The 72,089-nt window shown below is 40.5% G+C and overlaps 1 protein-coding gene across 1 annotated transcript; it reads left to right on the top strand.

The window, feature by feature from the left end:
- The first annotated feature begins 41,915 nt into the window (after window positions 1–41,915).
- On the top strand, window positions 41,916–43,604 carry LOC145045528 (ABC transporter D family member 1-like). Its single transcript, XM_078993854.1, has 5 exons — window positions 41,916–42,011; window positions 42,116–42,296; window positions 42,447–42,605; window positions 42,670–42,819; window positions 43,549–43,604. The coding sequence occupies exons 1-5, from the start codon at window positions 41,916–41,918 to the stop codon at window positions 43,602–43,604; spliced, it is 642 nt and encodes a 213-aa protein (XP_078849980.1).
- Window positions 43,605–72,089: the final 28,485 nt, after the last annotated feature.

Raw genomic sequence — 72,089 nt, forward strand, 5'->3', positions numbered from 1 at the left:
ATCGATCCACCCCGCGTTTCCCTGATTAGGAAAGTACGGGTCCCCGGGTACGTGAAATCCTGCCATGTCTTCTGCACGAGAAATGGGGGGTTAAGAAGCATATATTGGAAAATAGTAATCATGGCGCTATAGAAATGTACAAATACTCCCATAGTATTTTTAAATGTTTATATTTGGTTCTTAGCGTGTTCTTTATAGAGTGTAGTTAGGTTATCAGATTTGTCTCCCATTACAACTATTCCTTAGTGTGCGTAAGTTACTTCTCGGACGGATATAGTTGATCAGGCTATATCCTTCCCAGAACTGATTACACATGCTAAGGCGTACTAATAATGTTCAACTCCTCCTCTTTCAATTTATGTTCTCCTTAGTTATGACAATACTCGAGTATATAATACATGTAAGTATACTTTAAAACAAGAAACTATTTGTTTTCTAAAAGTACAACTCGTTAAAACGTTTTTAGAATCAGAGACTTTTAGTCCCAAATGTGTTTATAGTTTGTATATCTTATGTGGTTTGACATACTTAATTCACTATAAACTATGCTCTGATACCAATCTGTCACACCCCCAAACCAAGGATGGCGGAAACGTCCGGGGGTGGAGGACTTCATGTGTAGTATCATAACCACAATTTCAATAGTAATTTAAGCAAACACAACCAACATATATATAATTGAACAAGCTACATCACTTGTATGAATTACATGTTTCAAAATCAATTACAATATGTTGACAAAATATGAAAAGTTTGATGCCTTAACGTCCCATCCTCAAAAGCACTTGATTACCTGTTTAGTGATTTCCTGATAATACAAGTTGTTTGAAAAGTTTCAACACAAAGGTTGGTGAGTTCATAAGTTTTTGCTATAAAACCTAATAGAAGTCTTTCTCATGTAAACGTCGCGTTTGTTTCAGAAAAATTCGATATTTTCCTTAAAATCCGAATAATGTAGCCTTATGACCAAAGACCAAAATGTATAAGAAATCATTCTTACTTAGTAGAATGCTGTGAGTTTGAATTGATATAAAAAGTGAATTTAAATCAACATAAAACCTACTTAGGTTTTATAAAATCCCGTAAACTTTATAAATTGTTATCTCCCTATGTGAGTTGCCATAATCATCCTATGACTAAGTGAACCTGCCATGACGTTCCTCAGGCGTCACGAAAATGAAATGACATTTGTCACCCATAGACCTGCAGGTCCCACTGTAGCTAGCAACAAGGTGTGGGGTGTCAAACCAAATATAGATCTATATACAAGTATCACGTTCTCCATCCAGGAGACTCTGATTATAACTACCAGGAATTATATTCCGCACTCGGACGTACGGAAAGAGAATGTCTCACAATTTAGGGTAACAAGTTTACGTATAATGTGTGTGAGTGTAAACCTTTTCTGTATGAATGTACCCTTTTTGTATGAGTGTGTTATGCAATGTATCATAAACTATACCTATTATAGTTTATCTAAAACATTTGTACTATGTAACAACTCTTTTATGGAAATGTATTAGTGTTATGAATTCATTAAACTATACTTTTTATAGTTTATTATACGTGTTCTAAAATGAATGAATAATATTTATTATGAATGACTTAGTTTTAGTTCATGATGATAAACTAACAAAGAAACACATTCAATAATTAGAACTTATGATTATACACTTTGCTCAAGATAATACAAAGTGTTATGATATTTACATGTTGTTGGCTAACTTTAACCATTCTGCACTGTTTTGGAAAAATCATAGAAAAATCATACAAATTCGAAAACTAGATCCGTAAATTCTGAGAGTTCCCAAAATATGTCTAGTTTACTCATAATTTTTACCGCGATTTTTAATGACCTCCAACTTGGGTGAAAATGTCCATAATCACAGACTAGTCCGGATTGTTGTTTGAAATGATAGGCAGTTTTGTAAAAATCACAATAAATTGTAGAAAAATCGTATGCAGATGTGCAAGTAGTCATTTTAAAGCTAAGAACTTGAAATATTTGCACCTTATACAGTTTTCAAAAAAAAAATGTTTAAGTTGCCCAAAACAGTCCGTGAAGGGAGTTGAACTTTTCTGATGAAGGCGGTTACAAAAAGTTTAGTTATGTTCTTGATGTTTTAACTTGTATTCCACATCTAAAAACTTCAGAAAACATGAAAATGTAGGGGTATGAACTCACCTTAAGTGATTTCAATAGATGATTGTTGAAAAATGGAAGTGTTTAACTCAAGAACACTTGGAGATGCCTTGAAGATTTTCGAGAATCCAACATCATAGTTATGGAGTTTGTGTAAGCAATCCATGATTTGAGTAGAATGAAGTGAAATAATCATAAGGAGGATGAATTATACTTACTAAGAGTGGAAGAACACTTGAAAATCAGCCTTGAATCTCGAATTTGGTGGAGAAAAAGTTTGAGAGAAAAGTGGTGTTTAATACTTAGTGAAAGGAGAGCAAATGAGAGAAATGAGGAGAGAGGATGTTTTGTTCCAGCTCTAAAAACGTCGGAATGGGTGGAAATTGAGTGTAAGGGATATTGAAGTGACCTAGGTAAGGTAGGGAGGTGTGGCTGGTCATAGAGTGGGTGTGGGGTGGTTGCTTGTGACATAAGTTAAGGCAAGGTCAACACTCCACCTTAAATAAATCCCCCATTAGATCTTTATTATTTAGATAATGATTTTCATGAAAATATGTTTAAATTATGAATATTTAGGGTTTATTATGTTAAAATATAATTTCTGCAGAAAATCCCGCGTTAAAAACACGAAAAACGGGCTTAAAATGTTGAAAATATCAAAAATGGGCTAAAAGTGACAAAATTCCGAAATCTAGCCGAGGTTCGGCCTTCTGATGCTAGAACCGAGAGGAGAGAGGGAAGAAACCGAGAGGGGAGAAGTGAGAGCAGATATCGAGAGAAGAGAAGAGAGAGCAGAGACCGAGAGAAGAGTAGAGACAGAGAGGGGCTTGGAGACAGAGAGCCGAGAGGAGGGAAGGAAGCCAAGAGGCGGGCATGGGGACCGAGAAGGGACAGAGACCGAGAACAGAGGCTCTTTCCTCGCGAGTTTTGGCCCGAGAGGCCTCTCTTCTTGGTTTCGGTTCCTAAGAAGGGTTTCAGTTCCTAAAGCCAATTTTACTCGTTTTCACTCCGTTTTGAGCCGTTTTTGACCCGGTTAAGGGTCGGAATGACCCGAATGATTCTAAAAAGTTACGGGAACTTTTGAGAGAGATTTGGGAGAGATTTCACATACTTGGAGAGATTTGGGAGAGATTTGACATTCTTGGAGAGATTTCTCATACAAAGAGATATTTGAGAGAGGTTTCACATACTTGGAGAGATTTGGGAGAGATTTAGGAGAGATTTGAAATTCTTGGAGAGATTTCTCATACATAGAGATATTTGAGAGAGTTTTCACATACTTGGAGTGATTTAGGAGAGATTTGACATAGAGAGAGAGAGATAGAGTGAAAACGATTGAGAGAGGTTCCATGTGTGACCATTGTGAGTGTTTGGCTCCGCAACACAAGGTTCTTGAGCCCCGTTAAGTTATGATTAGGGATCCTACACACTCCCGATGAGTATGCAACATGGTTTTATCAGTTTAGTTCATTGATTAGCACTAAGGCTCAGGAAATTTTAACACAAGACTTTTCCCAAGTGATGTTTTCCCATTAATATAGCAAGTTATACATTATGTACATAACACAAACCCTAATACACAAGGTTTAATCGACTTGACCGGTTTGACTTGATGACTTGACTTGACTCTAGATTGATGATTATCACATCATCCCCCCGTTAGAGGGAATTTCATCCTGAAATTTAAACTCGGCTGGGACTTCAAGGGTTTGGAAAAAGATGCGGATACTTTTGCTTCATTTGATCTTCGTGTTCCCAGGTATACTCAGGCCCTTGTTTCGCGTTCCAATGAACCTTCACTATGGGAATGCGACTATGTTTCGTTCTCTTGATCTCTCAATCCATGATCTCGACGGGTTCCTCCACAAAGTGGAGATTTTCATTAACTTCGAATTCATCGAGCGGTATTACGAGTGTCTCGTCAGACAGACACTTCTTTAAGTTGGATACGTGGAAGGTAGGGTGTAAGTTACTAAGTTCTTATGGTAGTCGGAGTTTGTACGCCACAGGACCAATCCTGGCAAGGATTTCGAACGGTCCGATGTACCTTGGGTTTAGTTTCCCACGTTTACCGAAACATATCATCCCTTTCCAGGGGGAAACTTTTAGTAGTACTCAGTCTCCGACCTGGAATTCTAAAGGTTTGCGTCGCTTATCCGTGTAACTATTTTGTCGATCACGAGACGCCTTCAGTCTTTCCCGAATTTGAATGATCTTTTCTGTGGTTTCCCTTATGATTTCAGGACCAGTAAGGGTGCTATCAGGGATTTTCCCTATGGCTAGCTGAGTATCCTCGACTTCGACCCAACACAGAGGTGATCTGCACTTGCGACCATACAGAGCTTCGAATGGAGCGACTCCAATGCTAGTGTGATAGTTGTTACTATAAGAGAATTCGATAAGCGGCAGAGGGTTATCCCATGCCTTACCAAAATCTATCACACAGGCTCTCAGCATGTCTTTTAATGTCTGGATGGTTCTCTCGCTTTGCCCGTCGGTTTTTGGATGGTAGGCTGTACTCATGTCAAGCCTAGTTCCCAGAGACTTCTGTAGGGACTGCCAGAACCGCGAGGTGAATCTACTATCTCGGTCAGAGATAATGGATATAAGTACACCATGCAGTCGCACGATCTCTTTAATCTACGTCCTGGTGAACTTCTCCATCTTGTCTGTTTCCTTTATTGGCAGAAAGTGCGCGGACTTGGTCAATCTGTCTACAACAACCCATATCGTATCCAACCCACGTGATGTCTTAGGCAGTTTGGTTATGAAGTCCATGGTTATTCACTTCCACTTCCACTCGGGTATATCTGGTTGTTGAAGTAGTCCTGATGGCTTCTGATATTCTACCTTGACCTTGGTGCAAGTGAGGCACTTGCTCACATAAGTAGCAATTTCAGCCTTCATGTTTGGCTACCAGTATAACCTTTTGAGGTCTAGATACATCTTGTCTGACCCAGGATGGATGGAGTATCGAGTCTGGTGGGCCTCGTTCATTACAACGTCTCGGTACCCACCGAACTTTGGTGTCCAGATTCGATTCATGAGATAACGAGTTCCATCCTCTTTAACTTCCAAGTTCTTGTCCATCCCTCTTAATGCTTCGTTTGCCACGTTTTCTGTTTTCAAGGCTTCTAACTGGGCATCCTTGATCTGCGTGGCCAGTTGGGAGTGGATGGTCATGGCTAGGCATTTTACTCGGCGACCCGAGTATTCTTTCCTGCTTAAGGCATCAGCCACTACATTGGCCATGCCCGGGTGGTAGCGTATTTCACATTCGTAGTCATTCAACAATTCTACCCATCTTCTTTGACGCATGTTAAGCTCTTTCTGATTGAGAATATGTTGAAGACTTTTGTGATCAGTGAAGATAGTGCACTTGGTTCCGTAGAGGTAGTGCCTCCAGATCTTCCGGGCGAACACCACTACTCTCAGTTCAAGGTCGTGGGTGGTATAATTAACTTCGTGTGTCTTAAGTTGCCTTGATGCGTAAGCGATGACTTTTCCCCTGTGCATGAGCACACAGCCGAGGCCTTGATTCGAAGCATCGCAATACACCACAAAATCATCGGTTCCTTCTGGAAGAGACAAGAATGGTGCGCTGCATAGGGCTTGCTTTAGTGTCTGGACGGCGACTTCTTGTTTATCTTCCCATTTGAACACCACGCCTTTTTGAGTCAAGGTGGTGAGGGACTAAGCGATCTTGGAGAAGTTTTGTACGAATCTTCGATAGTAGCCTGCGAGTCCTAAAAATTGTCGGATTTCTGTTGTTGTTGTAGGTGCTGACCAATCTTCAATTGCTTTGATCTTTAAGGGATCCACATGTATTCCTTCCTTGCTTACTACGTGGCCAAGGAATCCTACTTCACGGAGCCAAAATTCACACTTTGAGAACTTGGCGTAAAGCTTCTCAATTCTTAAAATCTCCAGAACTAGTCGTAGGTGTTGTCTGTGCTCTTCTTCACTTCTCAAATAGACCAAGATATCGTCGATGAATACAATGACGAATTTATCTAAGAAGGGTCAAATCCATGAACACCGTAGGCGCGTTTGTTAATCCGAATGGCATCACTACAAATTCGTAGTGTCCATAGCGACTTCGAAATACCGTCTTGGGGATATCCTCTTCTTGAACACGTAGTTGATGATAAACCGACCTCAGGTCGATTTTTGAAAAGTAGCTGGCTCCTTGGAGCTGGTCGAAGAGGTCATCGATTCGGGGTAGGGGATAACGGTTCTTGATAGTGAGTTTGTTTAGTTCTCGGTAGTCTATGCACATGCGAAAAAATCCATCCTTCTTCTTTAGAAATAGGACCAGTGCTCCCCAGGGTGAGAAGTTTGGCCTGATGAATCCTTTGCTCAACAGTTCATTCAACTGGCTGGACAGTTCTTGCATTTCTGCCGGTGCTAAGCGGTATGGAGCCCTGGCGACGGGGTAGCTCCTGGTATTAAGTCGATCCGAAATTCGACTTGTCGTCCGAGTGGTACACCTGGAAGATCGTCTGGGAATACGTCAGGGAGGTTACATACTTCTGGAATTTCTTTGATGTCCTTCACCTCTTGTTTCTTGTCTACGACGTGGGCTAAGAATGCATGGTATTGCTTTCGGAGGTACTTTTGGGTTTTCACACAAGAGATGATTTGTAGGTTCGCACTAGGTTTATTGCCATAACGGTGAGGATGTTGCCATTCGGAAAATTGAGGCGGACGGCCCTTTCGTAACATAGAATGTCAGCACGATGAAGGCTTAACCAATCCATACCAGTGATTATGTCGAAACTTTTTATGGTGACCAGAATAAGATCAATTTTGAACAATTGGTTGTCTAGAGTGAGAGTACACTCTATGTAAATATCGGTAGCGCGCTCAACCTTTCCATTTGCCATTTCTACGAAGTAAGAATTTTCTGGTGGGTGGGAATTTTGCTTAAGTATATGTTTGAATTGGTGACTTACGAAACTTCTTTCTGCCCCACTATCGAAAAGTACGCATGCATAAGAGTTATTAAGGAGGAACGTACCTGTAACCACGGAGGGATCCTTGACTGCTTCTCCATGCCCTAAAGTTAGGACTCTTCCTACACCCCCAGCATTAGGGGCTCGTGCCTTGGGGCAGTTCCTCCTGAAGTGTCCCGTTTCACCACATCCATAGCTGGTTTGGCTTGCTCCGATGTTGGCGGTCGTAGCGGCTTGAGTGGCGGGTTGGGTAGTCGCTCTACAGAATCGTGTAGTGTGTCCCTTCTTGTTGCAGTTATTGTAGTGTAACTCTCGACAAGCACCATTATGGTGGTAGTTACACTTGTTGCACTTGGGAAGAGTTCCCGTGTACTGTTTCGGCGGCGCTGGAGTGACAGCAGTAGTGGCGGCACGGACAGCAACAATCTGTTGCTTTTTGGCGGGGTCCTGCATCGGTTATTTCTTTTTATTGCCCCAGAGCTTCCTCTTGTTGTTCCCTCCTTTTGTTCGGTCGGTGGTGGTTATCACGGTACCACGGCTAGCCCTGTGATCTATGAGTCGTTGTGCCAATTCTTGGCACTCTTAAAGGTAGTGGGTTTCGAGGCCAATACACTATCTTGAATATGGGATGACAACCCCCAGAGGTATTGTTCCACCTTTTTCTCCTCTGGAGTGACCATTGTTGGACAGAGGAGTGCTAGGTCATTGAAATGGGCAGTATAAGTTTCAAGATCAGTGCCAGACATTCTGAGGTTCCAAATTTCCTCTTCAAGTTTTTGTATTTCGCCCCTCGGGCAATATTCCTTTAACATTAAAGCTTTCAAATCCTCCCAGCTTATAGCGTTAGCTACTGCAGGAAAAAGTGATTTAACTCGGCCATTCCACCAAGTAAGTGCTTTTCCAGTGAAAGTGAATGCTGCATACTTGACCTTGCTCGCTTCGTGACCAACACAGATTTCGAAAACTACCTCGGTCCTTTCGAACCATTGCACCAGCGTGATAATGCCCCCGCTTCCATTGAAAGGGTCGGGCTTGCCATTCGTGAAGTCTTTGTAAGAGCACTCCCTCGTACGCCCCGTGCTGTCCCCATGAATTGAATTGGTAGCTCCGGATCCAGAACCGCCAGAACCATTGGTACCCATTTGCGACATTGCTGCCGCCACGGCTGCCGTTACTGCAGCCTGAAACATCGCAGGATCAAACTGCGGAGGTGGTGGTGGAGGCGGCACTGTGTTGCCGGAAGGTCTTGGTCTTTTCCTTGGTGGCATGGTTCTGTTATAATAAAAAAAATGACCAGTCGGTAAGACTTCAATAGTGATAACGAGTCGAGTGTTACTGGTTTCATTTCTCTTGTATTTTATCGAAACTTTATTATCCGTAAACTGTTTGTGTGATCAGGTTATGATGTCTAGTGCCAAACATTCAACAAATAAAACACATGCCAAATTCATTGATAAACTTTTAGTACATAATGTTTAGAGGAAAAGTTTGACCACATAGGGGTCTACATTACATCGTTACAAAAGATAGCTTTGACATTACAAAAGCCCTTTGAATAGTGTAATCACTTAGTCGCAGGGTCAACCTACATACAGAGAGTAGCACCAACACGTACTCATAAATTTTTACTACCAAGACGTCAGAGTAGTAACGATTTCTAATGACGACGACCCTTCTTTGACGAAGCATGCGATGATGTCGATGCGCCCTGTAGTTCTGCCAAGCTCCGTTCGGCTGCAACCATTCTCTCTTCGAGTTCCATGTATATTTCCCGTTACTCTCTTTTTTCTGCTCGAGCAGCGAGAAGGTCATGAATGAGTTGGTCTCTGTGGTGGGAGTCTCATTCCAGGTTTCTGGTATAATCAATGGTAGACTGTACGATGGCGGTTAGTTCCCTGACCTGATCGGTCGTTGTCCTACCACGATCATCCATACTTGCTATTTGCTGTATCGTGATGGGGAGGGCTCTGTCAGCCGGTCCACCATGGTTGAGATCATAATAACCTCGTTGGTAGCCATATGGTAACCGCTGGCGTTGTCGGCTCCACCTTTCGATCGTCGTTACCCAAGGGGGTTCAGGTCCGTTGTATCCAAAATCGTGTGCGGGTACCCTCACGATGTAAGGAGGGCTGAATACTTCTGGTCGTTCCTCCATTTCATTCCTAAATATGACTATATCATCGTCTTCCTCTTCTTCTTCTTCGTCTTCCTCCTCTTCTTCTTGTTCGTCTTCCTCTTCTTCTTCTTGTTCGTCTTCCTCCTCGGGTTCCTCTTCGGGATCCTCTTCGATTTGTTGCTCGGGCTCATCATCGATCCACCCTGCGTTTCCCTGATTAGGAAAGTACGGGTCCCCGGGTACGTGAAATCCTGCCATGTCGTCTGCACGAGAAACGGGGGGTTAAGAAGCATATATTGGAAAATAATAATCATGGCGCTATAGAAATGTACAAATACTCCCATAGTATTTTTAAATGTTTATATTTGGTTCTTAGCGTGTTCTTTATAGAGTGTAGTTAGGTTATCAAATTTGTCTCCCATTACGACTATTCCTTAGTGTGCGTAAGTTACTTCTCGGACGGATATAGTTGATCAGGCTATATCCTTCCCAGAACTGATTACACATGCTAAGGCATACTAATAATGTTCAACTCCTCCTCTTTCAATTTATGTTCTCCTTAGTTATTACACTACTTGAGTATATAATACATGTAAGTATACTTTAAAACAAGAAACTATTTGTTTTCTAAAAGTACAACTCGTTAAAACGTTTTGAGAATCAGAGACTTTTAGTCCAAAATGTGTTTATAGTTTGTATATCTTATGTGGTTTGTCATACTTAATTCACTATAAACCGTGCTCTGATACCAATCTGTCACACCCCCAAACCAAGGATGGCGGAAACGTCCGGGGGTGGAGGACTTCATGTATAGTGTCATAACCACAATTTCAATAGTAATTTAAGCAAATACAACCAACATATATATAATTGAACAAGTTACATCACTTGTATGAATTACATGTTTCAAAATCAATTACAATATGTTGACAAAATATGAAAAGTTTGATGCCTTAACGTCCCATCCTCAAAAGCACTTGATTACATGTTTAGTGATTTCCTGAGAATACAAGTTGTTTGAAAAGTGTCAACACAAAGGTTGGTGAGTTCATAAGTTTTTGCTATAAAACCTAATAGAAGTCTTTCTCATGTAAACGTCGCGTTTGTTTCAAAAAAATCTGATATTTTCCTTAAAATCTGTATAATGTAGCCTTATGACCAAAGACCAAAATGTATAAGAAATCATTCTTACTTAGTAGAATGCTGTGAGTTTGAATTGATATAAAAAGTGAATTTAAATCAACATAAAACCTACATAGGTTTTATAAAATCTCGTAAAATTTATAAATTGTCATCTCCCTATGTGAGTTGCTATAATCATCCTATGACTAAGTGAACCTGCCACGACGTTTCTCAGGCGTCGCGAAAATGAAGTGACATTTGTCACCCATAGACCTGTAGGTCCCACTGTAGCTAGCAGCAAGGTGTGGGGTGTCAAACCAAATATAGATCTATATAAAACTATCACGTTCTCCCTCTAGGAGACTCTGATTATAACTACCAGGAATTATATTCCGCACTCGGACGTACGGAAAGAGAATGTCTCACAATTTAGGGTAACAAGTTTACGTATAATGTGTGTGAGTGTAAACCTTTTCTGTATGAATGTACCCTTTTTGTATGAGTGTGTTATGCAATGTATCATAAACTATACCTATTATAGTTTATCTAAAATGTTTGTAATATGTAAGAACTCTTTAATGGAAATGTATTAGTGTTATGAATTCATTAAACTATACTTTTTATAGTTTATTATACGTGTTCTAAAATGAATGAATAATATTTATTATGAATGACTTAGTTTTAGTTCATGATGATAAACTAACAAAGAAACACATTCAATAATTAGAACTTATGATTATACACTTTGCTCAACATAATACAAAGTGTTATGATATTTACATGTTGTTGGCTAACTTTAACCATTCTGCACTGTTTGGAAAAATCATAGAAAAATCATACGAATTCGAAAACTAGATCCGTAAATTCTGAGAGTTCCCAAAATGTGTCTAGTATACTCATAATTTTTATCACGATTTTTAATGACCTCCAACTTGGGTGAAAAAGTCCATAATCACAGACTGGTCCGGATTGTTGTTTGAAATGATAGGTAGTTTTGTAAAAATCACCATAAATTGTAGAAAAACAGTATGGAGATGTGAAAGTAGTCATTTAAAAGCTAAGAACTTGAACTATTTGCACCTTATACAGTTTTGAAAAAAAAAAATGTTTAAGTTTCGCAAAACAGTCCGTGAATGGAGTTGAACTTTTCTGATGAAGGTTGTTAGAAAAGTTTATTTATGTTCTTGGTGTTTTAACCTGTATTCCCCCCCCCCCCCCCTAAAAACTTGAGAAAACATGAAAATGTAGGGGTATGAACTCACCTTAATTGATTTCAGTAGATGATTGTTGAAGAATGGAAGTGTTTAACTCAAGAACACTTGGAGACGCCTTGAAGATTTTCGAGAATCTAACATCATAGTTATGGAGTTTGTGTAAGCAATCAATGATTTGAGTAAAATGAAGTGAAATAATCATAAGGAGGATGAATTATACTTACTAAGAGTGCAAAAACACTTGAAAATCAGCCTTGAATCTCGAATTTGGTGGAGAAAAAGTTTGAGAGAAAAGTGGTGTTTAATACTTAGTGAAAGGAGAGCAAATGAGAGAAATGAGGAGAGAGGATGTTTTGTTCCAGCTCTAAAAACGTGGGAATGGGTGGAAATTGAGTGTAAGGGACATTGAAGTGACCTAGGTAAGGTGGGGAGGTGTGGCTGGTCATAGAGTGGGTATGGGGTGGTTGCTTGTTACATAAGTTAAGGCAAGGTCAACACTCCACCTTAAATAAATCCCTCATTAGATCTTTATTATTTAGATAATGATTTTCATGAAAATATGTTTAAATTATGAATATTTAGGGTTTATTATGTTAAAATATAATTTCTGGAGAAAATCCCGCGTTAAAAACACGAAAAACGGGCTTAAAATGTTAAAAATATCAAAAATGGGCTAAAAGTGACAAAATTCTGAAATCTGGCCGAGGTTTGGCCTTCTGATGCTAGAACCGAGAGGAGAGAAGGCAGAAACAGAGAGGGGGGAAGAGAGAGCAAAGACCGAGAGAAGAGAAGAGAGAGCAGAGACCGAGAGAAGAGAAGAGAGAGCAGAGACCGAGAGAAGAGAAGAGAAGAGACAGAGAGGAGAGAAGGAGACAGAGAGGCGAGAGGCGAACAAAGACAGAGAGGGGCGAGGAGACAGAGAGCCGAGAGGAGGGAAGGAAGCCGAGAGGCGGTCATGGGGACCGAGAAGGGACAGAGACTGAGAACAGAGGCTCTGTCCTCGTGAGTTTCGGCCCGAGAGGCCTCTCTTCTTGGTTTCGGTTCCCAAGAAGGGTTTCAGTTCCTAAAGCTTATTTTACTCGTTTTCACTCTGTTTTGAGCCGTTTTTGACCCGGTTAAGGGTCGGAATGACCCGAATGATTCTATAAAGTTACGGGAACTTTTGAGAGAGATTTGGGAGAGATTTCACATACTTGGAGAGATTTGGGAGAGATTTGACATTCTTGGAGAGATTTCTCATACAAAGAGATATTTGAGAGAGGTTTCACATACTTGGAGAGATTTGGGAGAGATTTGACATTCTTGGTGAGATTTCACATATAGAGAGATATTTGAGAGAGATTTCACATACTTGAAGAGATTTGGGAGAGATTTGACATAGAGAGAGATAGAGTGAAAACGATTGAGAAAGGTTCCATGTGTGACCATTGTGAGTGTTTGGCTCCGCAACGCAAGGTTCTTGAGCCCCGTTAAGTCATGATTAGGGATCCTACACACTCCCGATGAGTATGCAACAAGGTTTGGTCAGTTTAGTTCATTGATTAGCACTAAGGCTCAGGAAAATTTAACACAAGACTTTTCCCAAGTGATGTTTTCCCATTAATATAGCAAGTTATACAGTATGTACATAACACAAACCCTAATACACAAGGTTTAATCGAGTTGACCAGTTTGACTTGATGACTTGACTTGAATCTAGATTGACGATTGTCACATCGGTCAGGCTCCAAAATGCATCAGAAGTCATGCCACGTCGTGGCCACTGTTGCCACGTAGTGGTCTCTAACACAGCTTTGAGGTTCGCATTGCGAACTTCAGAAATTCATAACTTTCGCATACGAACTCCGTTTTCGACGTTCTCTATATCGACGCGTAGGTAAAAACAAGATCTACAACATTCATTTAGACTCCATCAGCTAATCTTGACTTTATTTTTATTATATTATTTTTATATTATTTTTAGTAGGCCGAGACAGGAAAACTCTGTTATAAACTCATAACTCCTTCGTCTGACGTCCGTTTTTGTCTGTCTTTCTGTCGTTGCACTATTATCGATGAGATCTTCAATTATCATGTATATTGTATTGGCTAAATATCGCTCTAATGTAAATTCACTATTTACGTTGCACTGTGTCATGATGGTTCTTTCGCGAAACTTCGATAGGTCATAACTTCTTCGTTATAACTCGGATTTCGGCATTCTTTATATATACGAAATCCTTGTAACATATACTATAACTAAGTTAAGATTAATACTTCTAAATAATCTTCCATAAAAAAAGTCATTTTTGATGCTTATCGTCTCTAAATTGACTAACCCGGATCTACGGGCGTTACAATTATCTCCCCCTTAGGATGATTACGTCCCGGAATCATCAACGAAATAGGACTCGTATACTGACTCCATACGTTATCTCTCCATCCTAAGTAATAACCATGATGCGCAATCTTTCATCTGCTCTTCATACTATGTTGGACTTTCAATCTTAACCTTCAAGTTACAAAATAAGTCCTCATTTTGGACTCCTTCTTCTTCTTTGGATAAATGCTTTCCATTATCTATTGTAACAGACCGATGGGTCAAATTCTAATGACCTCTCATCGTATGATGCAACTCTTAGACTCAAGTCTCTTAGAGTCAAATTCCAGAATGGAATATACCTTCCTTCATATTCCAATGTGAAATAATCACATCTTTGTACGTAGCATTTCTAGCTATAAGCTTCCTTAACAACGAGTGCGATGCTATCGATCGCATCGATTTCAATCTTCTAACTTAAGTCAGATGGTACATCAAACTCGGTTCTCAGAACCACGTAAGAAACTCATTGCAGTCGGACTCAAATTTGTCATGATCGCTAGGGTCATAATAACAACCCCCTTACTAGTCATTACCGAAACAATGGTAATGACATACATGAATAAGACGGAATCAATTACTAGTTTCTTGGTAACCTTGTGACTTTCCCTGATCCAAGCGTGAGTCCTGTGCTTTCAATAGTATAGATCTCTACTACTATTCACACCTACTCATACTTGTCCCAAGTATTGTCTCGTAGTCCCCAAGTCCTAAAATCACCAAACAATTTAACACAAACAAATGTGTCCAATTAATCATACAAATTTTCCTAGACTCTACTAGGACTTCTTTCATGCGTATCTTCTATTATCAATCACGCTTCAACTCGGTGAGTGATGGAAATTCCAGACGATGGGACAACTTCAAGAATTACACCAATCGTTCCATTATCCAGCCAATCGAAGGTGTACTTCATACGTACCGTACTCCTCTAAATGTTCCATTATTTTATCAAACATAAACTAAAGGCAAGACACCACTCTTACGATATCTTCCGATTGGTGTCATTCACTATCATAAGCCTTTCATTTCCTCCATTTACTCAATTCTCTACGAGTCTTCACTATAACGTTTTGTACACCCAAGCAGACATTCGATGTACCGGATGAGAATTTAAGATAAGAAAGATTTATTTACGACAGACGTATAAATCTCTTTATCACTCCAAAATGTTTACATGCTAGTTCTAATACCGTAGTTGTACTCTTAGAATCCTAAACACATAAGGTTTCCAGATCCGATCAGCAATAAACCATAGATCCGAACAAACAATAGCATATGAGGCAAACATATAGCATTTAGCACATAAAAGCATTTTAGGCATCTTTCCTAAAATCTACTAGTGCTCGTGTCTAAAATATGGTAGACACTCATCTCACAATCATCGCTTAGCATTCTAAGTTTAAGTCTAAAAATCCTACAAATTCCTAGTTCGCTTAAACTAATGCTCTGATACCAACTGTGACATCCCCAATTTCACGGTCAGAAAAGACCGATTTGTTTATGCTTTATTTTAAAATCAGAGTAATCATTTTTAAAGAAAATAGTTGCGGAATTTGTTTCGAAAATAAAATATGATAAAATAAAATTTATCAAAGCATTTCTCAAAGAGAATGTATTTTATTTAATAATAAAACCTTGGGATGTCATGTTCCGATAGCATAAACAATATAAAATAGACCTTACAACAGTTATTTATAACTACTGATCTATAATCCAAAATCTCTCGTCAAGTCCATCAACTTATACCCTTGTGCTTTACCTGTAATGCAGAGAAAACTGAGTGGGTCAGACTTGGGAGCCTGGTGAGCATATAGGGTTTTCAACCCACAATAATACATTTATTATATTCAATTATCAAACAATCAACCCAAATACCCATCCCCATTATCCTCTTTATTTCTTAAGGTTTTACCCTAAGAATCAACGATCCTTTATCCATTCGTTCCTAAGCATTTACCTAAAGAATCGGCACGAAGTCCATTGCTGCCAAAGTTTATCTATCAGGTACTAAATCCATAGCTATCAGGCGCTAACTCCATGGTCACCAAGGTTCACTCAACAAGCGCTAACTCCATAGTCGCCAAGGTTTACTCAACATGCGCTAACTCCATAGTCGCCACAGTTTACTTTTACAGGCGCTAACTCCATAGTCACCAAGGTTTATACAATAGGCGCTAACTCCATAGTCACCAAGGTTTATATAATAGGCACAAAGTCACATCGTCACCAAGGTTTATCAATAGGCACTAGGTCACATAGTCGCCAGGGTTTACTCAATAGGCGTGAAGTCACATCGTCACCAAGGTTTATCAAATAGGCACGAAGTTGCATCATCACTAAAGCTTACTCAATAGGCACGAAGTCGCATCGTCACCAAGGCTTTACTCAGTAGGCACTATGTCTCATAGTCACCGCTATTTCATCTACCCATGTTCTACCCAACACATTTGTAGATATAAAATACATATACAATTTAAATCATTTAACACCCGTATAAAAACATCAATTCCAAGCCCATCTCAAATAGACAAATAATACATAACACATAGCACGTATTTCATAGATAATACTTTATATTTATGTGTTAGAAGAAAGTAACCACACATTCATTTGATTAGACGATGCTCGGTCAGCATTATGGCCATTCATGTAGAACTCTTCGGTGAAACCGGGATATATTCACACACTGGGTTTCTCGCGGACAGAGCTTCGGCTCGGAAACTCTTTTCTTCTGGGGATCTTCGGGCTTCGGGACTCGCTTCGGGTCTCGGGATGTTATCGAGGCTTCGGGGGGTTAAAATAGGGCTTAGAGGGTGTATTGGGAGTGGGAGAGAAGGGATGGAGCAACCATAATCGGCTGGCCCTTCAAATCTATTTATAGGGCAAAATTTGCCCTTGCCACGTCGTGGCACCTTTTTCCATGTCGTGGGCTTGGTCATCACTGCATCCGTCATCGTCCACTTGCTCTGTCAGGCTCCAGAATTCATTAGAACTCATGCCACATCATGGCCACTATTTCCACGTCGTGGTCTGTGACACAGATTTGGGGTTCGCACCCCGAACTTCAGAAATTCATAACTTTCGCATATGAACTCCGTTTTCGATGTTCTTTATATCGACGCGTAGGTAAAAACAAGATCTACAACATTAATTTAGACTCCATCGGCTAAATTTGAATTTATTTTTATTATATTATTTTTAGTAGAAGCCGGATAGGAAAACTTCGTTGTAAACTCATAACTCCTTCGTCTGACGTCCGTTTTCGTCTGTCTTTCTGTCGTTGCACTATTATCGACGAGATCTTCAATTCTCATCTAGATTGTTTTTGCTAAATATCTCTCTAACATAAGTTCACTATTTACGTCGTGCTATGTCATGTTGGTTCTTTCACGAAACTTCGATAGGTCATAACTTCTTCGTTGTAACTCAGATTTTGACATTCTTTATATGTACGGAATCCTTGTAACATATAATATAACTTAGTTAAGATTAATCCTTCTAAATATTCTTCCATCAAAAATTCATTTTTGATGCTTATTGTCTCTAAATTGACTAGCCCGGATCTACGGGCGTTGCATGAGGTCGATTGGGAATGAGTGATTATCTAGCGTGAGGGTACAACCCATGTAGATCTCGTTAGAACTTTCTGTCTTTCCATTAGCCATATCTACGATGAAGGTTTCTTTTAATGGTTGCGGTAATTGCTTAAGTAAGTGCTTAAAGTTTTGGTTTACGAAACATCTTTCTACCCCACTCTCGAATAGGATACAAGCATAAGAGTTATCAAGAAGGAATGTACCCATGACTACTGTGGGGTCTGCTACTGCTTCATTGTGGCCAATAGCAAGTAGTTTCCCTGTTTTCCCGTATTCCCAGCTTTTGGACAGTTTCTTTTGAAGTGCCCTACTTCGCCACAGCCATAGCAGGCCTGACTTACTCCCAAGCTGGGGACCTGAGAAATGGGTTTGGCTTGAGACCTGCAAAACTGGGTGGTATGGCCCTTCCGGTCACAGTTAGTTCAGTGCAATTCAAGACAGGGGCCGTTATGATGGAAGGAGCACTTGGGTAGATCTCCAGCATAGGTTTTGGCTTGTGCAGGGGTAGTAGGAGTAGTGGCAGCATGGACAGCCACAATATGATGGTTTTTTGAAGACGATCGAGTTGACTTGCCCTTCTTTCGGTCCCACCGCTTCCTCTTGTTGTTGGATATCTTGGTTTATGCGGTGTCAGCCATTGCGGTTGTTGATGGAGTGTAAGGACCTTCATGATCAATCAACCTTTGGGCCAATTCCTTGGCACTATCAAAGGTCGTAGGGCATGATGCTAAAACGTTACCTCGGTACGGGGGTACTAAACCCCAGATGTATCGCTCAATTTTCTTGCCCTCTGTGAGGATCATGTTAGGACACATAGTTACCAGGTCGCGACACCTGGCCGTATAAACCACTACGTCGGTCCCTTTCATCTTGAGGTTCTGGAGTTCCTCCTCGAGTTTCTGGATTTCGCCCCTAGGGCAGTATTCCCTTGTCAAAAGGTCTTTTAGTGTGTCCCAGCCCATGGCATTAGCTGTTACCAAGGAGAGTGATTTGACATGGTCATTCCACCATGTCAAGGCCCTTTTAGTGAAGGTACAAGCAGCGAACTTAATCTTGCTTTCCTCGGGTGTCACACCCCGAAAACCGAAGGCGGAATCATTTCTGGGGTTGACTCCAAGTTGAGTATCAAATCCAATGCACATAGTAAGTAAAGTAAAACAACCAAAACATTACATAATAAAAGTTTTACAGTTGTTCAAAAATAAAGTTTGTACAGTTGTGATACATAGTATATATATAGACAAAATGAAACGGATCTTCATGTACTCCGTCTTCGAGCAAAAGGATCTTTGGGTACCTATTCTAACGCTGACCTGAGAACACAAGCGGTTTACAAATCAGCATAAAGCTGGTGTGTTCATAAGCGGTTTTGTTTTATTAAAATGTATTGGTTTCCTTTCTGTATCTGAAATGTTATGTTCACCAAGAAAATACCGTATTTTCTTAATGTTGGTTATTGTTTCACAAATGTAAAGTATAGTAAGTTTGTACACTGAAAATATGTTTATTCATGTGAAAATGTATAGTTGGTTATCTGACCGGTTGAACTATTCTGTTTACTTATCATGTGTTACCAGGAAAGTCCCATACTTTCCTTATTATATGTTACAAATTGTAAAAGATGTAATGTTATCCAGTTTGTTACTCTTTCTAGTTATCTAAATGTTACCCAGGAAAGCCCCATGTTTTCCTGCATGTATGTATCTAATGGAAATGATGTTAAAGATGTAAAAGATGTAATCGTGATTAGATTCTATGTTTTCCCCAGGAAAGTCCCGTACCTTCCTGAATGTTGGTTATAGTAAGTAGAAGATGTAAAAGATGTCAAAGATGTAAACGATGTATAAAGTAATCCATTATTACTGTAAATAAATCTCTGTTATCCTAATTGCGAGTTCCATAACCATACAATAGACTGAAACCTGTGGCAATAAGTAGTCCACATGTGGCAATAAGTCGTCCACATACTTATGACTTTCGTCACCCTTGAACCATTTCGGTTCGGCTGTAGCTAGCAGCCAGGTGTGGGGTAGTCAGCCCCGTATAGATCTATACACTCAAGTCACGCTCTCTAAGTACTAGAGATTCTGGTTATGGGTGTAGTCCTCCACTCGCGTAATCTGGGTGGAGTGTTCTCCGAGGACGTGTCTCCAATCATACAGGAATAACAAATTTACTAGTAATAATATGATAGTCCTCCACTCGTATATGTGTGGGGAGTGTTACCGAGGACAAAACAGTGTACAGGTATTATGTTCAAATGTTTTAATGTCGTGCTTTTAACTGATAAAATGTGGAAAACCATTTGTGAAATACATGTAAAACATACTAGTTTAAAGACTTATTTCACAAATATATGTTACGTGATCTGTATGTTCAATCTGTTATCAGTTGTAATATCAGTTATAAAAGCATAAGAATATGAAACACACATTTGAAAACATGTTTTGAGTACAAGAATTCCCTTGTACTTTGCTTGTGTTCCCCCTTGAAAACAGTGGAAAACAGTGAAAAAGGGTAGGGGTATGAACTCACCGGACTCGGAAACGTGTCGATTTTGAATGCTATACGTCGGTTTGGGGTTTGATTACTCGCGATGACCCTATGTAAAATGATATAATGTCCATATATATATACAATTAGAGATACATTCACTAATCATATGGAACATTACACTCCAATGAGGTTAAACACCTCAAAACGAGCGTTTGGAGTGACCCGGGTGACATCTTCGGACTTGTAATGGCACTAGGGACTTGGGACTTGAGTTTACTCTCCATAAGTAAACATTTAAAAGAGTTTACAACTATGGAACACACACATACATGAGTTTACGGCCATAAACTCATATGGGTGTGGTTTTGATGGTTTATGGGCTCAAATGGACATAGGGGTTGCTAGAATGGATTATCTAAATTGCCTCGGAACACTTGGAATGAGTTTAAATCATCAAAAATGATTATTTTATGGGAGTTTACGGCCTAATATAGGCTCCTGGCCGTAAACTCCTTAATCTTAGTGAAAATGATGTTTAATGTTGTTAAAACAAATCACATGTGATTACTAGAATTATTCTAAGACCTTACATGAGTTTTATGGGACATTTGAGGGGTGTTATGGAGTTTACGGCCCATGAGACCCTCCTCATGGCTGTAAACTCTTATGTAGGGTCATACAAAGTGTTTCAAGGTCTAAAACTTGCATAGAAGGGCTTCTAAAATTCATCTAAAGGCTTTAGGGGTGTTTAGTTTGCATTCTAACACCAAAAGTTTTGGAGTTTACGGCCCAAGAACAAACCTTGGCCGTAAACTCTTATAAATCCCACAAATGATGTGTTTTAGGCCCTTAAAGTATTTTTGGTTGGTCCCTTGATTTATTCCAAGGCTTTTGGTGGTGTTGGATGGATTTCTAACACCTTAGAATTGGATTTATGTCATATTTTGGGGAGTTTACGGCCTAAGCACTCTCATTGGCCGTAAACTCACATAAGTCCCATAAAATTCATGTTTCAAGTGTCCAAATGCTAAAACCAAGGTCCTATAATTCATATCTAAGCCATAGAAGTGATTTGGAAGGGTTTAAGGGCATGAAAACCCTAATTATATGAGTTTACGGCCCAAGAATGTTCCTTGGCCGTAAACTCCTTCAAATGGCTCAAAATCTATGTTTTAAATGTTTAGAGTCCAAATCTTGAAGTCCCATAGCCATAACTAAAGTCCAATTGAGTTTAGGAAGGAGTTTAAGGGCTTAAAACCCCTTTTAATGGAGTTTACGGCCCAAGCTTGTTCCTTGGCCGTAAACTCATGTTCTTGGACCTAAAACTCAATTATTTCATCAATTTGAAGGTTAAAGATGCTGAATAACATGCTAGGGAGGTTACCTTAAAGATTTGAAGCCTTAAACTTGAGATTTGGACCTTAATTCTAGCTTGAGGAGAGAGGTTGTAAGAGTTTAGTGAGAAACTTGCCAAAAGGCTTCAAATGAAGTCTTAAACACGTTTATATAGTGTTTAAGTTTTGGACACAGTGGAATTCTACCCGATACCGGCGTTAGACGGGGTTTTGGTCGTACCCGATTAAGTTACCGTAACCCGATACGGTAATATCTAGAAATATTCCGATCACTAAAGTTGAGTGTTAAAATGATTTTTAAATGTATTAAGACACCCATTAAGTCATTTTAAATGTGTACCAGATAATGACTTAATTATACGGAAGATCGGAAATCAAAATCGGAACGAAGATCGGTTGTGCGAATTGTACTACGAAAGAGTTACAATAAATGATATGGAAATTTCGGGTTGTTACATTATCCCCCCGTTAAAGGGAATTTCGTCCCGAAATTCAAGGTTTAGAACATAAGACAAGATACAAATCATGGATAAGAAAAGAGTTGTGGATACTTCTGTTTCATTGAGTCTTCCCGTTCCCAAGTGAATTCCGGTCCCCGCTTGGCATTCCAGCGAACCTTCACGAACGGGATGCGACTTTGTTTTGTACGTTTGACTTCTCGATCCATGATTTCGATCGGTTCCTCCACAAAGTTGAGGTTTTCATTGATCTCGATCTCGTCTAAAGGAATGGTTAGGGTTTCATCGGATAGGCACCTTTTGAGATTTGAAACATGGAAGACAGGATGAATGTTACTGAGTTCGTGAGGTAAGTGGAGTTTATAGGCAACTGGACCGATCCTGGAAAGGATCTCAAAGGGTCCAATATACCTTGGATTAAGTTTCCCACGCTTACCAAGGCGTACAGTGCCTTTCCAGGGTGAGACTTTTAACAGGACTCGGTCTCCAACCTGGAATTCTAGTGGTTTTCGACGATTATCAGCGTAACTCTTTTGACGATCACGTGAGGCTTTCAGTCGGTTACGGATTTGAATGATCTTTTCGGTGGTTTCGCGGATGATTTCAGGACCAGTGAGAGCACTGTCGGGGACTCGACTCCTGGCTAACTGTGTATCCCCCACCTCGGCCCAGCACAGAGGGGATCTGCACTTACGACCGTATAAGGCTTCGAACGGAGCAGCCCTAATGCTGGTGTGGTAACTATTGTTGTACGAGAACTCGATCAAGGATAGATGTGTATCCCACGACTTTCCAAAGTCAATGGCACATGCCCGAAGCATGTCCTCCAGGGTTTGGATTGTTCTCTCACTCTGTCCATCGGTCTGAGGATGATACACCGTGCTCATATCTAGTTTGGTTCCAAGGGATTTCTGAAGGGATTGCCAGAATCTGGAGGTAAACCTACTATCTCGATCGGAGATAATGGATACAGGTACACCATGAAGACGTACTACCTCCTGGATGTAGATTCGCGTGAGTTTCTCCATCTTGTATGATTCTTTAATTGGGATGAAGTGAGCGGATTTTAACAAACGATCGACAATTACCCAAATGGTATCGTACCCACTAGAACACTTGGGTAGTTTGGTGATTAAGTCCATGATAATCATCTCCCATTTCCACTCAGGGATTTCGGGTTGTTGGAGTAGACCTGAAGGTTTCTGATGTTCGACTTTGACTTTGGCGCAAGTCAGACACTTGCCCACGAATGTAGCTATCTCAGCTTTCATGTTTGGCCACCAGTATTGTTTCTTGAGATCCAAGTACATCTTGTCCGAACCCGGGTGAACAGAGTATTTGGTTCTGTGTGCTTCCTCCATGTCTATTTCCCTGAATCCTCCGGATTTGGGAATCCAGATTCGATTCATGAAACAGTGAACTCCGTCACTTCTGATCTCAAGTTTCTTTTCCATCCCTCTCAAGGTTTCATCTGACACGTTCTCAGGTTTGAGGGCTATATCCTGAGCTTCTCGGATTTGCATTGGTAAGTTGGAATGGATGGTCATTGTTTGGTTCCTCACTTTGTGGCCTGCACTATCCTTTCGGCTAAAGGCATCTGCTACCACATTGGCCTTGCCGGGGTGGTAACGGATTTCACACTCATAATCACTGAGTAATTCTACCCATCGCTATTGCCTCATGTTTAAGTCTTTCTGATTAAAGATGTGCTGCAAACTCTTGTGATCAGTGAAGATTGTGCACTTGGTTCCGTAGAGATAATGTCTCCAAATCTTCAATGCGAAGACTACTGCTCCTAGTTCCAAGTCATGTGTGGTATAGTTGACCTCGTGTGTTTTCAGCTGTCTCGAGGCATAGGCAATCACCTTTCCTCTTTGCATAAGCACACAGCCTAAACCTTGATTAGACGCATCGCAGTAGACAACGAAATCCTCTGTCCCTTCAGGCAGAGACACAACAGGCGCGCTGCATAAGGCTCTCTTCAACGTTTGGAATGCAGTTTCTTGTTTATCACTCCAACAAAAGGGTACACCTTTCTGTGTCAGAGTGGTTAAAGGTTTGGCGATTTCGGAAAAGTTCTGAATGAATCATCGATAGTAGCCGGCAAGACCCAAGAATTGACGAATTTCTGTGGGTGTTTTCGGTGCCGACCAATTCTCTATCGCTTTAATCTTGGAAGGATCTACATGAATACCCTCCTCGCTTACCACGTGACCGAGGAAAGTTACCTTCCTTATCCAAAATTCACATTTGGAAGATTTCGCGTATAGCTTTTCGGATCTAAGGGTTTCCAACACTAGCCTCAAGTGTTGCTTGTGGTCTTCCTCGCTTCGGGAGTAAACGAGAATGTCGTCAATGAACACGATGATGAATTTTTCTAAGAAGGGATGGCACACCCGGTTCATTAGGTCCATGAACATAGCCGGTGCATTGGTTAGACCGAAGGGCATCACTACGAATTCGTAGTGTCCATACCGAGTCCTAAAAGCTGTCTTGGGAACATCATTCTCCTGGACTCGTAACTGATGGTACCCTGACCGAAGGTCTATCTTAGAAAAGTAGCTGGCTCTCTGGAGTTGATCGAAGAGGTCGTCTATTCTTGGAAGAGGATATCGATTCTTAACGGTTAACTTGTTCAGTTCACGATAGTCGATACACATCCAAAAGGATCCATCTTTCTTTTTGACAAACAGAATCGGAGCTCCCCAGGGTGAGGAACTTGGTCTAATGAATCCTTTACTGAGCAACTCATTGAGTTGACTGGATAACTCCTGCATCTCTGTCGGAGCTAAGCGATACGGATATTTTGCTACGGGAGTAGCTCCAGGAATCAGGTCAATACGGAACTCGACCTGTCGTTCGGGAGGAATTCCTGGAAGTTCTTCGGGAAACACATCGGGAAAGTTACAGACTTCGGGGATGCTCGCGAGGTCTCTAACTCCTTGTTTCTCGTTGATCACATGAGCTAAGAATGCAACACACTCCTTTCGAAGGAGCTTTCGAGCTTTGATGCAAGAAATGATATGAAGGTTGGAACTGGGTTTATCGCCATAGATTACGAGAGTTTGATCCGAAGGAAGATTGAGACGGATAACCTTTTCGTAACAAAGAATGTCAGCATGATTGGGACTCAACCAATCCATGCCAATGATAACATCAAAGCTCTTAATGGAAACGGGCATAAGATCTATAGGAAATGAGTGATCATTTAAGGTAAGCATACAACCTATGAATACATCGTTAGCGCTTTCTTTCTCACCGTTAGCCATCTCGATGGTAAACGTTTTGGTTAGTGGTTGAGGATTTGGTTTTAGATTATGTTTGAATGCATGACTAACAAAACTCCTTTCAGCACCCGAATCGAAAAGAATACTAGCATATGAGTTGTCGAGAAGGAACGTACCCGAAACAACAGTGGGATCAGCAACTGCTTCCTCCCGTCCCATGGTTAGAACCCTTCCAGTGTTATCGACAATTGACTTCTTAGGACAGTTCCTTTTAAAATGCCCAACTTCTCCATAATTGTAGCATGCTTGACTAACACCTGCTCCCGATAATTGGTTGGCTGATTGGGTAGGAGTTCTGCAGTATCGAACTGTGTGCCCTTTCTTACCACAATTAGTGTAAGACAACTCTCGACAGGGACCGGCATGGTGATGGTATTTACACTTGTCACACAGAGGGAGGTTACCAGCATATTTACTGGTAGGAGTTGAGGCTGTGGATCCCATGGCAGAAACAGCAACAACAGGAGTAGTAGTAGCAGCATGGACTGCTACTGTCTGTTGTTTCTTGGATGATCCTTGAGAAGATTGACCCTTCTTCTTCTTCCAGAATTTCCTCTTTTCACCACTCCTTTCAGTCGACTCAGAAGTGGTAGTGATTTCCTTAACATCGTCGCTATGATCAATCAGAATTTGAGCCAGGGTCTTGGCACTATCATAGGTATCCGGACGAGCAGCCAAAACGTGACTCTTTATTGGTTGAGATAACCCCCAAACGAACCTTTCGATCTTTTTATTTTCAGGAGTGACTAACCCCGGGCAAAGAAGTGCGAGATCATCAAATCGGGAAGTATATGCAGCAATGTCGGAACCTTTCATCTTCAGGTTCCAGAGCTCGTGCTCTAATTTCTGCATTTCACCACGGGGGCAGTACTCGGCAATGAGAAGTTCTTTCATGGCCTCCCAGCCCATGGCATTGGCTATGGGTAAGGTCAGAGATTTGACTCAGCCATTCCACCAAGTCAAGGCTTTATCCACGAAAGTACAGGCTGCGAATTTGACTTTATCGGACTCCGCACAAGCACAGATGTAACGACCCAATTTTTACGTCCGAAAATTTCATTTTTAAAATATTACTTTAGAAAACATTATTAAATAAAAACATTGTTTGATCCAAACCACCGAAACCATGTTCAAAAGTCAACCATACATCATAAAAATATCAGAGTACAATCCCAGTGAAACTCATAAATGCGGAAATCGAAGAGTGTGTATGACGTGCCGCTACCGCGCCGGCTCCTTCCCCTTCGAAGCAAAGGTACCTGAAAACAAAACTGTAAACGTAAGCACAAAGCTTAGTGAGTTCCCCCAACTTACCGCATACCATACAAACACATAACATATATACTGCCAGGCTGTTCTGGGGTGCCTGACTACCCGGTACGGCCATTCTGGGGTGCCGACCTACCCGTGTCAAGCCATTCTGGGGTGCTGACCTACCCATGTCAAGCCATTCTGGGGTGCTGACTACCCATCGGTCCTAACAACCGATCCTCGGGGACTATTTCACCCCCTACCACTACGATCACATATAACATAACAAGCCAGCATGCAAACATATCATCACATACTGTCAGACGTATCTGGGGTGTCTGACTACCCTTTGGTCCTAACAACCAAACTCTACTATTATCACTTACCACATATCATGCTAGCATATAACATATCAGGTAATAACAACTTAGATGATATCACAAAGACGATCACCTATCATGCATCTCCTACTGGTGGGTCGGCATTGTGGCCTTAGACCCACCGCTACTGGAAGGTAACTCACCTCGAAGTAGTTGCTGAACTGATAGGGAACTGACTGACTGCTGCTGCTCCGGGAGTCCTCCGGCTGCAATTCCCATAACATACCCAATCAAACACTGCTAACCGTCCTATGGGTAAAATGACTATTTTACCCCTGGATAACTCTAAGCCAAAGCTGGAGTCAACTTCTCAGTTGACCCGACTCGCCGAGTGGATCACCACTCGCCGAGTCCTAAGCAACCAATGTCCTTGGGTCCTGGTTCTACTCGTCGAGTCGGGCTATGACTCGACGAGTCCGCCTCCTAACTGTCATTCCATCGCCTTCATCCTACTCGCCGAGTTGTATGAACAACTCGTCGAGTTCATCTTCATCCGATGAACACTTTCTGCTAAGACTCGCCGAGTTGTATGAACAACTCGCCGAGTCTGTTCTTTAGCTATGAAGATTGCCTTGGACTCGCCGAGTCAGAGCATTGACTCGCCGAGTCCTAACATGGGTGAGTTCAGCTCCCAACTCACCGAGTCACCCCCTGTGACTCAAGGCTCAACTCGACATATGAATAAGGGACCAAATCGACGACTCGCGACCAGACTCGCCGAGTCACCCATGCGACTCGCCGAGTCGTCGCCATGCACTCCTTAAATATAGCGATTTGCTCGATTCCAGTCCATGCCATTCATAGATCTGGACTTCTAGGGCACGAATCACACGTAAAGTTTCCAACTTTACGTGTGGATATGCACCAAAATGAATTATAAGGCTCAAAATGTCTCAAAAGGATAGATCTAGAGCTAGCAAGCCACATGGGGCCATAAAGCTCACAGATCTGAGCTCCTGGAGCTTAGTATTGCACAGATCCAAAGGCCAAACGCCTTATTACGCCATAATAAGTACTTACACACTTGAGGAATTAACTAAGATGGACCCAAATGAAGTTTTAAGCATAGAATCAAGGGGAAAACGAGTTATACCTCAAAGGAGATGTTGGAAGAACACAATAATTGCCTGGATGGCTTCCTTTCTTCTGAACCTACTTCCTTTCCTCCTTCAAAGCCTTTAAAACACACAACAAAGCTTCAAATCTTCAAAGAACAAGCACAAACGAAGGTTGGGAGCTCTGGGGAGAGAATAGGGGCTGGCCTGGGGCGGATAAGCTGTTTAAATAGGGTGCAAACCCCTGAAACTTAGGGTTTCATCCAACAGCTGTGACTCGCCGAGTCCAGGATATGGACTCGTCGAGTCGCCTACTTAAAACGTGTCCTGAGTCCCGTCCCTACTCGGCGAGTCGGACCCTATGACTCGCCGAGTCCAAGGCTAAATTAGGGCAATGCTCAAATAAAATTCACATACCGGAAACCAGGTGCTACAAATCTCCCCCACTTATTTTAGACTTCGTCCTCGAAGTCTGCTGCCTGATCCTGAAACCGCTCGGGGTAGTGCTCCATCATCTCGTCTACCGGCTCCCAAGTCCACTCTGATCCCTTGCGGTGCTGCCATTGCACCTTCACTAGCTCCACCCTCTTGTTCCTCAAATCCTTCGACTTCCTGTCGAGGATTGCGACTGGGCGCTCAATGTAGTTCAGGCTGTCATCAACCTGAATATCCTCCAAAGGAACTACTGCAGAATCGTCCACGAGGCACTTTCGCAACTGCGAAACATGGAAAGTGCTGTGGATCTGGCTAAGCTCGGCTGGCCGATCCAGCCTATATGCTACCCTGCCCACCCGGGCTAAGACCCTGAACGGTCCGATGAATCGCGGGCCCAACTTGCCCCGCTTCCTGAATCGGATGACGCCTTTCCACGGCGACACCTTCAGGAGGACCATATCCCCTACCTGAAACTCTAAATCGGATCGACGCTTGTCGGCATAACTTTTCTGCCGACTCTGAGCAGTCTGAAGCCTGCTCCGGACCTGCTGTATCCTCTCAGTCGTCTTGAGCACCACTTCGGTGCTCCCCATAACTCTCTGGCCCACCTCACCCCAGCATATCGGGGTCCTACACCTCCGTCCGTACAACATCTCGAAGGGAGGGCGGTCGATACTCGCGTGATAGCTGTTGTTGTAGGAGAACTCAGCCAAAGGAAGATAGGTATCCCAGCTACCACCGAAATCCAGAACACACGCCCGCAACATGTCCTCCAAAGTCTGGATGGTCCGCTCACTCTGTCCATCAGTCTGCGGGTGAAAGGCGGTGCTGAAATGCAGACGAGTGCCCAACTCGTCATGGAATCTCTTCCAGAACCTGGAAGTAAAACGCACATCCCTGTCCGAGATCACCGATACTGGCACCCCATGCCGTGCCACAATCTCCCTGATATAGATGTCGGCCAATTTCTCGGCCGATATGCTCTCCGAAATCGGAATAAAGTGAGCGCTCTTGGTCAATCTATCCACGATGACCCAAATCGAATCCACTCCACGTGCGGTCCTGGGAAGCTTTGTGATAAAATCCATCGTGATATCTTCCCACTTCCACAGTGGAATGTCCAACGGCTGCATCTTGCCATGCGGCCTCTGATGTTCGGCCTTGACCTTCCTGCAGGTCAAGCACCGCTCGACGTATCATGCCACATCCCGCTTCATGCAGGGCCACCAATAGTCCAGACGAAGATCCCTATACATCTTCGTCGCCCCGGGATGAATAGAGAATCGGGATTTGTGCGCCTCTTCCATCAAAATCTGGCGCACGCCCCCGTGATACGGCACCCACACCCTATGGTGTAGTGTCAATAACCCTCGGCTATCATAATCGAAGGAGGAAACCTGACCTACCACGCGCTCGCTCTTCCGATGCTCCTCCTTGATAGCCTCCTGTTGAGCTTCCCGAATCTGCTCCAACAGGGGAGTCACCACAATCATCCTCAGACAGGCATCCCTGATCGGTGCCGTCTTGCGGCTAAGCGCATCGGCCACCACATTGGCCTTTCCCGGGTGGTAAAGGATCTCGCAATCATAATCCTTCACCACATCCAACCACCGACGCTGCCTCATATTCAGATTCGGCTGGTCCATGAGGTACCTCAAACTCTTATGGTCCGTGTAGATGGTACACCGGACCCCATAGAGGTAATGTCGCCAAATCTTGAGGGCAAATACCACCGCCCCCAACTCCAAATCGTGTGTCGGGTAGTTCGCCTCGTGAGGCTTAAGCTGCCTCGAAGCGTAAGCAATGACATGCCCCCTTTGCATCAGCACCGCGCCCAACCCAGAAATGGACGCATCACAATAAACCACGAAATCCTCTACACCCTCTGGCAGGGCTAAGATCGGTGCCTCACACAATCTCTGCCTCAGTGTCTCAAATGCAGCCTGCTGCTCGGGTCCCCACCGAAAGACCACGGCTTTCTTCGTCAGCCGCGTCAGGGGCACGGCTATCTTGGAGAAATCCTGGATAAACCTCCGATAGTAGCCTGCCAATCCTAGGAAGCTCCGAATCTCAGATGGGGACTTCGGAACCTCCCATCTCATCACGGCCTCGACCTTGGCCGGATCGACCAGAATCCCGTTCTGGTTGACGAGGTGCCCCAGAAATTGCACCTCCCGCAACCAAAACTCACACTTGGAGAACTTGGCATACAAGCTCTCCCTCCTCAGGGTCTCTAACACCTCTCTCAAATGCTCCTCATGTTCCTCCCGGGTCTTGGAATAAACCAAGATATCATCGATAAAGACTATCACAGACCGGTCCAGCATCGGTCTGCACACACGGTTCATGAGGTCCATGAACGCGGCAGGAGCATTGGTGAGCCCAAACGGCATCACCACAAACTCATAATGGCCATAGCGCGTCCGAAACGCGGTCTTCTGCATATCCTCCTCCCTGACCCTCATCTGATGATAACCCGAACGCAAATCAATCTTGGAGAACCAAGATGCACCCTGAAGCTGGTCAAAGAGGTCATCAATCCTCGGAAGCGGGTAACGGTTCTTCACCGTTACCTTGTTCAGCTCCCGATAGTCTATACACATCCGATGCGACCCATCCTTTTTCTTCACGAACAGAATCGGGGCTCCCCAGGGCGAACCGCTCGGCCGAATAAATCCCTTGTCCAGCAGCTCCTGCAGCTGCGTAGACAACTCCTGCATCTCGGGAGGAGCCAACCGATACGGTGCTTTGGCTATCGGAGCCGCACCGGGGACGAGGTCAATCCTGAACTCCACCTGTCGCTCCGGAGGTATCCCAGGTAGTTCCTCCGGAAAAACATCAGCAAAATCTCGAACCACTGGGACCTCGCTCACGGTCGCCTTACCCGCCTCCCGGGTGTCCATCACGTATGCGACATAACCTGCGCATCCCTGCTGAAGGTAGCGCCTAGCCCTCGCGGCTGAACATACAGTGGGTCCACACTGCGGCCGCTCTCCATGAATCACTAGCTCTCCCCCGCTTGGGGTCTTGACTCGCACCAGCTGCTGCGCGCAATCTATCACTGCCCCATTAGGGCTCAACCAATCCATACCGATAATCACCTTGTTCCCACGCAAAGGAATGGGAACCAAGTCTACCAGGTAACACTCCTCAAATAGTCGCAGGACACAATCTCGAAACACCATCGATGCTCGCACCGATCGATCATCCGCAATCTCCACCTCTAACGGACAATCTAACTCGCCTGAAGTCTCATGAAACCTCTTGCTAAGTGCAAGAGAAACGAATGATCGGGATGCACCCGAGTCGAACAATACCTGAACCGGGATGCCATTCACATGGAACGATCCTAATACACATGTATACACACGGAGCACATATCAATATCATAACAACGGAAAATAAAAGATAGAAGGAAGAAATCATACCCATCACCACATCGGGTGCGGCGCGCGCCTCCTCGGCAGTCAACTGAAATGCCCGACTCCTCACCACTGGAGCCTCTACCTTGCCCTGACGGCCATCCGTGATCCGCAGGGTCGCTGGGGCTGGCGCCTTCACTGGCGCTGAAGCTGTCAACATGGGGCAATTGGCCTTCTTGTGGCCCCTCTGGTTGCAGTGGAAACACAGCAACTCCGATGTCTGAATCACGGTCGCAGGAGCAGGACAATCCCTGCTGATATGTCCAAACTTGCCGCACTTGTAGCAGCCTGACGATCCCATCCTGCACGCCCCCTCGTGCGGCCTGCCGCACCTCCTGCAGCGGCTCGGTCCCGTCTGGCCTTTCGGCCTCCCATCCAATCCCTTGGGCTTCTTCCCCGAAGCCCCCGATGCCTGACTATCCTCCAGTCTCCGTTTCCGGATGTGCTCCAAATCTATCTCCCTCTCCCTAGCCCTGGCAATCATGGAGTCCAGGGTAGGGCAAGCCGAAAAGCTCACATGCTCCCGAATGTCCGCTCGTAGCATATCGTGGTAACGAGTCCTCCTCATATCCTCGTCACCTGCATACTGGGGCACCAACAAAGCCCTCTCCCGAAACTTGGCGGTGATCTCCGCCACAGTCTCTGTCGTCTGTCTCATGTCTAAGAACTCCCTGGCCAGCTGCTGAAGCTCGACCGCTGGCGCAAACTCTGCCCTGAACCTATCCACAAAGTCCGACCAGGTCATGGCCTCGATGGCCGAGGCTCCCATCGAGTCACCCACTGACTCCCACCAATCTCGTGCCCGGTCCCGCAAACACCCTGCTGCGTACCTCACCTTCGACCCCTCAGGGCAGAAGCTGATCAACTGGGCGGACTCGATATCCGCAATCCACCGCCTGGCGACAATGGGGTCCTTCACCCCATGGAAATCCGGCGCACCACTGCTCCTGAAGTCCTTGAAGGACAGTGTGCGAGACCCTGACTGGCTGGAGGCCAAGTCGCTCCTGAATGCCCGTAGGCGATCCTCCATCAACTCCATGATCCCTTCCTTGATCGACCCAAAGATGATGGGGGTCGACTCAAGGATGCCCCTAGTGATCTCTGACGTGATGAACTCACGTAGCCTCTCCTCAATCGGCTCGGTGCCAGATCCCGAACCTGACCCCTCTCCTGATCCGCCCTCTGTCGGTCTCGGTCGAAGTACCACCATTCTGCAAAACATCAATATAATCATTAGTGGTACTGCTACTTTCTGAGGGATCTCAACTACTTACAGGTTCCTTGGTCTTGTCTTGGCCTTCCTTGGCTCGGGTACGGATCCTCTGCTTTCAGTAGTACGGGCCCATACTACCTTCCACATCTATCCGTACCTTCCCCGAGGAATTCCTCGACTCCACCATCTCCCCTTCACTACTGCTACTCTCTGCTATTCTCATCCTGGGCTTGCCCTAGGGGAAAACCCAAGTTCAACACAACCGGTCCTCAGCTGCTGTAGGTCTCCTCATAATGCCAGTTAGCCACCACCTAAACACCATCACATGTAATGAGAATCAGATAATCCTTCAAGTAACAGATCCGTCCCTACAACGGTTGGACTCAAACAAGAGCTGCGCAATAGGGCCAGTTCCAATACTTTGGGATTATTCAACCCTGATTACATGTGGTGTGACGTGTTTACCTAGTGGCTCACTCCCATTACTCAGAGTCCCACCGAGCACGAAGCAAGCAGCATTCGGATAAGGAAAAACAGACTCAAGCCAAAACTGTTCTTAGAACAAGAAATAACACTTAACATAGGATGCTAAGCTCATCCTATCAGGCATAACCTAAACAGGCTATCCTACTGCTGTCTACTCAATTCTAGCATGCAATATTCTTAAAGCTGTAACACATAAGCAGGCACATAAGGCATCACTCCTAGATCCTTAGCCTCTACTAGCATGCAATGTTCATAAAGCTGATAAACATAATATAAACTTGTATGGGTACTTTGGGGAATACTTACTTGAGCTCGGCCGGTCGCGCGCGTCACACACTTTACTCTTTCTCGTGACTCTTTTCCGGGTTTAAAAAAAACAATTTCTTTTGGAAAAACCTTTAATCCCTCGATTTGAGTCCAAACACTCCCGAAGGTGTGTCCGAATCCCTCAAACCAGGGCTCTGATACCAACTTGTAACGACCCAATTTTTACGTCCGAAAATTTCATTTTTAAAATATTACTTTAGAAAACATTATTAAATAAAAACATTGTTTGATCCAAACCACCGAAACCATGTTCAAAAGTCAACCATACATCATAAAAATATCAGAGTACAATCCCAGTGAAACTCATAAATGCGGAAATCGAAGAGTGTGTATGACGTGCCGCTACCGCGCCGGCTCCTTCCCCTTCGAAGCAGAGGTACCTGAAAACAAAACTGTAAACGTAAGCACAAAGCTTAGTGAGTTCCCCCAACTTACCGCATACCATACAAACACATAACATATATACTGCCAGGCTGTTCTGGGGTGCCTGACTACCCGGTACGGCCATTCTGGGGTGCCGACCTACCCGTGTCAAGCCATTCTGGGGTGCTGACCTACCCATGTCAAGCCATTCTGGGGTGCTGACTACCCATCGGTCCTAACAACCGATCCTCGGGGACTATTTCACCCCCTACCACTACGATCACATATAACATAACAAGCCAGCATGCAAACATATCATCACATACTGTCAGACGTATCTGGGGTGTCTGACTACCCTTTGGTCCTAACAACCAAACTCTACTATTATCACTTACCACATATCATGCTAGCATATAACATATCAGGTAATAACAACTTAGATGATATCACAAAGACGATCACCTATCATGCATCTCCTACTGGTGGGTCGGCATTGTGGCCTTAGACCCACCGCTACTGGAAGGTAACTCACCTCGAAGTAGCTGCTGAACTGATAGGGAACTGACTGACTGCTGCTGCTCCGGGAGTCCTCCGGCTACAATTCCCACAACATACCCAATCAAACACTGCTAACCGTCCTATGGGTAAAATGACTATTTTACCCCTGGATAACTCTAAGCCAAAGCTGGAGTCAACTTCTCAGTTGACCCGACTCGCCGAGTGGATCACCACTCGCCGAGTCCTAAGCAACCAATGTCCTTGGGTCCTGGTTCTACTCGTCGAGTCGGGCTATGACTCGACGAGTCCGCCTCCTAACTGTCATTCCATCGCCTTCATCCTACTCGCCGAGTTGTATGAACAACTCGTCGAGTTCATCTTCATCCGATGAACACTTTCTGCTAAGACTCGCCGAGTTGTATGAACAACTCGCCGAGTCTGTTCTTGAGCTATGAAGATTGCCTTGGACTCGCCGAGTCAGAGCATTGACTCGCCGAGTCCTAACATGGGTGAGTTCAGCTCCCAACTCACCGAGTCACCCCCTGTGACTCAAGGCTCAACTCGACATATGAATAAGGGACCAAATCGACGACTCGCGACCAGACTCGCCGAGTCACCCATGCGACTCGCCGAGTCGTCGCCATGCACTCCTTAAATATAGCGATTTACTCGATTCCAGTCCATGCCATTCATAGATCTGGACTTCTAGGGCACGAATCACACGTAAAGTTTCCAACTTTACGTGTGGATATGCACCAAAATGAATTATAAGGCTCAAAATGTCTCAAAAGGATAGATCTAGAGCTAGCAAGCCACATGGGGCCATAAAGCTCACAGATCTGAGCTCCTGGAGCTTAGTATTGCACAGATCCAAAGGCCAAACGCCTTATTACGCCATAATAAGTACTTACACACTTGAGGAATTAACTAAGATGGACCCAAATGAAGTTTTAAGCATAGAATCAAGGGGAAAACGAGTTATACCTCAAAGGAGATGTTGGAAGAACACAATAATTGCCTGGATGGCTTCCTTTCTTCTGAACCTACTTCCTTTCCTCCTTCAAAGCCTTTAAAACACACAACAAAGCTTCAAATCTTCAAAGAACAAGCACAAACGAAGGTTGGGAGCTCTGGGGAGAGAATGGGGGCTGGCCTGGGGCGGATAAGCTGTTTAAATAGGGTGCAAACCCCTGAAACTTAGGGTTTCATCCAACAGCTGTGACTCGCCGAGTCCAGGATATGGACTCGTCGAGTCGCCTACTTAAAACGTGTCCTGAGTCCCGTCCCTACTCGGCGAGTCGGACCCTATGACTCGCCGAGTCCAAGGCTAAATTAGGGCAATGCTCAAATAAAATTCACATACCGGAAACCAGGTGCTACAACAGATTTCAAAGATGGACTCAATTTTCTCGAACCATCGAGATAAGTAAATGACACCTCCAGCGCCATTAAAGGATGTTGGTTTTGCGTTCATGAAATCCTTGTAGGAACCCCCTCTTTGGTGTCCCTGGCTACCCTCAGGATTTTGAGATTGAGTACCACCACCTGAACCACCAGGGTTCATTTGTGACATAGCTGCCACCATTGCAGCGGTCCTCATTGTCTGGAGCGATGTTAGATCGAACTGGGGAGGAGGTGGCGGCGAAGAAGGATTGTCGTTGTTCTTTGAGTTGTGTCTCTTTCGGGGAGGCATCTAGATCTAATAAGATCAAGGAAAAGAGGATGGTAACTCCTCTACATTGAATCGATAGACATGACAGTTATATGATTCGAGTAAGCGATAAAGCAGGAAAAAGTTATCGAACAGATAATTTATCGCTAAGAGTAATCACAGAAAATCACTCGAATGAGGATTTCTACAGAGGATCGGGATCGAGAAATACTCCCATAGTATTTCATGAATTGTTTACGACAATGATTCGATGTTGGGATATTAGGGTAAGTTTTAGGCATGTCACATACCACAGTCACTCCCAAGCACATGTTGGCCGTGTCTCGAATGAATATAGTTGGCCAGGCTATATTGATCCTAGACACGACTACATAACTGCCCAGGTTTAACCGTAGTACACAACACCTATTTATTTATGTTCTGTTCTACTTGTGGTTACGGATGACGATGGTTCGGTATACTTGTATACTTTTGAAAATACTTGTAGTTTGAAGATACTTTTAATTCAGAGCACTTAGGCCCTTTAGTTTTTATAGTTTTATACCATGTAAGGTTTGGTATACTTCATTCACTATAAACAAGGGCTCTGATACCAATCTGTCACACCCCGAAAACCGAAGGCGGAATCATTTCCGGGGTTGACTCCATGTTGAGTATCAAATCCAATGCACATAGTAAGTAAAGTAAAACAACCAAAACATTATATAATAAAAGTTTTACAGTTGTTCAAAAATAAAGTTTGTACAGTTGTGATACATAGTATATATATAGACAAAATGAAATGGATCTTCATGTACTCCGTCTTCGAGCAAAAGGATCTTCGGGTACCTGTTCTAACGCTGACCTGAGAACACAAGCGGTTTAAAAATCAGCATAAAGCTGGTGAGTTCATAAGCGGTTTTGTTTTATTAAAATGTATCGGTTTCCTTTCTGTATCTGAAATGTTATGTTCTCCAAGAAAATCCCGTATTTTCTTAACGTTGGTTATTGTTTCACAAATGTAAAGTATAGTAAGTTTGTACACTGAAAATATGTTTATTCATGTGAAAATGTATAGTTGGTTATCTGACCGGTTGAACTGTTCTGTTTACTTATCATGTGTTACCAGGAAAGTCCCATACTTTCCTTATTGTATGTTACAAATTGTAAAAGATGTAATGTTCTCCAGTTTGTTACTCTTTCTAGTTATGTAAATGTTACCCAGGAAAGCCCCATGTTTTCCTGCATGTATGTATCTAATGGAAACGATGTTAAAGATGTAAAAGATGTAATCGTGATTAGATTCTATGTTTTCCCCAGGAAAGTCCCGTACCTTCCTGAATGTTGGTTAGAGTAAGTAGAAGATGTAAAAGATGTCAAAGATGTAAACGATGTATAAAGTAATCCATTATTACGGTAAATAAATGTCTGTTATCCTAATTGCGAGTTCCATAACCATACAATAGACTGAAACCTGTGGCAATAAGTAGTCCACATGTGGCAATAAGTCGTCCACATACTTATGACTTTCGTCACCCTTGAACCATTTTGGTTCGGCTGTAGCTAGCAGCCAGGTGTGGGGTAGTCAGCCCCGTATAGATCTATACACTCAAGTCACGCTCTCTAAGTACCAGAGATTCTAGTTATGGGTGTAGTCCTCCACTCGCGTAATCTGGGTGGAGTGTTCTCCGAGGACGTGTCTCCAATCATACAGGAATAACAAATTTACTAGTAATAATATGATAGTCCTCCACTCGTATATGTGTGGGTAGTGTTACCGAGGACAAAACAGTGTACAGGTATTATGTTCAAATGTTTTAATGTCGTGCTTTTAACTGATAAAATGTGGAAAACCATTTGTGAAATACATGTAAAACATACTATTTTAAAGACTTATTTCACAAATATATGTTACGTGATCTGTATGTTCAATTTGTTATCAGTTGTAATATCAGTTATAAAAGCATAAGAATATGAAACACACATTTGAAAACATGTTTTGAGTACAAGAATTCCCTTGTACTTTGCTTTTGTTTACCCCCTGATAACAATGGAAAATAGTGAAAAAGGGTAGGGGTATGAACTCACCGGACTCGGAAACGTGTTGGTTTTGAATGCTATACGTTGGTTCGGGGTTTGATTACTCGCGATGACCCTATGTAAAATGATATAATGTCCATATATATACAATTAGAGATACACACTACTAGAAAAACAGCCTTTTACGACGCGCAATTTATGATACGCATTGATTTATAACACGCAAAAGTGGGTAACCTAAAAATAATGTCAGCTCTTTAAAAATTTTAAGGATTTCAGACGCGCATTTTTGCCTACCCTAAAATTAGTGTCAGAAAAAAAACACGGAGGGCGCTTATTATAAAATGTGCGTCATCTAGACATGTCGTTTTATATTTTTTAATGAAACACGGGTTGTTTAGTTGCAAGCGGGAAAAGAAAACCCAAAAATTAGAAAAGCCCGCTTTCCCTTCCCTCTTTCCTTCTTTGCCCTAAGCATTTTTTGACGCATCGTTCTTTATCCCCACAATCGACGATACATCTTTCCCCTCCCCACATCGACCGCCAACTACTCCCCTCGCACTCCGGCCACCGCTATGTGCTCTTTCATGGTCGTCGACCCTCCGCCATCGCCGACCCTCCGCCATCGTCAACGTCGAGACGAGCAATGGTAGAGAAGATGTCGGAGAGTCCTCTGGTGCCGGGGTTCTCAATGGCAGCTCATCCGGAGATAATGAGAGCAGCGCGGTAAACCAAATTTCAGGGGCAAATTTTTCGATCCATTTTTAGGGTTTATTCCCACTCATCATTCCATCGCATCCTCTTTCAATTTCTTAGTGTAATATCTCTCACAACTCAACGATAACGATGCATGAACTGAAAAGCCGACTTCTTCACCGTGGAAGTACTCCGTCTTCATTCTACTATGGTACGTCAGTAATCCGTTGCCTTCCAAGCAAGATTTCGCATTCTCCATTCAAAGTCAGTGCTAGGGTGAGCTCGATGGAGCTGCTTCTTCGTAATCCCACTGACACCCTCTTCATCTGTTAAGGTTCCTTCTCCGCCGACCTTATCTGATTCTCCGTAATCCCTCCAACACTCCTCGACATCTATGAGGGTTAGTACTTCTCGACTCGGTCCTGGTCTTATTCTTTGCTAGTATGCTTCTTTTCTTCCCCTGTTTACTGTTAAGATATATTTGATTTGTGGTCAATGTTCTTATTGGTCAAAATTGTTTGTCTCAAAGAATTGATCAAAGTTTTGAAAAAGAAAATGATTCCAATCAGCAAAAGAGATGATATAAAAGGTAAATTTCTTTTCTTTTTAGTGTTTTCTTTCATCAGATTCTCTAAACTCTAAAGATTCTTTTCTTCATGTTCACAACCATAGCTTCCATCTCTGCTGGAAATGATGAATTTATTGGAAACTTAATTGATGAAGCCATTGATAAAATCGGTCATGATGGAATAATTTCTATTGAATCATCTTCATCAAGTGAAACTTCTGTGATTGTTGAAGAAGGAATGAAGGTATCAAGTGAAATACATCTTGTGATATTTTATTCATACATTCTTTTTATCTTTTTCATTTTCATATTTTAATGTCTATTCAGGAATACTTTCCCTACAGATCGACAAAGGATACATGTCTCCTCATTTTGTCACAAATCAGAACAATTTGTCTGTGGAATTTGAAAATGCTAAAGTCCCGATAACAGATCAAAAGATATCATCTGTGAAAGAAATTGTCCCATTGCTAGAAAAGTGTACTCAATTAAGTGTCCCTTTGCTCATTTTTGCTGAAGATATCTCAATCTCAGTTCTTGAAACCCTAATTGTTAACAAAAATCAAGGTTTACTTAGGGTTGCTATTGTGAAATGTCCTGGTGTTGGGGAACGAAAGAAAGCTTTACTTCAAGATATTGCCCTCATGACAGGTAATTCTGTAACAAAGGCTGTTTACAAGGGCTATATTGATAAGAATGTTTGGGTTGGTCTCAAATCTCTGCCTGTTGCTGTTAAGGTTCTCAACAAGGAGGGTCTTCAAGGCCATAGAGAATGGCTTGTAAGCTCCTCTAGTTCTCTGTCCTTCTAACAACTAGTTCTTTGTTTTGTTTTATCTTCCTTATACCATTCTAATCTATATCTGTAATGGCATTTTTTGTTGTAGACTGAAGTTAATTTCCTTGGTCAACTCAGACATCCCAATTTGGTGAAATTGATTGGATATTGATGTGAAGATGACCACAGATTGCTTGTTTATGTGAGAGAAGGCATTTTCAACAGTGTGGACACCGGACTATATTGCTCCTGATCTGAAGTGTTGTTGAAGAAAGGACATGGGATGGATTGTGTACAGCCTGGTAATCTTGCAACCAACGTGAAAACCATCTTCACTTGCCTTCTAGACCAAGTTGTTGATCCATGGATTTATTGATTCTGATGTCCATTTGCTTTTTGGAGGACTCCAGGTTCTAAAATCCCTCACCTTCTTCATATTATATAGATATAACATTTGTGTTTTGTTCTTTTCAGTTTAGGGCTAAATGCAAATCATAGCAACATACTTTAATTTATTTGTGCATTTCTTTCATCATTATAACATTATACTTTAAATATATTTATCTTACAAGCCATTAATTGTATTTTGAAAATTCTATTTTTTTCTCATCAAGACTTAAATTTTAATGTACTTCCAACTATGATATGCTTATATTACACCTCATCATCCTGTAAGAAAAAACTAAATACAAATTATATAAACTGTAATTAAACCCCACTTAATCACAATTAGTCTTTTCAATCTTGACAGGTATGGCTTTCAAGAATGGATGGCCACATGGGATTGGCTAACTCTTTAGCTTTAAAATTAGTTGGAGTTACAATTAACATGCATGATCCAGTTGTGGAATTATTAGCAGGAATGCAAATGGAGGTATAAATATGGCCTCCAAGTTACAGATATGGAAATTTTATCTAATATGACTGTTCAATCCGACAAATATGGCCTCCAGGTATTTTTTTTTTATTTTTTCATTTATCTTTAAAAATGTGGTTGTAAATATGTAAAATGACTTACTAGTTGAGCAATTTTTTTCATCGGCTTGCTATTAATGCTATTGGAGATAAGGCCAATGACTTGATCTTGGATATGTATAAATCAGTTGTCTCAACATTTGAGTCATGGAAGTGTAGCCAAGTTTGGTGAACAAGGGATTGTTGCTTCAGTGATATTATATCATAGCTTGTTCAACTCTACTACCTGTGAAAGATTAATACGGAGTAAAATCATTGTTCATATTCATAAAATTAGTTCCCTAGACCAATTTTACTACCTACAGAAACTTTCATCTGATAGAATTTTGTTGTTTACATGTTAACAGAGTAATTGTGTCCTTGAATTATGTATGATCATGAGCCTCTAAATAGAAAGTTCAAGCACTTTATATTCTTGTCAAGTGAGATTAGATCACTGAATTCTTAATTTACAATCTGGATACTATAGGCTGAGGCTGACAGGGAAGCAGGGGGAAACAAGGGTGTTTCTGACAAGCAAATTCGTTTAAAGATTTTCTCTCCTAATGTTCTTGACATAACTCTGGCATCAGAACAATGATAATGTCATGCATTAAGGCTCCCAACTGTTTAATTCTTGCTGTGACACCAACAAATTCATACCTTGCCAACTCAAATGCCCTGTAGATTGCTGGAAATGCTAATCCAGGTGGTATTTGACTCCATGCACGAGAGGCTGCGTACACATGCTGAATATGTTGCTTCCTTTGGAGTTGGTGCTCGAGAAAAAGTGGTAACTCCTCTCCTCTTTCTTTTTTATATTTCCTTCCACAAAGGAGAATTTTGGAATATAATATTAATAATAATAATACTACTTGAATATGGTTTGTCTGACAGATGATTGAGTCAAGATTTAATGAGCTTCTTGCTCATGCTAAAATACTTCTGAGGAAGAAATGGTTATTTGGAGTACTGGATGACTTTGTCACCAAACAACTACCCCACAATGTTACTTGGGGATTGAGCTTGTTATATGCTATGGAGCACAAAGTTGATCGTTCATTGACTTCCACTCAAGGTCAATTCCCATTCTCAATTCCGATTCATCATGACATTTGTTTACCACAATTGGAAATAGTTTAGTAGTTGTGAATCGATTACCTGAACCTAATGAAATTTAGGCTTTTATTTTTTTGGTTTGCATGTGAGTGGATTTTTTTGTTAGCAGGTGAGCTTGCACAAGCATTGCGGTTTTTGGCATCAGTTGTATCTCAAAGCTTCTTGGCCTTTGGTGACATCTTGGAGCTGCATAGAAAGTTCATCGAACTGTCTGGTGGTGTTCATTGGATTTTTGAACTTGAGGAACTTCTTGATGCTACACAATCTGGTTAGTGTTTTATCTAATCTTCTAGGCTGTTCCTTATTTACTAATAATCTGATGGAAATTGCAGATGAAAATGCCAGTACTTCATCAAAGTCCAATGAGGAATCTGAGGATGTTATCTCTTTTTCGGAGGTTGATATTATCACGCCAACACAGAATTTATTAGCCAGAAAGTTGACTTGCGAGATAGTATCAGGGAAAAGCCTTCTTCTTACCGGTTAGTGTTATGGTCAGAGATAATGATTATAAATACTTGTGAGGATTAAAAAAAAATAAAAAAATAAAATGAAGATATAGTTACTGCTACTACGAGTAAATAAGAAATTATTTGGTACAAGAGAATGTAAGTTTCTATGCCATATCAATGTTAAGTTGAAATTAGAAAGTATAGTGTTCATTTCTTAGAACAAATATATAATTACTCATATATTACTTTATCAGAAAGGATGTTTATGATCTTCATCAAGGTGTGCTAGGTAAATGCTATATTTAACATTAAGATATATTAGAAAATGAGAAATGAGTTAATTTATTTATTTTGATTTGTTGTTCATCAAGCTGGTTTGTATGCATCCTATTCTATGTCCAACACAACAAGGATGATGATGGTGCCTTTATATCTTCTTAAACTGTTACCTAATAATTTTTCTCATCTTATTACATCATATTTCTTCATTTTTAACTCCTTAATTTATCAATCTAATCATTATTAACTTCATTCTTGTAAAACCAGGTGTCTATGCTATATAATGATTGGTTTTCCTCTTTCACAGTTTGTAACATCTTGTATTCAAGAAATAGCAATGTACTTTCCATAAAAAAATTATATATTATATTCTTTGAAAAAATTGCTAGATTGGTAGGTTTAAAAGTATAATGTCCTAATACGAATTAATTTTAAAAGTAGAATTAAATTGACAAGTGATTTTGTGTTGTGTTTTTACAGGATTGATGAAAGCGAATAGATCTAAAGTTAGAAGAGGAAAAGAAAGCTCAAACTGAAAGAGATAAGATGCTGCAAATGCAAGTGTTGCATTCTTCATTTCAATTGTTAGTATGAAACAAAGAGTAAATTAGATGAATGCAAATTTATATATTGTAAGAAATAGAATTGTATGACATTAAATTTTATGCAATGGATTGTATTTTTTGTATATGGTATCTTATTTCTATTATGAGACATTAAATGCAAGTTTAATTTAAAAATTAATAAATATATAAATATATTTTTTTTAAACATTTAAATTTACGATATGCAAAATTGTGTGTCATCTTCATTTATGACATGGCATTTCTTGACAGAGGTTTTAATGGTACGCATTACGTGTCAGTAACACGCGCGTCGTAAGGTTACGACACGCAAATGCGTGTCGTCTTCCTTTATGACAGGGCCTTCCCTGATACGCATTGCGTGTCGTAAACGCGCGTCGTAATTGCGCATCGTCTCTCTTTATGACAGGGCCTTCCTTGATACGCATTTGCGCGTCGTCTGAGCCTTTTACGACACGCAATGAGCGTCGTAAAAGACTGTTTTTCTAATAGTGACATTCACTAATCATATGGAACATTACACTCCAATGAGGTTAAACACCTCAAAACGAGCGTTTGGAGTGACCCGGGTGACATCTTCGGACTTGTAATGGCACTAGGGACTTGGGACTTGAGTTTACTCTCCATAAGTAAACATTTAAAAGAGTTTACAACTATGGAACACACACATACATGAGTTTACGGCCGTAAACTCATATGGGTGTGGTTTTGATGGTTTATGGGCTCAAATGGACATAGGGGTTGCTAGAATGGATTATCTAAATTGCCTCGGAACACTTGGAATGAGTTTAAATCATCAAAAATGATTATTTTATGGGAGTTTACGGCCTAATATAGGCTCCTGGCCGTAAACTCCTTAATCTTAGTGAAAATGATGTTTAATGTTGTTAAAACAAATCACATGTGATTACTAGAATTATTCTAAGACCTTACATGAGTTTTATGGGACATTTGAGGGGTGTTATGGAGTTTACGGCCCATGAGACCCTCCTCGTGGCTTTAAAATCTTATGTAGGGTCATACAAAGTGTTTCAAGGTCTAACACTTGCATAGAAGGGCTTTTAAAATTCATCTAAAGGCTTTAGGGGTGTTTAGTTTGCATTCTAACACCAAAAGTTTTGGAGTTTATGGCCCAAGAACAAACCTTGGCCGTAAACTCTTATAAATCCCACAAATGATGTGTTTTAGGCCCTTAAAGTATTTTTGGTTGGTCCCTTGATTTATTCCAAGGCTTTTGGTGGTGTTGGATGGCTTTCTAACACCTTAGAATTGGATTTATGTCATATTTTGGGGAGTTTACGGCCTAAGCACTCTCATTGGCCGTAAACTCACATAAGTCCCATAAAATTCATGTTTCAAGTGTCCAAATGCTAAAACCAAGGTCCTATAATTCATATCTAAGCCATAGAAGTGATTTGGAAGGGTTTAAGGGCATGAAAACCCTAATTATATGAGTTTACAGCCCAAGAATGTTCCTTGGCCGTAAACTCCTTCAAATGGCTCAAAATCTATGTTTTAAATGTTTAGAGTCCAAATCTTGAAGTCCCATAGCCATAACTAAAGTCCAATTGAGTTTAGGAAGGAGTTTAAGGGCTTAAAACCCCTTTTAATGGAGTTTACGGCCCAAGCTTGTTCCTTGGCCGTAAACTCATGTTCTTGGACCTAAAACTCAATTATTTCATCAATTTGAAGGTTAAAGATGCTGAATAACATGCTAGGGAGGTTACCTTAAAGATTTGAAGCCTTAAACTTGAGATTTGGACCTTAATTCTAGCTTGAGGAGAGAGGTTGTAAGAGTGTAGTGAGAAACTTGCCAAAAGGCTTCAAATGAAGTCTTAAACACGTTTATATAGTGTTTAAGTTTTGGACACGGTGGAATTCTACCCGATACCGGCGTTAGACGGGGTTTTGGTCGTACCCGATTAAGTTACCGTAACCCGATACGGTAATATCTAGAAATATTCCGATCACTAAAGTTGAGTGTTAAAATGATTTTTAAATGTATTAAGACACCCATTAAGTCATTTTAAATGTGTACCAGATAATGACTTAATTATACGGAAGATCGGAAATCGAAATCGGAACGAAGATCGGTTGTGCGAATTGTACTACGAAAGAGTTACAATAAATGATATGGAAATTTCGGGTTGTTACATCGGGGCACGAGAACATCTCAAAGATGGCTTCAGTTCTTTCGATCCATTGGGACAGTGCAATGATCCCTCCGGTTCCATTGAAGAATGTGGGTTTGCAGCTCATGAAATCCTTATAGGTACACCCCTGTGTACGAGAGTGGATTTCACCATGTCTAGAGTTGGTGCCCATTCATGCTCCACTTGCATCACCAGAATTTATTTGGGTCATAGCCGCAGTCACAGTTGCGGCCTATCTGAAACATCACTGGATCGAACTGTGGAGGAAGAGGTGGTGGAGGTGGAGTTTGATTCGTAGGCAGGTCTCTGGTTGGACGCTTGCGACGAGGCATCTTTTACTGAAAATTCATAAAGATGATGACAATGGTGAGAAACAATTGTGAGCATGATGAGAGTGTTTCATGGATTATATTATCATAGACAAATTGTCAGATAGATTCATAATGCAGAGTAGGGAAAACATAAGAGTCTAAACTTTTTCCAATAGTTTAGATGACTGTCAATACTACTGGTATTACTGATGTAAATAAGTTCGGGAAAAATGCCCTATCAGTAGACCTTACATCAAACCATATGAGGGAAAATGATTGACAATTTAGAAGACTACATAACATACTGAAAGATAGGAATATTCTACATACAAGTGTTTCATTCAAGCGTAGATGCTAAAGGCTATTCCTTATTCAAAAGAAAAGATGTGTTAGACATCTTTTTAATGGCGGCAGCGGACGTTTCTCGGGCAAACCCTAAGGTCTGCCAATTGACGTTCCACGTCAAGGAGGTGTCGTTTGTAGACTCTCTGGCGAACCCGGAGCTCTATGACTTCAGCCCGAGTCTCAGCTAATGCTTGAAGTAAGGCCTCATGGTCCATTGCAGACCTCTCCTTAGCATGCTCCAGACGAGTGGTGCGAATGGAGTGCAGTCCTCCATATGCATCAACCTCTGCGATGCGCTGGAGGGCTGTCCTACCTTAGATTTTATTGTGGGAAACTCTTCGGACCAGGATGGAGTACAGCACAAAGCAGGACCCGCCTCAACCTAACCCCAGTCAACCAACCATGTGCACATAAAAATATAACCACATAACAATTAATCATCAGTCAACTGGTCTAGTAGATGACATACATAGCGTACTCTAATCAGGATACCGACTTAACCTGTCACTAACATATACCATCCTAACTACCAGAATGCAAACATAGCAAAGCAATAACACAACAAAAATACTCGAATTACAATCTGATAAAGGTCTGACCTTGGTACCTTTATTACCTGGGACGTCCATAAAGCTCTTAATTCAAGGTCTTAATCCATTAAGACCTACTTATATCACATATGAGACAGCCAAAGCCCTTGGGACCTTATTTTTCTCACTCAAGACCTCTCATAAGGTCTGAAAGGCCAGCTAATCTCGACCAACTCGAATCATGCATCAAGATGAGGTTTTTGGGACAAGAATGGTGTCAAAACTTCACAACACATAGATCTACACAATGTGATTGTCAAGCTAGAGACTTTTTACCTCAAAAGGGCTCTAGAAGATGATGCCTTTCTAGATCTACAAGCTCCAGCCACTCAACTTCTTCTTTGACAACTCCCTCTTTTCCTCTTTCAAGCTTAAACCACCAAGATAAGCTTACCAAGGCCAAGATCTCTAGAAATGAAGGTTGGAACGTTCTAGGGTTTCTTCTGAGGCTAGGGAGGCTAATATGGGAGCTAGGGTCGAAGCCATAATGTTCTATATATAGTGGCTCACCCTCAAATTAGGTTTTAAAGACTCTAGATGTACGCTGGGCGTACACCCGCCATAGACCCGCGTTCATTATCCGATTACGCTGGGCGTGACCCAGCCTATGCTGGGTGTACCCGGCGTGTCCAATTCTCATGCATGGATTTTCTTCACTTTTTCCATTATGGGCCATAAATGTCAATATCTTTAAAGCATCATAACTCCTTCATTCTAGATCCAATTCTGTTGAACGTTATATCCACGGAAAGGCGGCGAGAAGATCTTCGCTTCTAGCCGCACACCTCGATCCAAAACTTTCCCGAATAATAACCCATCGCTCATGAAAGACCGAAACGCCCTTACTCTTGATCTCGGGAACCCGTCAATATATATTTTAAGAACGGGGTGTTACAATTCTCCCCCACTTAAATTAGGCTTCATCCTCGAAGCCTACTGCAACATACACAATAGAACAACCCCTGCACTGCAGACTCCGATTTACCCATCAACTCAGGTTCTTGCAACCTTAGTACTGCGTATTCCCTACCATGGTCTCCAAGTCCTTTGCCTCCGATCGAAATCATGTATACCGCCCTCAGCATCTGTCCAAATTACTCCTGAGTTTGATAACCTGCTGTCTCACCTTCCTTCACTCCAAATCTCCAATCTGCAGGCGCTAACCTCCTCCCTTTTCCAAGGGGCTAGAAATATGATTGCACATCACTCAAAATTGCCACTGCCTCAACGAGCAGCCAACCCGCAGGTGCTTTCGTATATCTGGTACAATCCAATACCTCCTACTAGTGACTGAGGCACGACGGTCATCAACTTACTCCACTTCCTCCCCTAACAGACGACCCACACTCCTTCAGGAGCTACATACCTTTTCCCTTCCAGGAAATGCACTCAACAACTCTTATGCACCTGCGCGTGCCACTGAGCTAAACTCCACTCTACACTATCCATGTAGAGCAACTGCTATTCTCGAACTTCACCTATTCTGATTCTGCCCGCAAGGACTCTCGAGTCCATGTACTGCCTCCCACTAACATGATCAATACCCGGGGCCAGACCTACTAGTTGCCATTGAATCACAGCATACTCAATTCATCTCCTCATATAGATCTATCAACACCTATCGAGTCTTCAGCATTACTGAGCCACCTTACCAGACCTTCAGTCAATCTGGACCACTCTCAGAACCTTCAGCATGTCTGGACCGCCCCCTTAGGGCCTTCAGCCTGTCTGGACCATTCTCCGAGCCTTCGTCCTGACTGGTACGCCCATAGGCCTTCAGTCTCCCCGGACAGCTCAGACTATCGTATCTCATCCCGAACTATCCTTCCTGGGACTCTCTCCCGAACATACTGTTATATCCCTCAAGGGGTTCCAAACTATAACTCCATTCCGATCCCGGAATCCTTTCCATGGCCTAACCCAGGCCTAACATCAAACACTATCTACCCTGAATCCATGGTCTGCTTCCTGCCCCCACTAGTCTGCCACTTACTCTTACCAGCCCACACTCTTGGCTGTCTGAAACACTGCCGACTTCCAAACAACTAATCAAACTCAAATACTTGTCGATCATCCTGAAAAATTTTCCAACTCTCCCCCACTTAGAACACTGACCTCCAAATACCGGTGACTCATCCGGCCTAGAACAATCATCTCTATCCCAAACCTTCCTTATCCATAAACTACTTTCCTCTGAGTGAGTAACCTTCACAAAACTGCTCTCCTAACATTGTGCATCTCGAATCCCAAAAGGAGTCCGACTCCCAGCTGAACACTTGTCACATCGCGAATGCTATACTCAACAACAAGACCACACAACCAATCCTATCGATCCGTCCCTTGGATGCTAACCAGTTACAACTCCTAGCTACAAGACCACACAACCAATCCTGACCATCTTCGCTTCTAGCAGCACACCCCGATCTGAAACCTTACCGAATAATAACCCATCGCTCATGAAAGACCGAAACGCCCTTACTCTTGATCTCGGGAACCCATCAATAGATATTTTAAGAATGGGGTGTTACACCATGTTTCTATGCATTCCACCCATGCAGGCATCGGGCCTTGGAAGGCCTGGTGGGGGATTTGGGACCGGAGCCCCAAGAGGTAGGCTGTAGACTTCGGGTTCGGAGTCGGACCCATCCGAGAAGCCTTCTTCTTGGTGGTCATCCAAAGGGATTTGATGTTCATCCTCAGGCTCTTCTTCAAGCCATCCAACATTGTCGTGGTTTGGGAAGTACGGGACACCATGATGATGTGACAACCCGAAGTTGTTCCATCGTTGTAACCCGTTTCACGCGTAAAACCCGTCTTTAGCAATCCGTTCCGATTTCATTTTTTTGGGCTAAGTTATTTAAATTTATATGTTTATTATAATCTCATGAGTTTCCAAACTCCCTAGAAACTCATGTAAACGGCCCAAATTATTAATTTGAAAATTTGTAGAATTGGTCCCGTCGGGTTACGACAACTTAATCGGGTGCCACCAAAAGCCCCGTTTAACGTCGTTATCGGGTAGAATTCCACCGTTTCCCAAACTCGAACCATATATAAAGTTTATTAAGCCTCATTTGAAGCTTTTTCACTCTCTCTCTAACCTCTCTCCTCAAATCCAAACTCTAAGTCCTAAATCATCAAATTAAGGCTCCAATTCATCAAGGTAACTATCCTAGCTCCTAGTATAACATATTTAGCCTTCAAATTCGTGGTTAACATATGAAATAGGACCATCATGATGACTTTACGGCCCTAGAACAGTCCTAGGCCGTGAACTCACATAAAATGAGTTTTGGAGCCCAAAAACCCTTCCAAACCACCTTTGGAGCTTAGATATGGCTTAAGGACTTATTGGAATGGACTTAGAACACCTTCAACTCGTCATTTAGGGAGTAAACATGAGTTTACTACCCAAGAACATGCTTGGGCCGTAAACACCCATTCATGGGTAGTAAACTCCTTCTAAGGTGTTAAATTGCCATTTAAACACACCAATAGCCTTGGAATAAAGTCTAGAAGCAACCACAATCAAGTTAAGGACCTTAAACATGCTAAATCTACCCCCATAGGAGCTTACGGCCGTAAACCCCCCAAGAATGGGTTCTTAGGCCGTAAACTCCTAAAACTTAGTCAAATGGTGCCTTAAACTCATTCTATGGCTTGTAGAATTATCTAGAAACACTTGTAATGACCTAGGACCTCCAAAACATCAAACGAAAGTGTGTGGGGGAGTTTACAGCCGTAAACTCTTAGTTTACTTCCATAAACTCTTAGTTTACTGTCGTAAACTCCATTGAATGGGCCATATATTGGTTTAATCCATTCCTATGCCTTAGATTAAATCCGAGCAACATTTCCCAAGTGATATTTGACCCTTAAGCACCTTAAAACCCATCATCCATGATTTCATGGCCGTGAACTCATGTGGACATGGTCTTAGGGAAGTAAACTCCCTAAGGAGTTTACTCTTGAAGAGCAAACTCATTATCTATGCCCTATACGTCCGTAGATGCCACCCGGGTCACTCCAAACACTTGATTTGAAGTGTTTTTGCGTCTTAGAGTGTATAATCATATCTAATTGGTAATTTAAGTCTAATTAGATACATTTTTGTATCATTTAAAATTACATAGGCACCTCACACGTTTTCACGCCTCGATCCGACGTTTAGCATCATAGTCGACACACTCATCGTCTGGTGAGTTCATACGCCTACGCCTTTTCTGTGTTTTTCAATGTTTTCAGGGGGGAATACAAGCAAAATTATAAATGTTTTCAAAGCCTAAAACTGATGCATATCTATAAATATATGGCTAACTTTTAGATATCTTTACCCCTTATGTATTATGCGGAGCATAAGGGATGTTTATTTGAATAATAAATGCATGGATTTCAATTACAGTAAAGGAAACAATCAAATCAATCAAATTATTATGGGAATAAGTTAGGATCTTTAGTTCTTGTTTTATGAGCATAGATTTATGTAAAGTTAATAGATAAACTATCTCTGATTCAGTTTATCTCTGTTTAATTTAGAGTATATTGTCAGATAATTCCATTATATTAAACTGTTTATACTGTATTATGTTTCAAAACGATTAGTATGTTTGATAACGTCTGAGAACACCATGAATAATTTTGATACTAGCTTGTGACATTCGTCATTTTAAACCCTTTGGGTTATCAGTAATTCCTCCCCGGAAGTGTAACCAGAGTCTCCTGGAGGGAGAGCGTGAAATTTGTGAATAGATCTATTTGGGACTGACAATCCCACACCTAACCTGCTAGCTACAGTTAGGTGAACACGCCTGGGGTGACAAATTCTGGATATCGTCCGACATCTGACAAACGTTAAGGAGGTCTCATTGTCCTATTAGCATGGTTACCCGACTCACAATGCGTATTAATATAAGTTTATTCACGGATTTGACTTTATATCTATTTTCTTGTTGGGTTATGAGCATTCTAACACTCCTAAGTGTACATGCAACCCTAAATACCTTGGATCTATGTTTTCTCTATTATACATGCAAATAAGAACATCCAAGGTACTATCCTAATCTATCATACAAAACTATCAATATAACAAGATAGAATACATACCTCTTTGATGTAGAATGTCTTCATGAAGCTTGAGTGCCTAGTGCCCCAAGTGTGACACCTCAAATGGTTCACACAACACCATAAGCACTTGGAATAACTTAGAGAGAATTCTACACTTCATGAAATCGGCTAGCCCTTTCTTTCTCTAGTGGCCGATTTTGTCAAGAATAATATCTTTATATAGTGTTACAATTAGGGCAAACCCTAATTGTCATGACTTTCCATTTCCTTGGATCCATGGGTTCAAATACACCATGGAGCATCATATGGGTTTTGGCCCAACTAGATAATCCATGGAGCATTAGCCCACTATATAAGTATGGATGATTTACACAATCAACCCATATATTTAATTAGTCTTCTTTTGATCACTCAATTAATCCTAGATTAATTCTTGATCAATACTAATTAAATAATCTTATTATTCTTATTATTAATATACTAGAACTTATAATATATTAATAACCATAAGTGTCTTATTTCTCTCATTATAGTCTATCCAAGTGCATGATGCCATGCAACCCAAATGGACCATGCCGGGTGGAGTCAAGTCTTACCAATTATAGTTATGGACTTAGACATTAATCCAAGAGTCTCCCACTTGGATAAGTCTAAAACTATTATTGCGTATGACTTCAGGAACCAACTTGCAATCGTAGCTCTCAAAAGCTTCTGTCGAACTCTGATTTTGTCGATAAACGCTGACCTTTGTCAATGACTTGTCCATTAGATAAGGGATCATATATTCCTCCATTCTAGATATCATATGAACTGAGACATGGATTATAATCATTCTTTCTGTCCATTTGTTGTTTCCTGATTTCCGATTTATGACGACTGACTAATTGAACAAATCATATCAGTCCTGGCCCGGCCGAGCACTTCCATTTGTCATCATCAAATCATCGAGGGGCCCACAGATATCGCTTTTATCCCGAAGGTAAAAGGAATGGATAAACTTCGACTCATATGGCTTGTTCTACTACTTGTTGAATCATACACAAAGACACGTTTTATAACATCGAGTTACCAATGCGTTTTCGTGCAATCAATGTACTATCAACTCATAGTAACAACTCATATCTCTAGGTTTGAAGAATATAAGATATTATCGTCTCATGATCACTCGTGATAAAATCCATGAAGTGATTCCAATGAGCGCGGGTTGAATCCAATACTCAGAACTTATGAGCACTCATGAGTGTTGTAGCCCTTTGTCCAACACCTTAGACCTCTACAAGCCAACCCATGACAGTCTTAATTCATATCTACTTCCAACATATGACCGACTGTGGATGGTTTGAATAACTTAGTCATTCCGGAAGAATAACCTAGTTTATTCGGGAAGTCAAAACATGCAAAATGAAACACAATAATAATTTAATCCAATATGGTATCAAAACCTATGAACATAAATAAAACACATTTTATTTATCACCATATGATTACACATTATTCATTGTATACTGTTTCAGCTATCAACTTTATTCTTGAATTTAAAACAATAGTTGTCCCATACTCCAAGCATGTACACTATGTTTTCTAAACACTAGTCATGCCATACACCAAGTATGCATAGTATGTTTGTCTATGATCTTTACTTTGTGAACTAGATCAATTGAACATAACTTCAATGATTCTCTTTTCACACTCCCAAATCCTTACTGCAAATGCAAGAATTCCAAATTCATGTCATTTACTGAAATCTGTTAGATTCTAAACTTATATTCATTGATCCTCTTGTAATGATTATGCACAAAGTCATAAAGACTTGACAACAAACATTACAGAGCATTCCAAAGGAGATCAACTCCTTGGAAACATCCTTCTTGCATTAAGTTTCCTTAATCTTACACAGATTGAAAAATCTAACTTTGAAACATTTCCAAATTCATTTTGACTATCACTTCTGAACAAGAGTTGCCTCCTTACAGATTATGTCAATATGGTCCTTCCAGAATTATCACTATACTTCCAATTGTCCTTTAGCAACCAATCTTTGGTAAACCTTAGATTGTCCTTGACAATTGTTTAATCCTTTTAGTCATATCCAGTTGTAAACCTTTTTCCCTTCTTAATGCCCCAGGCATTTGGAAACTTTTAGAACGGATAACTATAGCACATGTAATCGATCCTATATCCGAAGCATATGGGACACGATTCATGATGTCTCACATAAAGACTAAACCAGTCTTTTGCTATAACATTTCCATTTCTATTTGCCAAGTTCTCATAATTCAGATTATGAAAAGGGATGCTGTAATCATAATCGAATTGAAGAACGCAAATAATGGACCCATATACAAAATTTCCTTATGTTGAGCCATTCCAACATGAAATTCATATATATTTCCTTGACTAAATGATTAAAACCTCACGATCTAAGCTTATAGATTTGAGATGAACTATAATTTCCTCTCCCTTAATTATAGCAAAACAACTTTTTCCCAATTGAAACCTTTTGTTTTCTATAATTAACATTGCTAACTCGCAATACTTATCATAATTATCATGCTCCCACTAACATGATGATTATTAGCATAACACCTATGCTCCCACTAGCTTTGACATGTACTCAGAAAGCTCGACTTCTAGAAATCAATACTTTATTGACTTTAGATTGTTTTGATAAGACTTTATCAAAAACATACACCTTCACTTAGATAGCACACTTGTGTGTCTAAACAATTATGAAGAGGGATGTCGTAATCATAATGCTTAGACCTTTTTGCCACTTCTCACAAGTCCAGTTTAGTGTGCCGGTAAACCACACATGCTCCACTAACGACTTTGAGAATGAAAATATCACAATTGCTATCTAGCTAAAATCTACTTAGTGAAAGTGTTTCCTCACCATCATTTTCATGAATCGGAGAGAAACCTTATGACTCTTAGATTTAATGGTGTATGTGTTCTTATCCATGTGAATTGTCAAAACCATAGTCACAAGACAAGGATAATGACAAATCCAAACTCATATGGACTGAACTCAATCTTAACTTCTTGCCACCTGGCAGCTCAAGGGCCTGCCATTGCTTCCAAGTTGTTGTGCAACCAATTGAGAACTCTAAGAACTCAACTTTAACTGGAATGGGCACAGACTATGTCAACACAATAGGTTATAAACCTCAAGTCGTGTGCTAGTGAAGAACTTTAGGTGTTATTCTTGATTAGTTCTTGAGACTTTCAAGACCTTTAAGACTCTCACTGTCCTCTTGACCTATAAGACTTCCTTGTCAAACATCCAAGAGATAGTGTGGATTCTAATCAAGACAAACACTTCACACAATTGGCCGAAGTTGGTCTTTGTTTTATCCAAAACATCACAGCTTACCAATTTCAAATGTACAAGAGTAGAAAACCTTTACTCTTACATTTGATAAGTGTTTTAAACCTTCTTTAAGACATGTCACTTAAATTACAATCTTGGAGTATGACTCTAAGACTTGTATTGGAACGAAGTATGACTCATCTTCTTGATTTAACTATTTCAACAATTCAAGATCCCTTCTTCTAAGTCATAAGAATGCACTAAGACTTCCTTAGAGAACTAATTTTGATATGGTTTCTTAATCATTAAGATGATCACAAAACTGATACTAAAGTACTCTCCCATCTTTTTATATTTGAGAAACTTTTATCCTTCTGCCTAATTTGATTCTTCTTATCCGCTCTGCCATGCATTGGAACCTTTTCCAATGTCTCAGAGTTACACTTACGCTTGTAAGTATAATCATATTTACTAAGCTTTAGTAAACTATGACGAATAGCCTTATATCTTTTGTGGTGGACTTAATCAGTGCACATGACTATGTACTCGATCCCTTAGTCCATTACTTGACTCACACATCCATGTGAACAAGTAATTAGTCTTAATTTTTCCAATACTTGAAAGTTCTCATTCATCATGCTATAGAACTTGCATGATTCCAAGTCCCGGTCCAATTGAGACTTTGGATGATGAGAATCTTTCCTTATTTGGTAAATTTAGACATTACCACAAATGAAAGAATCAATTTCATATTTCCACTCTTGCTATTAATGGAATCATATAAGCAACAATTTTTCCTCAAATCCCATTGTAAGGATATTTTAAAATAAAATCAAAAATTTTCTTTTATTTTAAAACTATGCGGAAAAAATTTATCCTTACAATCCATATGAAAGCTTGTTGTTATCTATTCCTTAGCAATATCTCATAACTCCTAAGAAGCAGCTCAAGAATCCGATTTTCAAACTACGCGATAGAAATCCATCTTTGCGATCAGATTCAACATATTCTTTCTTTAAGTTCCTTCACTTTTCTTTGATTCTTAAAACATCAACATGTGACCCAGTCAGATCATGTAATAAGAATCTCAGAATAGAAACTTAGCAGAGTTAGATAGTGGACTTTACCTGAAGTAGAGTCAACCTTATTGACTTTAACATCCTTACGTAAATTTGGCAGCTTCGCAACTAATGACCCTTTCTTTGGCAATATAAACATATGGACCCTTTTGATAATGGTGCACGGGACTATCACAGACTTAGCTTTTCTCTTTACCATTTGTTCAACCGAATTGACTATGGCCGATCCCTTTCCATTGGGAAGAGAATGCTCTACTAGATATCCAATGTCATTATTGTCAATGTCCATTAAGTTTTAAGGAAGTTGATCTTAACAAATAAATAAGATCATTAAGGGTCTTGTCATAGTCTGTTTCATAGGTGTTCCAAAAGAACTCACTATGTGACTTAGAAAGTGATTGAACCACCAACTTTCTCAAGACTTTGACACCCAACTCTCTCGGCTTGTCAATATGTGACTACATCTCCAAGATGTGATCACACCTAGACCTTGCCTTGCCAATAGGGCTTGAGTGACCTTAAACTTTTCAAGAACTTGTGGGTTTAGGAGAATAATTGGAAGAGGTGAAAGAAGTATGATATCCATGGGAACATCATCTTCATTTGTTTCAAGAGATTTGGGAAGATCATAAATGTCTAAACCAGACATCTTTTGGGAGATATTCAAGATAGTTGATCTAAAGTCCTTAATATGACACCCAATATGAAATATTAAGGCTAGGACCCAACAAACTATTTTTATAACTTATAAGAGGTATGCCGTAATCCAAGCTATAAAACAATTTGAAGGTAGGTAAATGACGATTCACCAATTTCCACCAAGATAAACGAAATGTATTATTAGGTTTTAATTGGTTTTGAAACTCCTAGATCTTTTGAGATTCATTGAACTGTTCAATGACATGTTTCAATCTCGAGTGTGCCCTCCAAGTTTTGTGACTGGGATGCCGAGGATCACAAAACGAGGTGTGAAGTAACCATGCAAATCACTTGGTACCCTTAATAAATTACCCCTTAATCGATGTGCCGGTTAACCACGCATGCTCCATCGATACTATGATAAATATTAAGTCACCCTTTACCTACCTTGTTAAGTCCAAGTTAGTGTGCCGGTTAACCACACACGCTCCACTAACGACTTAGACAAAGTGTAAAGTGTAATTTCATGGATTAGCACATTATTCACATTTTCCTAAGTAACTAAGATTGGGTATTATTAAGAGTTTAGTTACTTAGTATTTTTTTTCATTAATACTTTTAATGAAGGGAGAATTATAGTCCTGTCAAACCCGTTCGGCTAACGACCCTCCACCAGTCAAGCAAGCGGTGGGTGAGAGTGGACACCCATTAAGTTGCCATTTTATAGGCAACAACCTTATACCCACCTTATAGACCGGCTTCGTGAATGAGGCGTACTAGCGGTAAGACCGACTTTACTCTTATACATATATATATTATTAACTTATAATATTATAAAGTATAAGGGTTGAATTTTAACTTTTAAAATTCTAAGGGCTAACTTGGAATTAAAGTATTCATATGAGAAAACTTTACAAATTTCAAAACTTGAGGGAAAGTTTTGAAACTATTCAAAACTAATTAGTTCCATAATTTATGTGTTTAAAGTAGTTTTAATCCAAAAACTCTTCAAGTTCCATAACTTGTGGAAGACTTTAAACTAATAAAAGAATTAACTTTTCTTTATTTTTATAACTTATGGAATTAATTAAGGTTACATTATTTATTTATTTATTTATTTATTTAATGAAGAGACTCTTGGTCCTCCATAACTTGAAGACAAATTATGGAGTCATAACTCCAATTAATTAAAAACTAGACTCTTCATTTTTTTGTAACCTTTGCCAATTTTATGAGTTTTATGAGTCTTTAATGTGACTCTTCATGTAACTTGAGGACAAGTTACACAAACACATTTTATACTCAACTCTTAGATAAAAATGGATTGAAAACAACTATTTCAATTAACTTTTCTATTAATCTAAGCATCTCATAAGAACAAGATAATTCAAATCAAACTTTTTCATGTAATTAGTCTAACCTTTAAACTAATACAAAACATGAATCTATTGACAATTATCTTTGAAAATGGATTAGCATGAACATTACCACATTAAAAAAAACAAGTTTATAAGTTCAAAAACAACTTAGGGTAATGTTCCTAGTCCATTTCTAGCCAAAAACCTCGAAAATATGATGTATGGGGTCCAACTCGTCGAGTGCATGAACATAACTCAGCGAGTTGGATGCATTTTGCCTTGGACTCGTCGAGTCCCTTCATGGACTCGGTGAGTTTGCTGGGCTGACAGCACCAATTTTGATTTTTCAGCTTCTATTGCAAGTATAACAAGAAAACAAGCCTAGGCTCTGATACCATTATTAGGTTATGAGCATTCTAACACTCCTATGTGTACATGCAACCCTAAATACCTTGGATCTATGTTTTCTCTATTATACATGCAAATAAGAACATCTAAGGTATTATCCTAATCTAGCATACAAAACTATCAATATAACAAGATAGAATACATACCTCTTTGATGTAGAATGTCTTCATGAAGCTTGAGTTCCTAGTGCCCCAAGTGTGACACCTCAAATGGTTCACACAACACCATAAGCACTTGGAATAACTTAGAGAGAATTCTACACTTCATGAAATCGGCTAGCCCTTTCTTTCTCTAGTGGCCGATTTTGTCAAGAATAATATCTTTATATAGTGTTACAATTAGGGCAAACCCTAATTGTCATGAATTTCCATTTCCTTGGATCCATGGGTTCAAATACACCATGGAGCATCCATGGAGCATCATATGGGTTTTGGCCCAACTAGATAATCCATGGAGCATTAGCCCACTATATAAGTATGGATGATTTACACAATCAACCCATATATTTAATTAGTCTTCTTTTGATCACTTAATTAATCCTAGATTAATTCTTGATCAATACTAATTAAATAATCTTATTATTCTTATTATTAATATACTAGAACTTATAATATATTAATAACCATAAGTGTCTTATTTCTCTCATTATAGTCTATCCAAGTGCATGATGCCATGCAACCCAAATGGACCATGCCGGGTCAAGTCAAGTCTTACCAATTATAGTTATGGACTTAGACATTAATCCAACATTTCTACCTATAGTTCTTATATCTTGTACGAGAGGTAATCCCATGGTTTTGAATCTATATCTAATACGGGATGATAGTCCCATGCTTTTGAATCTATATCTAATACGGGATGGTAGTCCCATGGTTTTATATCTTATATCTAGTACGGGATGGTAGTCCCATGATTTTTGAATCTATATCTAGTACGGGGTTGTAGTCCCATGGTTTTGAATCTATATCTAGTACGGGATGATAGTCCCATGGTTTTCAATCTATATTTATCTATAGTTTTGTGTATATCAAACTATCTTATATATCTAGTACAGGATAGTATTCCCATGGTTTTACATCTAGTACGGGACGGCAATCCCATGATTTTCAATCTATAGTTTTTATGTATCAAGGCTATTTTATATCTAGTACAGGATAGTAATCCAATGATTTTCAGTATATAGTTTTACGTATTAAACTATACAATGTGGTCTTTAACTAAACTTTACTTTTAGGAAAATAAGGGTTTTTCATGGATTAACTGAACTGTTCTTAACTAGACCAAGCAATCAAACGGATAATTCAACTATACTTATAAGAAAATATGGGATTTTCTTGGATAACAACTTTTCAGAAAACTAAAGGAAACATGTTCATTTTCAAAAAACAAAACACTTATGAACTCACCAGCTTTATGCTAATTTTTAAACTGCTGGTATTCTCAGGTCCGCATTAGATAGCTACCTAGTGATCCGTTTGGCGAAGATAGAGTTCGTAGAAGACACGTCTTTACTTTTGTTCATATATACATATGTATAACACTTGTAACACTTTATTTTTGAACAGATGTAAATTCTAATATGTAATGTAATGGTTGCTTACTTTGCTTACTATGTACATTGGTTGTGATACTTAACATGAAGTCACCTCTGCCCCGGAACATTTCCGCCCTAGGTTTTGGGTTGTGACAGATTGGTATCAGAGCCCTTGTTTATAGTGAGCTGAGTATACCAAACCTTACATGGTATAAGACTATAAACACTAAGGGGTCTAAGTGCTCTGAACTAAATGTATACTTCAAAGCATAAGTATTTTTAAAAGTATACAAGTATACCTAACCGTCGAGATCCGTAACTACAAGTAGAACAAAACATATGTAAATGGGTGTTGTACGCTGCGGTTAAACCTGGGTAGTTATGAAGTCGTGTCTTGGATCAATATAGCCTGGCTAACTATATTCATTCGAGACACGGCCAACATGTGCTTGGGAGTGACTTTGGTGTTCAGCATGCCTAAAACTTAGCCTAATACCCCAAACAACGAGACGTCGTCACAGTGAATCATGAGATACTATGGGAGTGTTTCTCGAGCCAATTCTTTGTAGAAATCCTCATTCACGAGTTATTCCTTGATCATTCCTTTAGCGATAATTTATCTGTTTTGATAACGTTTTCTTGCTTTATCGCTTAATAGAATTCTATATCTGCCTTAATGAGATATCCCCTGTTCCATATCTCATGATTCAGTTTACAAGACTTATGATCCTCTCTCTCCTGATATTTTTAGATCAAGATGCCTCCAAGAAAGAGACCCAGCTTAAAGAACAACAACAATCCTCCTCTGCCACCACCTCCTCCTCAATTTGATCTTGTAACATTTCCGACAGCTGTTACTGCCGCAGTGAAAGCCACTATGTCACAAATGAACCCCGGCAGTTCAGGAGGTGGTCCCCAGCCCCAAAACCAGGAAGGTAGCCAGGGATACTGAAAGGAGTGTTCCTATAAGGATTTTAAGAACGCGAAACCCACATCCTTCGATGGCACTGGAGGTGTCATTTCCTTAACTCGATGGTTCGAGAAAATCGAATCTATCTTCGAAATCTGTGCCTGTTCAGAATCTGATAAAGTGAAGTTCGCCGCTTGTACCTTCACTGATAAAGCCTTGACTTGGTGGAAAGGCCGATTCAAATCCTTAACTCTACCTGTAGCTAATGCTATGGGTTGGGAGGCCATGAAAGATCTTCTTCTTGCTGAGTACTATCCACGAGGCGAGACGCAGAAATTGGAACATGAACTATGGAATCTAAAGATGAAAGGTTCCGACATCATCGCTTACACCTCTAGATTTGAAGATTTGGCGCTGCTCTGTCCGGGAATGGTTACCCCGGAGAGTAAGAAGGTTGAAAGATTTATCTGGGGGCTGACCCAACCAAGAAAAGGGAATGTTTTGGCCGCAAAGCCAGACACTTTCGATAGTGCTAAATGTCTGGCGCAAACCCTGATTGATCACGTAGACAACCCTGATGAGGAGACCACCACTCCTGAGCCGGTTCAGAGTAGTGGTGGAAGTAAAAAAGAAATTCTGGAACAAGCGGAAGGCCCAAATAGCACAAGGGTCCTCTAAGAAACAACAAACAGTAGCAGTCCACTCTGCTACTGCCCCTACTGATGTCTCTACCGTCGGATCCATAGCTCAGACTCCTACCAGTGGATATATTGGTACCCTTCCTTGGTGCGACAAGTGTAGCTACCATCATCGTACTCCAGGTCCATGTCGCGAAAGACTCTGCAACAACTGTGGCAAGAAGTGCCACCTTGCTCGAAACTGCAGAAAACCAGCCCAATCAACCAACCAATCATCTGAAGTAGGTGTCAGTCAGGCCTGCTACGGTTGTGGCGAAGTAGGGCATTTCAAGAGAAATTGCCCCAAGGAAGCAACAACTGGCAACACTATAAGAGTCCTAGCTATAGGACAAGGTGAGGCAGCCGCCGATCCCAGCATTGCCATAGGTATATTCCTCTTCGACAACCCTTATGCTTGCAATCCTTTTCAATTCTAGTACCGAAAGATAATCTGTTAGCTATTCATTCGAATATCTTCATAAACATAGTCCTCAACTAGTAACCGAAATGTTTATCGTCGAGATTTTTAACAATGAGAAAGAGGACGTTAGTGATGTATTCATAGGTTGAACCCTTACTCTCGGCGATCATTCTTTTTCCTATCGATCTTATGCCAGTTTCCATAGACAGCTTTGATGTTATCATTGGCATTGATTGGTTGAGTTCCAATCATGTGGATATCCTTTATTACGAAAAAGCCATCCGTCTCAACCTTCCCTCTGGTCAGACTCTCACAATCTATGGTGATAAGTTTAGCTCAAATCTTCATATCATTTCCTGCATCAAAACTCAAAAGGTTTCCCAGATGGGAGTGCCATAAATTCCTAGCCTATGTGACCATTGAGAAACAGGAAGTTACATCCCCAAAGTCTACAATTTTCCTGGTGTCTTTTCCCGAAGAGCTTCTAGGAATTCCTCCCGAGTGTCGAGTCGAGTTTCGCATCGACCTAATTCCTGGAACTACCCTCATAGCCAAGCCCCCATGTCGATTATCGCCAGCAGTAATGCAGGAGTTATCTAGTCAGCTTGATGAGTTGACCATCAAACCCGATATCCCCTTTCCTCGAATAGATGAACTTTTCGATCCACTTCAGGGAACCAGCCACTTCATAAAGATAAACCTTAGGTCAAAGTACCATCAACTACGAGTCCATGAGAGTGATGTTTCTTAGATAGTATGCAGGACTCAATATGCTCACTATAAGTTCATAGTGATGCCCATCGGTCAAACCATTTTCCTTGGTCATGTAGTAGACGATGAAGACATACGTCTGGAATCAACATAAGGTCAATGCAATAGAGAATTAGCCGGCACCAAAGATACCCACAGAAACCCGTCAATTCTTGGGTCTCGCTGGCGACTATTGCAGGTTCATCCAGAATTTTTCCTGAATCGCCAAAACCCTAACCATTCTGACACAGAAAGATGTACCCTCTTGTAGGAGGTCTTACTCTGGAAAGACATGGTACACCTTGGAAAGCACGGAAAATTTAACTTGTGGTACATTAGACCCTTCGAGATCCTCATTAGGATCGATTCCGTAACCTTCAAACTCCGACTACCTTCAGAACATAGCAACATCCATCTAGTATTCCATGTCTTTATAAGATTGAAATCGACGGAAGTCTGAACCTCATGGTAGAACCAATCGAAATCATAGATCGAGAGATTAACGTACGAAACAAAGTCATATCCTAAAAGTGAAGATTCGCTAGAAACCCACACTAGGACTTGAATTCACTTGAGAGCGCAAAAATCCAACAAGGTAGAAGTATCTGTATTTCTTTCCGAATCCATCAATTGTATCTAAAGTTTGAATTCTTGGACGAAATTCCCTCTAACGGGGGGATAATGTGACAACCCGAAGTTGTTCCATCGCTGTAACCCGTTCCGCCCGTAAAACCCGTCTTTAGCAATTCGTTCCGATTTCGTTTTTTTGGGCTAAGTTATTTAAATTTATATGTTTATTATAATCTCATGAGTGTCCAAACTCCCTAGAAACTCATGTAAACGACCCAAATTATTAATTTGAAATTTTTTAGAAATGGTCCTGCCGGGTTACAACAACTTAATCGGGTGCGACCAAAAGCCCCGTTTAATGTCGGTATCGGGTAGAATTCCACCGTGTCCCAAACCCGAACCATATATAAATTTGATTAAGCCTCATTTGGAGCTTTTTCACTCTCTCTCTAACCTATCTCCTCAAATCCAAACTCTAAGTCCTAACTCATCAAATTAAGGCTCCAATTCATCAAGGTAACTATCCTAGCTCCTAGTATAACATCTTTAGCCTTCAAATTCGTGGTTAATCTATGAAATAGGACCATTACCATGAGTTTAAGGCCCTAGAAGAATCCAAGGCCGTGAACTCACATAAAATGGGTATTGGAGCCCAAAAACCCTTCCAAACCACCTTTGTATCTTAGATATGGCTTAAGGACTTATTGGAATGGACTTAGAACACCTTAAACTCGTCATTTAGGGAGTAAACATGAGTTTACTGCCCAAGAACATAATTGGGCCGTAAAAACCCATTCATGGGTAGTAAACTCCTTCTAAGGTGTTAAATTGCCATTTAAACACACCAATAGCCTTGGAATAAAGTCTAGAAGCAACCACAATCAAGTTAAGGACCTTAAACATGCTAAATCTACCCCCATAGGAGCTTACAGCCGTAAATCCCCCATGAATGGGTTCTTAGGCCGTAAACTCCTAAAACTTAGTCAAATGGTGCCTTAAACTCATTCTATGGCTTGTTGAATTAGCTAGAAACACTTGTAATGACCTAGGACCACCAAAACATCAAAGGAAAGTGTTTGGGGGATTTACGACCGTAAAATATTAGTTTACTGCCATAAACTCCATTCAATGGTCCATATATTGGTTTAATCCTTTCCTATGCCTTAGATTAAATCCTAGCAACATTTCCCAAGTGATATTTGACCCTTAAGCACCTTAAAACCCATCATCCATGAGTTCATGGCCCTGAAATCATGTGGACATGGTCTTAGGGCTGTAAACTCCCTAAGGAGTTTACTCTTGAAGATCAAACTCATTATCTATGCCCTATACGTCTGTAGATGCCACCCGAGTCACTCCAAACACTTGATTGGAAGTGTTTTCGCGTCTTAGAGTGTATAATCATATCTAATTGGTGATTTAAGTCTAATTAGATACATTTGTGTATCATTTAATATTACATAGGAACCTCGCACGTTTTCAAGCGTCGATCCAACGTTTAGCATCCTAGTCGACACACTCCTCGTCTGGTGAGTTCATACCCCTATGCCTTTTCTGTGTTTTTCAATGTTTTCAGGGGGGAATACAAGAAAAATTATAAATGTTTTCAAAACCTAAAAATGATGGGAATAATTTGGGATCTTTAGTTCTTGTTTTATGAGCACAGATTTATGTAAAGTTAATAGATAAACTATGTATGATTCAGTTTATCTCTGTTTAATTTAGAGTATATTGCTAGATAATTCCATTGTATTAAACTGTTTATACTGTATTATGTTTCAAAACGATTAGTATGTTTGATAACGTCTGAGAACACCGTGAATAATTTTGATACTAGCTTGTGGGATTCGTCATTTTAAACCCTTTGGGCTGTCAGTAAATCCTCCCCGGAAGTGTAACCAGAGTCTCCGGGAGGGAGAGCGTGGAATTTGTGAATAGATCTATTCGGGACTGACAATCCCACACCTAACCTGCTAGCTACAGTTAGGCGGGCACACCTGGGGTGACAAATTCTGGATATCGTCCGACATCTGACAAACGTCAAGGATGTCTCGTTGTCGTATTAGCATGGTTACCCGACTCACAATACGTATTAATATAAGTTTATTCACGGATTTGACTTTATATCTATTTTGTACCTATAGTTCTTATATCTTGTACGGGATGGTGATCCCATGGTTTTGAATCTATATCTAGTATGGGATGGTAGTCCCATGGTTTTTAATCTATATCTAGTATGGGATGGTAGTCCCATGGTTTTATATCTTATATCTAGTACGGGATGGTAGTCCCATGGTTTTTGAATCTATATCTAGTACGGGATGGTAGTCCCATGGTTTTGAATTTATATCCAGTACGGGATGATAGTCCCATGGTTTTCAATCTATATCTATCTATAGTTTTGTGTATATCAAACTATCTTATATATCTAGCACGGGATAGTATTCCCATGGTTCGTAAAAGACACGTCTTTACTTTTGTTCATATATACATATGTATAACACTTGTAACAATTTATTTTTAAACAGATGTAAATTCTAATATGTAATGTAATGGTTGCTTACTTTGCTTACTATGTACATTGGTTGTGATACTTAACATGAAGTCACCTCCGCCCCGTAACGTTTCCACCCTGGGTTTCGGGGTGTGACAGATGAAATCCAGCCATGACATCTATGCAAGAAAAGGGGAAAATAGTTAATAGACGTACTAATCTAAGATACTTATAAAAGGATCATTATTTGTTAGACTAATACTTGCATAGTGCATACTAATTACATGCGACCGAAACAAAATAGATCTTCGAATAGGTGACCCTAACTCTAAATCCACAACCAAACATGGAACAGGAAGTAAAGCAAAGATCACAAACTCTAAGTCTATAACACCTTAGTCACATGTAACTATAGAGTATCCACTTAGAAACTATTGCTCTACTAGTAACGACCTTTTTAGTTCTCACATATGTAACTTATAGTAATACAGAACACTCCTATACTATTCTTGTTCTAATGTTCTTATAGTAGTGTCGGTAAGTTTATAGACTTGTTGCAACACCACAATCATTCTTACGCACATGCTAGTCATTCCTAGGAAAAATGTAGTTGATCAGGCTACATCCACCCAGATTTGACTATATATCTCTAAGCCCAATTGTGTTGTTCAACAATCTTAATACTTTTGTTCTGTTCTAGTATGATACTGACTCTTTGTATGAATGATTGTATATATATATATATATATATATATTTAATTAAATATTTTATTACTTAAAAGTACATATTCTTGGTCAGAGTGTTTTAATCCCAACGTGTTTATAGTTAGTATATCTTTTATGGGTTGATATACTTGATTCACTATAAACAATGCTCGGATACCAATCTATCACACCCCAAAACCGAGAAGGGAGGAATACATTCTGGGGTGGAGGACGTCATGTACAGTATCATAACAATGCATAATAGTAAAGACAAGCAACAATTTCCATTGAATTAGTATAATAATTGTAATACAAGCGTGTTCTGTACAGTTTGATAGACACCAAAAGTATAATCAAAATAAAAAGTGAGTCTTGTATGCTCCATCTTCTCAAAAGTTGCATCTGTACCTGTCTACTGATGACCTAAGAATACAAGTTATTTTGAAAACGAGTATCAGCATAAATTTGGTGAGTTCATAAGTATTTAGTGTCATTGATTGTATAAAAGTGTTTACAATGATGTAATATAATAGCTGTTATCAAGGTTTGAAAATAGTATGATCCCTAGGAAATCCTATATTTTCCAGCAAAAGTAGTCTTCTACCAAGACTCGGTTATTTGTAAGTTTGATTCTTTGAAAGTGTAAAAGTTTTCCCAGTGAAACTATCAGTGTGAAAATACAGTTTTAAATTTCGTTCATATAAAGTAATTGGGAAAATAGTGTTTTACCCTAGCAGTGTCACTGCTGGCTGAATGTAATAGAGATGCAAACTCCATCTGGTGTTAAATGTATAATACACCTCGTGAAGTCTATTTTTCCTTTAATTCTTAATGTGTTAATTAAGGTCTGAATGTGAACTCATATGTAACCATGCTGGGTGACAATCGAATAACCGATAACCCTCCAGGTCACACATAGCATAGTGACGTTTTATAACCCCTGGGCCTAGTCTGCTCGGACTGTAGCTAGCAGTCGGGATGTGGGAGTGTCTGTCCCGTATAGATCTATACACATAGTGTCCGCTCTCCCTCCAGGAGGCTCTGGTTACATAGTAATCGCATAGTGAAGTGTCGTATCGAGAAGTAGTGTATCACATTCTATTTTAGTATATTCTCTCGTATTAGAGTGTAATGTACTTCTTAGTATAATGTATTGAGTGTTCTCTTGTATAGTATATACTATTCTCTTCGTATAGTGTATAGGGTTCTCTTTGTATAGTATATAGTATTCTCTTCGTATAGTGTATAGTGTTCTCTTCGCATGGTATTTAGCATGTATAGACTCAGAACTGTATTAACTATAGTAAGTGTCATGGTAACAATAGTAATGAGTGGTATACCTTAACTATACCTATTATGGTTAAATAGAAATGTTAGATGAATGCCTTTGATACACAAAGGTATTGAACTGAAGTGAAGACTTTTATATCCAACACAAATATATATATATATATATATATATATATATATAATATAACTAAGAATTCAACGACAGTCGGACAGATAACAGAATACCCTAAGTCCACAATCAAACAAGAACATCAAATAAGGTGAGCTATTAGTTCTAAGTCCTTCAATTCTTACTTATATAAATATATTGGTGTAGATATGATTTGGAAACATAATAATTTTATGAGCATTTGAAATAGTTTTTGAAGCATTAAACATGAAAATGAGTTTGATAAACATTTAAAACAATTTTATTGGCAAAGTAGTTTGAAAGTATAGAAAACCCTTTTGGTAACAAGTTATAAATCACATGTAATTAATACTATAACTTGTTTGGTTCAACTTGTATTCCCCCTCCCCCCATTAAAGCATTTAAAATCATTTAGAAAGGTTGATTTGGGGGTATCAACTCACCTGCAGTGAGTAGATTTGATGGAAGTATCGGCTAGGATGCTAGGTGTCAAATGAGGACTTGAACACGCACACATCTTGTCTGGCCATACAAACCCTTTTTGAGGCTTAAAATGGTATCCAACTCCCATTAAGGCTAAGCAATGGTCAGAACACCGTTCCTAGTTGTGAAATAGGAATTCAAAACACACTTTGGCACATTTCATAGTGAGGGTATGGCCGTACACCCACAATACTTGTGCATTTTGAACTTACACTCCACTGTGATGCCGTATACCCCTAATATGCAATCATATATGATTATAACACTTCAATATGAGTGTTTCCTAGTCCGTAAGGTGGTTCCCTATCATAAATTAGTTGTTATATACACTAATTATATTCATATATGTGCCATTATATGCTTAATAGGATCCATTTGTGCTCAAGTCTCCACTTGAAACTCAACTTCTTATATCGATCTTACATTCGAGTTACTCACTGCAGGTGAGTTCATACCCCTTAACTTATATTTTTAATGCTTTTAAATGCTTTTATTGGGGGGGAGGGGGGAATACAAGTAGAAAACATGCTAGTTATATAATCAATCACACGAGATTTATAACTGTGTTTCAAATAAAGGATTTCATTTACTTCAAACTGTGTTATTAAACAAACTACTTTTAAATCATTTTATAAACTGACATCAAGTCATTATTATTTTTGTAACGACGTAAATTTTAAAACCAATTTTTCATTTTCGTAAACATCAAAAACATCGATTAATATTTCAAATTCAAACATGAACAATATTATCATAAGAGAATACATCCCAATGATCATAAAATAGTTTTTCCCCGACAATGTGTACAATCACGCCGGCGCCTTCCCACGGTCCTCGCTAATACCTGAAACACATAACACAACAACTGTAAGCATAAATGCTTAGTGAGTTCCCCAAAATACAACTTACGCACATACACCTTTCCAGGCCCTAACCTTCCGGTCTATATGTCTCAGGGGACTTCCGTCCCGACTAGGTAAACCTTCCGGTCCTACCCACGTCAACCTTACAGTCCACATCACAACGCCTTTCGGCCCATAACATAATGCTTTCCGTCTGTCACACCCCCAAACCAGAACGGCGGAAACGTTCGGGGGCGGAGGACGTCATGTTCAATATCATAACAGTTCATAGAAAGGAAAGTACACACCACCATATATAATAAGTTTGCAAGATGTTTACATAGTTGTATTCATTACATGTTCAAAATAAGGTACATAAACATCATTCAAAAGAAGTAATTAACGCCAGTGCGCTAATCCCAAAAGTTGATTCCCAACCTGCGTAGCGATTTCCTGAGAATACAAGTTATTTCAAAGAAAAGTGTCAACAATTAAGTTGGTGAGTCCATAAGTAGTTTAGAAAAATTGGATGCCATTCCAAATGGGTGTATGTTTTCCAGTAAACGTAGTGTTTCAAAATGTAAAGAGTTGTGATTTGTGGTGTTGGAAATGAATGTATTAGCTCCAGAAAATCCCATATTTTCCTTAATAGTTGAAATACGATTTGTTGTGTTTTCCAAGAAAAACCCTTATTTTCCTCACACATAATGCCAGTCTCTAGGACCGAAAATTTGCAAGAAACCGACGTTTCTCGTAAGTGTGTCGTAGTTTTATATATAATAAAACTACGCGAAGACCGAACCGGTTGGATGAAGAATAGTTTTAATAACTACTCGCTCATCAAAACTGAATATCATAATAATTGTATATCCGATGAGTTTTTATAACCATACTAAACATAATATGCCTGTAACGACGTTCTTCAGGCGTCGCTGTTTATGACAACTGTCACCCCAAAAGACGGACTGTAGCTAACAGTCAGGGTGCGGGATCATGACTTCCCGTATAGATCTATACACATTTGACACGTTCTCGTCGCGGGAGATTCTGGTTATAAACAGGCCTTACTGCAGTACTTTCTAATAAAGAAAAGTAACGTTTGAAGATGTACGCGTCTCATGGATTCTCAATTAAGTATATATTAACATGATAGTTTTGTATGCAAAGTTTAACCTTTTTCACAATGTTTGATAAACCAAAATCATAAGTTTTTAGAATGTATAAAATGTTTTAACAATGAAGATCATTATACACTTCGTATAAGTCTAATGCACACAAAGTATGACAAGAGTTTTCCATAATAGTAATGAGTTCCAAGTGGTTTATTTGATAACACAAGTAAAGTGAAACTTTATAAAATGCACGATAATAACCGTATGTTTACTTGTATTCCCCCCCTAAAAGAGTGTAAAAGTATTTAAAAAATGTATTTAAAGTGTGTTAAAAAGGGGTATGAACTCACTTGACAACTTGAAGATAGCGAGATGGAAAAACGGCAGAGTTTCGTCTCGGGAAATGGATTTTCCTCTGAAATCTCGGGATTCCTCGGGAGAAAATCGACCTTCGGATCTTGCACGAAGTGACCAGGGCTTCGGGGTAGTACGAGCACGGAAAACGAGGAAAAACGCAAGAGAAATGAGAGAGAATGAGCCCTTTTTTCGGAAGCCCTCGCATGCCTTTTATAGGGAGGCTGGTCTGCCTCGGTACGCGGGGCGTACGCTAGTACGCAGCGCGTACGCGTGCGTCATGCGTGACCGAACCCGACCGCCTCTGCTTCGGATGGGACGGGTTCCTGGGTTCGCGGGTCGGATGGGACGAGTCGCTGGCACGCGGGTCGGATGGGACGTCGGGTCGGGTCTTTGGATCGTGCGACGTGGACGATCCGAGGCCGTGGCCTCTCAGTACGCGGGGCGTACTAGAGTACGCGGCGCGTACTATCGCCTTAGGCTGACTCCTCTTCGGATAATACCGAATTTTGAATAAAAATTATATATAAATTAATTATCAAACTTCAAAATTTCATATCTCCCTCATACGAACTCCGTTTTTGGCGTTCTTTATATCCCCGCGAAGGTGAGACTACGATCTATAACTTTCATTTAGATTCCGTTGGCAAATTCCGAAATTATTTTTATTATTTATTTATTAAAGTGACGTGTTTAAGGAATTTCTTTAAAAATTCATAACTTATTCATATGATGTCCGATTTGAGCGTTCTTTTTATGCATGTTTGTAGTTTAACGATATCTTTCACTTTCATTTAGACACCTAAGGTCAGAAAATGTTTTATTGAAACTTCGCGTTTTTACGTAACTTTGTATTTGCTGGTTTTTGTCGAAAAACTTATAATGAGCATAACTTCTTCGTTATAACT

The sequence above is a fragment of the Lactuca saligna genome, chromosome 5 (assembly GCF_052625555.1).
Source record: "Lactuca saligna cultivar CGN05327 chromosome 5, ASM5262555v1, whole genome shotgun sequence".
In the NCBI taxonomy this organism is placed as follows: Eukaryota; Viridiplantae; Streptophyta; class Magnoliopsida; order Asterales; family Asteraceae; genus Lactuca; species Lactuca saligna.

What these genes read in the sequence shown, in the direction of transcription:
- LOC145045528 (XM_078993854.1), top strand. Translation starts at nt 41,916, where the DNA reads ATGCTAATCCAGGTGGTATTTGACTCCATGCACGAGAGGCTGCGTACA. An exon ending in TTGGTGCTCGAGAAAAAGTG is followed by an intron (nt 42,012 to 42,115) that starts GTAACTCCTCTC and finishes TTTGTCTGACAG; the next exon opens with ATGATTGAGTCAAGATTTAA. An exon ending in TTCATTGACTTCCACTCAAG is followed by an intron (nt 42,297 to 42,446) that starts GTCAATTCCCAT and finishes TTTTGTTAGCAG; the next exon opens with GTGAGCTTGCACAAGCATTG.